At 38.6% G+C, this 72089-nt stretch overlaps 1 long non-coding RNA gene and 1 pseudogene across 1 annotated transcript; one reads left to right on the top strand and one right to left on the bottom strand.

Annotated features, from left to right (window-relative positions):
- Positions 1–34490: 34490 nt before the first annotated feature.
- Positions 34491–35830, top strand: LOC114653969 (putative nuclease HARBI1; annotated as a pseudogene).
- Positions 35831–35969: 139 nt separating this feature from the next.
- Positions 35970–36398, bottom strand: LOC127528408 (uncharacterized). Its single transcript, XR_007935297.1, has 3 exons — positions 36363–36398; positions 36221–36286; positions 35970–36114 (listed from the first exon to the last, which is right to left on the bottom strand). It is a non-coding gene; the product is annotated as an uncharacterized LOC127528408 (long non-coding RNA).
- Positions 36399–72089: the final 35691 nt, after the last annotated feature.

Genomic DNA, 72089 nt, shown 5'->3' with positions numbered 1-72089 from the left:
ATTAAGAAATATCTTCACCAGCTGGGGCATTTTATCTGACTTTCATAATTCAGTGGATGGAGACAAGCTGTCAAGAATATTTCCTTTCCAGTCTGATGTGCACTTTGCATTTCCTACCTAATTCATACCTGCCTCTGTCAATTGCTAATAAAGGGATTGGAAAAAAAACTACATTATACAGTAGCTTTTAATCACCAAGATATAATTTCCTGAGTTTACATCTTCCAATGTTACAGATATGAGTGGTAACATAATCAATTTATTGTAGGTTTACTATCCATGATTCCTAAAATGTAGGGTTTCTGTTAGTATGCAAGTTATAAACTGAATCAATAGAATGTATTCTTTCAGTTGCTAAAACTTTTCTTTTCTTGTGTGGTTTCCACAGTACTAATTATAACTTTATATATACTGTATATATATATATATATATATATATATATATATATATACACACACAAACACATATACTATATATACGAGTATATATATATATATATATATATATATATATATATATATATTATATATATATATGTATATATATATATATGTCAACGAAACAGAGAGAGAAGAAATCTCATTAGTGTTAACAATCTCCTGTTCTGACTTGTTCAAATTAATGAAGGATCACAGTATTATGTAAACTTTCCTTTGGCTTAAAAACAAGAAGCCTTTTAACTTCTACCTCTTACAGAAAGGAATAAAGTCACACACCAGTGGCCCTCTAAACAAAGATGAAAATGGTCAAGAAATATGATTGATAGGAAGTAAATTGTTATTATTTCTGTCTTTTTTCATTGTTCAAAGCCTCATTTGGTCTGCAAACCATTCTTTATGAAGCCAAGTTATTATTAACCTATGGCTCCCCCTACTGCTAGAATAAAAAAGCAAGCTCATAAAGTACACAGACATACAGTACAATATAGTAGATGTGCTGTAAGAGTTGCTAATATCGTGGCTTATTATCATTTATGTGCAAAGTATCAATAAAGGTCAGGGGAAAACCCTGCTTTTTTATTTTATAACTCAAATTTATTATTGTTAATAAGTTAAGTAGATTAGGTAAATGTGGTCAAAATGACCAAAACAGAAGTGATTCTTCAAACAAGAAAAATCTAAGGAAGAATTGCCTTTTCTATACACTACTTTTATAAATTGCTTAAGTCACGTATGAATAAATTATAGATGCAGGTATGGTTGACTGGTGACTGCACATTTTACTGTGTGGCGGACGGCCAGGACCCATGCCAGGCCGGGACGCCCCTTTGGCACTGAATCTGGGGGGATCAGCCATGGGAGGCTTATTACTTCCCCCAGAACACTTGGTGGCAGCCCCCCTGGGTTGCATTGGGGCCACAATCAGGGAACATTGGAGCTCAGCCATGTTGGGCTCTGTGGCCACTGCTAGGGAGAGCTGCACAGCTTCCTGAGCCTGTGTGTGTGGCGATGCAGCCACACCCGGAAGTGCAGCCTGAATTAGGACAATCATCACCTGGGGCACTTCCGGGTGGGCTATAAGAGGAGCCTGCAGCCAAATGGAGGAGGACAAAGTTGCCTGAGAGGAGTGGAGGAAGAAGAGTGTGTTTTGGTGTTTTCTTTTTGTGTGTTTTGGGGACTGTGTAGGGCCTGTGGGACACGGGGAAGACGTGTCCCGCGGCTGAAGAAAATAAATCTTTTTCTTTAATTTTCACATGCCTCCGGTGTCAGTCTGTGTCAGGTCAGCACTGATATATCACCTTATTCCACAACTGGTATGAAAGACCGTAAGTGTATTTATATGCCTTGTAGTGTACTGGTATGTCTAGGTCTGGTTCCTGGGCCCAGTGACAATGGAATAAGCTCTGGCCCCCTAATCTTAAAAAGGACTTAAACAACTATGGAAAAAATTGGTGCCTTGTCCTGCCTTGTGTCCGATGCTGCTTGCCTAGGCTCAGGCCATTGTGACTATGACCTGGGCTAAGCAGAATGGAAAAGGATGAATTAATAATATGATGGAGGAAAAATATTATAAATTTGCTAAAAAGAACAACAGAGCTACCAAACATTTTATAAGACGTAGCATTTTGGTAAAAAACGATGTAAACCAGATGCATTTAAGATGGAAGTTTTATTATGCACTTTTTTTTGCAAATCTAAAACAAATTATAAAGACATTTAGCTTACGTGGAAACCATTTTTAGGGGCGACATGGTGGCGCAGTGGTAGCGCTGCTGCCTCACAGCAAGGAGACTCGGGTTCACTTCCCGGGTCCTCCCTGCGTGGAGTTTGAATGTTCTCCCCCGTGTCTGCGTGGGTTTCCATATATGGTTGACTGGTGACTGCACATTTTACTGTGTAGCGGACGGCCAGGACCCATGCCGCCTATGGAAGTCTAATGTAACTGCTTAAGACTAAATAAGCAATTAAGGGTGTTGAATTGTAATAATTCAGTTAACTAAAATTAAGCCTAAAAAATCTATTGCTTTATCAACAAATGGTTTCTAATTAAGAAATTGGCTGTGATGAAATCCTGCGGCCACTGCAGCTCGCCAGAAATGTAAGTGATGATCCCTGCTGTACAATGTAATTAAAATTTGTCTTTGGTGAATGAAAGCACAAACAAGCAATACTGTTAAATACCAAGTCTAATTATCAGCTAAGTCTGTCTTCTAATTAGGAAACAAATTGGAAGAAAAACCTGCAGCTACTGTGGACCACCAAGACAATGAGTGACTATCTTTGCATCCTGCTGCCATCTCTTCCCAGGTAAATGATGCACATGTACTCGGACATATGCATGATCTAAAAGAAAACATGGGGGCAGAGTGGTGGCTCTGAGGCTAAGGATCTGTGCTGGTAATCAGAAGGTTGCCAGTTCGAATCCCTGTCACTGCCAAAAGAGATCCTACTCTGCTGGGTCCTTGAGCAAGACCCTTAACCTGAAATTGCTCCAGGGGCACTGTACAATGGCTGACCCTGTGCTCTGACCCCAAGGGGTATGTGAAAACTAACAAATTCCTAATACAAGAAATTGTATAAGGCGAAACAAAGAACAAAAAAAAAAAAAAAGATTCATCAGACCAAGTCACCTTCTTCCATTACTCCAGTTCTGATGCTCTTGTGCCCATTGTAAACAATTTATCCCTAATTTGTGCTACAGTAGTTCTGCTGTAGGACTGGATTAGACAAGCTTCCCACGAGCATCAGTGAGTCTAGAGCGCCCATGACCCTGTCGCTGATTTACTGGTTGTCCGTCCTTGAACCACTTTTGGCAGGTAATAACCACTGCATACTGGGAACACACCACAAGACCTGCTATTTTGGAGATGCTCAGACCAGTTGTTTGTCTATCATGATTTGGCCCTTGTCGCTCACATCCTTACACTTACCTATTTTTCCTGTTCAGTATGTATGTATGTATTATGGAAGTTCGGCCCCGTTACACAGACAGACAGACACCAGGTGTCCAAAACACACACGTTTAATATACTTCTCCTTATTACAGCACCACAAAATGCTCTAAACAGCCACAATCTACTCACAGACTCTTCTTCCCTTTATTCTTCTTCTTGATTCTTCTGCCGCCTCTACTCCTCTCCACGCAAGCTCCATCCTCTTCCCCCCGACTCCAACTCAACTAATGGAGTGAGGTGGCCCCTTATATAACACCCCGAATGTGCTCCAGGTACTTCGTGATGATCTTCTGACGGCACTTCCTGGTGGCAGAAGTGCCACATAAGCACCCAGAAGCACTCTGGGTGTGCCTGGACTCTCTTCCTGCAGCACTTTAATCATCTGGGCGCCACCTGGCCCTCTCATGGCCCAGGGGAGGTATTGTCCCTCTCCCGGTCCTTCCCAGCGTCCCAGCCGTCCACCACAGTTTGTATGTATATTTATATATAGTGCATATATAAATATATTAGATAAATAAAACCTTAAGCTGTTTGTATGTCTGTTTGTTTGCCAATCATGCAAAAAATGGTTAAACTAATTTTCACATAATTTTGCATGTGTGTTGCCACTAGTCTAACTTAAAATGTAAACTATGGTGTGTACTGAGGAGAGGTGGTGAAATGGGGGAAGGCAACTCAAAAACCAGAACTGATTTGTGGTCTACAATTCCCATCAGGCAGCAGGAGTGTGGTAGGGCAGATGGGAGAACAGTTTTATCGGCATGTGTAAAGGCCACGATTGCAGTGTTCTCTTCTCAACTGGATTTTACTGTCTTGCTGAATTAGCAGTTTTGTCCAAGAGCAATTTGTTTTGACTCATTGTGGGTTCTGATTAGCCATGTTAAACTTCCAAATACGCTTTCCTCCTGGTTTATTTTTACTAGACCCTTTTCTGAAAAATATTCAGGTCCAAAAGGGATGTATGGTGTTCTTTTTTTAAACCCCACAAAAAATTTTTACCTACCTATTATTTTGTGATGTTATATTATAAGTGTGTTTCAGAAATGGATGGATGGTACGGTATACATAACCAACGGTGCAAAATTCTGGCTGCCTGACAAGAACAGTGGAGGCCTACTGTGTGTTGGTCAAATATGCAAACAGGAGGTTCATTACACAGCGTACATGTGGAACTGAGTGGAGACACTACATCTTTATGAAAGCAAACACTATTGTGCACCTGCATATCATTACTAAGTGCGATAGAACTAAGTAATGATGAAACGGAATGAAACACAATTCTTTAGTGTATGCTGAGATACGGTTCTGAATATGGTAGAAAGAGAAAAAAAAAACAAATGTCAACATTTGAAAAACACGTAAGCATTTATTTCCTTACCTTTACCCACTGTACAAATGTACTTCAGCTAGTATATTTTTGTGTGTATACATACATATATATATATATTATGACGGATGGCCAGGGCCATTACCTGGCCGGGACACCAGCTGGGTGGAAGGACCAAGGGAGAGACTATATTGGAATCACTATCTTCCCCAAGACACTAGAGGGCAGCCCCCTGGGTTGCTACTGTACAGCACCACAGATCCCAGGCGGGGCATGTCGGGAGTTGCAGTTTGGAGCAGCCCTGTTGGTGCCACAAGGGGGTGCTTCAGGTGCAGCTGAGTCATTGGAGGAACCACTTCCGCCACAACCGGAAGTGCAGCTGAAAGAAGGGCGAGAAACACCTGGAGCACTTCCGGGTGAATTATAAAAGGATCCACCTTACCACCAGCGAGTGAGCCAGAGTCGAGAGGTGGAAGACAAAGCTTATGGGAGGAGGAGTGGAGACTGAGAGAAAGAAACAGGAAGAAAGTATTGGGTCGTATTTGGTGCTTTATGTACTGTGCTGTGAAGTGGGGAGCAAGAGAAAAAACACTTCCCCATTTAAATAAAACGTGTGCTCTTTGGCAAGACTTGTGTCTTAGCCTGTCTGTGTCAGGGTTTGGGGAGCAGTACGCCCCCTGGTGGTCCAGAATATATAAGAGAGAGAGAGAGTAATTTAATGCAGCTTGTTTTTGCTAGCAAATATAACAACTACTTATGTAACATTATATACTGTATATGCATGTATATTTTGTACATAAATGTGGTGGTCATTTTAGGATGATTACACAAACTGTTTACAAAAAATAAAATTTAAGCCAGATGAATTATTATGTGCATTGACATTTTATTTAAGATAGCAATTTGTCTTTCATTACAAACCCTTAACTTTTAAATTGAGTTTTTGTTACACTAAAGACATTGCATTGTTATAAGGAAAAGTACACATTCTGAGTAGGGAACTTCAAAACAACGAGAGGTGAATCTGAATCATTAATCACATTGCGTATTTGTTTAAAATGTATTGTCAGCCTGGTATTTGCTTTTCATTATTCATTCGCCACTTTTGAAGAACTGTAACAGAAGAAGAAAATAAGGGAATATGGAAATTTGGGGGATTTCTGACACTGGGCCCAGATATAAAGGCAAATATTTGGCTGATTTGTTCAAAATTTCATACGATTTTTTATCCTGAGTATAGAATTCATTTTTTTTCCTGTTATATTCATGCCCTCAGACCTTCAATTAAAATATCTCCTGAAATTGTGCTCACATAGTGCATTTTTGAAGGAATTGTTTTTATATTAAATCTCAGTGGGGTGTGAGATTTATAAGCTGCACTTCAATAACCACTATTTCTACTTGTGACATACTATCATGTGCAGTTCATGACTATGCTGTATCAAACTCTGGTCTATAACAACTTCACCTTTGACACTCAATACAGTTCTGTGACTTACTTGCAGCATATGTACGTACAAATGGTGCCATCTGTGAAAACAATGATGGTAAAGTGTGGTATGGCTCCTGAAGAGCTTTGTGCAGTCAGTCTTTACACTATAAAAAAGAAACTATATTTCAGACATCTGACTGGGTGCAGTAGGAAATACCTTCTTCAAATATCTGCAAAGACGTGTGGCCTGATTTTAACTACAATATGCTTGATTATTTCCTGTCTCTCTGATTTGTGTAAAGATAAAGTAAAAGGATTTGACATACTGTAGCACGGATGAAAACACACAGCCCAAACATATGAAAAAACTTGGCAGCAACACCGTAAGTAAAATTTATGTAGACCACAAATAAAATTTAAACACTCCTGAAAATGAGATATTTTACACAAAGCCTTAAAAAACTAAACACTGTGGTGGACTGATGTTCTGTCTTCACTATGATCAGCACCTACACTTGTTGCTCTGACACTGGCACATTAATTTCTTTGAGCCCAATTGGTAAATAGGTGGGATTAAAATGACTTGGACTATATCAGTTAGTACGATGGTCACCGTGCATTTTGCTTTATATATGACTGAATTGTGTTACATGAAGTATTACAAATTTTAATTGGTCCAATCTGATCTTGATTCTGAAAACAATCAAGAAAAGCACCACTGGCCTGAAACCACACGCTTCATCTCTAATAGTGACTCATTTCTAGTGCATGGGTATTGGCTGATAGGCTTATGTAGCCACTCAATGGATGTTATCATTTTCCATAGTACAACAGAGATGGAGTGTTGTGTATCGGCTGAGCTTACCAGCAGATTTGGTGCTTTGCTGTCTCCAATGCCGAAAACATTCAGATTAGTTTGACGGGTGATTCAACATTGGCCCTGTGGGACAGATTATAGATGAGTGTTTGAATGCACTCTGTGACTGACTAGCATACTACTCAGAAGTAGTTCTTATACCCTATGGACTTCAACTCTGCATGACCATAAATTGGAATGGACAGATTCATAAAATAGATTATGGATTGATTATCAGTGATTTAACACTTAGTAAGAATTCATATGAGCAGTAAGAAGTAAATGGACAGTTGTTTATGGGCCTCTAAGTGAGACACACAACAAAACATGTTTAGCTTTGTGGACTAAACCTGTTATGTTATGCCACCACCGCTACCCTGGCTTAAAGGTATTTTGGCTTTTGTTGGTGATTTTTGCTGTTTTTAAATTATTTTATATATTCTGCTATGAATTATGTTTTTGTTATTCTGTAATTATATATTACATATAGTTTTGTGTAATAATTGTTTTGCCTTTCTTTCTTATTCTTCTGTATCTCTATCTCTAGCTTTATGCACATATATCATGCAATTACAAGGGTAAATCAAAAAGTAAAGACAATTTGAAAATTACATGTTAGCGTCAACAGATAGAATAGATAGATAGATAGATAGATAGATAGATAGATAGATAGATAGATAGATAGATAGATAGATAGATAGATAGATAGATAGATAGATAGATAGATAAGATACTTTATTAATCCCAAGGGGAAATTCACATGATGATGTGATACATGATACAACTAAGGCTGCATTTAGTGACTTAAAACAGGCCTTTACATCAGCACCAGTGTTGAATGCTCCTAATTTTTCTCTTCCTTTCATTCTCCAGACCGACACTTCGGACACAGGCCTGGGTGCAGTGTTGAGCCAAAATGTTGATGGTGTTGAACACCCAGTCATGTACTTGAGCCGGAAACTGTTGAAATGGGAAACCAGGTATGCAGCGGTGGAACGAGAAGCACTTGCAATTAAATGGGCGATTACGCAGTTGAGGTACAGTACTACCTCTTGGGTTGGGAATTCACTCTCGTGACGGATCATGCACCCTTACAGTGGATGGCCCTTCACAGGGAGTCGAATCCTCGAGTCACCAGGTGGTTTCTTGATCTTCAACCATTTAAGTATTCACTTGTTCATCGTAGGGGCTCCCTCCATTTCAACGCCGATGCTCTTTCTCATTCTCACGACCTCTTGGTGCAGTATGCCTGACCCGGCGGGTCTGGGCTGAGGGTGGGGGGGGGCCTTGTCACACACGTGCGATTAGGAGGCAGCTAAAGGGCTTAAGTAACGGTAATACTATACCAGACCAGGGAGTGGCAGAGTGTGCTGACTGTCTCTCTCAGTCTCCTGCAGACCATTCCTGTGAAATCCCATTGGGTTCTGGAGCCACAGATGATGCCACTTCCAGTTCCGTCACCACTAACGATGCCACTTTCTGGTCCCAATGATGCCACTTCTGGTTCCGGTGCCACTGATGATGTTACTTCCGGTCCCCCGAAAATGTCATTTCCGGTTCCGGCTTGGATGACCTTATTTGCTCTCCCAACCTTTAAAAACCGCCATCTTACCTCCATTTGATCAGTTCTGTTTTGGACTCTGTCTTGTAAACAACTCAACCTTGTTTCTAAACCTTTTGCAGCCAGGATCATATTATACGGGTGGCTGCCCCAAATCTTTGTGACTGTCTGGAGTCAATTTTGTTACACTTGTCAAATATTGGCAGACTACAAATTCAAAATGCACCTGACCGAGTGGTGATTCAGACATTACCAAATCTGAAAATAGCTTAGATTTGAATTTAAATATATTTATTTAATTCATGATATGGAATAATTTATATGAGGACTGATTTTAGTCAATATTTACCATATAATACTCACGTTTTAAGTTCTTTCACAGATAAGTTGGGGCTTGATTATACCATATATTTTCCAGCATTTCATAATGTTGGTCATATAAGTCAAATGCAGAAAACTCATGATATTGGTTGAGGAGATTACTATATGCTAACGCCAACCTGAAAGAGTTTCTTTTTTTTTACCTATGTACTGTGCCAACGTGACCACATGGTAATACCCGAACTATTCCAAAGGGACGTTTGCACTGTTTTGTGGATTTTGTATCTCACACCTTCATACACCTTTATCATAAGAGCATCCCTTATCTAAGATGGAGTGTTCGATTAAAAGAAAATATGAAGCAGGATTTCAATTAAAAGTCGTTGAAGTAGCAAAAGAAATTGGTAACTGCACTGCTGCAGCAAAATTTGAGGTGTCTGAGAAACTGGTGCGAGATTGGAGGAAGTGAGAAAATGTAAAAAAAAAAAAAATTTAAGTCGTATTTTTGAAATGGCGTATAATTCGTGGTCTGATTTTATGATCGATTTTTCAGGTTTCAAGCCCCAACTTATACGCGAATATATAAAGTAGGTTAATATATTTTACTTCTTCACCTTTTTCCTTATAATTAATAACATTCAATTAGGGAATATGCCTTGAAGCTAATATTTTTCTCATAAAGTGGCTTCCTAAGTACATTATAATTCACAGTGTACTTAAAATATGCCACACTTTTTCATAGTCTGTCTTGAGCACACATGATGTTTTCTATGGGTAGTCTGGTTTTCTCCTACATCCTATGAAATTTATTTATGCATTAGGTTTGCTGGTAATACTAAATCATTATCAGTGGGAGTGTACGCTTGAATGGGCCCTCTGACGGAATGGTACCCCATCCAGACCTGCTTTCTGCTTTATCTCCAGTGTTGCCATAATAGGCTCTGGGTCCTCATCACATTAAATTTTGATTGAATGTATTTGAAAATGTTAATATATTAAAAAATAAAATCAGGATTCCCTAATGGGAGGAATTTCAAATAATGACAAGCATTTTTAAACAACATTACAGTAAAGAATTATCTGTTTTAAAAGGTAGCACTTCAGTGAAATAAACTAATTAACAGGCCCCTTGATAGACAGTTTGCAGATATTTCAGGTAATACATTTGTCACCGTTAAATAAAACCTCCCTGCCTGGTGTCACAATTTTGTGGGTATTTTAGGGAAAAAAATCTCTGCCACAGTGATGTGTCATCCAAGATATTACTAAAATATTAGGAGTCAGTGTTCACATTATATGAGATTTTTATGTATGAGTATTTGTTTTGCATATTTTATTTAGTTTAAATTATTTAAATTGTTTATAGTTGAAATAATGCTGCAAAGTGTTATCTTGTGGTGGTAAATGAGGAACACTCCATATTAAAATTAGAAAAAAATGACAAACTGACTGAAGAATGTTGAAAAACACCATTTAAGTAAATATTTATTTTATGATAGGCTCTTCCTTTACTCTAAAAAATAAACAGCCACTTACTGGATGTATTACAGTAATACACAATGATGACAAGACAGATAAAGATCACCAGCTGTGTTAGTCCATTTTGTAATAAAGAAAAATAGATATCAACAAGGTTAGGTTGCTTTTGAAAATCAGCATTAATTCCATTAAGAGGGGCACAGATGCCAACGATAGGAGTCAAGCTAAAATGACATAAAAGATGCTCTTTTATTAGAAAGAGAAATTCATGTTTGGAAGAATAAGTAACGCAAGAGTAAAATACTTATTATAATACATGACAGAAGACTTTAAAGTGTATTGCTGAAAGAAACTCAACTTTCTCCAATTGGATTACGACATGCCCATGTTGAGAAATCTTTGCAAAATTACAAGTGTCTATTTATATCCAGTATCAATCAGTATTTCCATTTTTTAAACACATTTTATCCTTTTCAGCAACTATTAAGAAAAGAATTTGGCACAAAGGAAGAGTCAGCTCTGGCTTGGGAGATATTTAACTGCAAAGCATACTAACATAACACCCATAACCGACTAATTCAGAGCTGCCATCTTTATGATGTTACATGAAACTGTAATACCTGGAGAAAACATTACAACATTAACATTTGAACATAAGAACAATCTAGGTGAGAACAGGCCATTCGGCTGAACAAAGCTCACCATTCCTATCTACTTAATTCTTGCAAAATAACATTAAGTCTTGTTTTTAAAGTCCCTAAAGACTTACTGTCTATCATTCTAGTAGGTTTCTTATTTTAGGTGCCTGTGGTTCACTGTGTAAAGAAAAATCTACTAATATATGTGTGAAATTTACCATTAAGAAGTCCCCAACTGTGTCCCTGTGTTCTTGATGAACTTATTTTAAAATGACAGTCTCAATCCAATGTACTATTTTCCTACATAATTTTAAACACTTCAATTATGTCTCCTCTTAATCTTCTTTTGGTTAAACTGAAAATGCTCAGCTCGTTTACTCTTTCCTCATAATTCATCCCCTGTAGCCCTGGAAAGAGCCTAGCCGCTCTTCTCTGGACCTTTTCTATCGCTGCTATGTCCCTTTTGTAGCCTGGAGACCAAAACTGTACACAGTACTCCAGATGAGGCCTCACCAGTGCATTATAAAGGTTGAGCATAACGTCCTTGGACTTGTACTCCACATATCATGCTACATAACCTAACATTCTGTTAGCCTTCTTAATGGCTTCTGAACACTGTCGGGAAGTTGATAGCATGGAGTCCACTACGACTCTTAAATCCTTCTCATAAGGTATACAGTACTTTCAATTTTCAGACCTCCCATTGTATATTCAAACGTAACATTTTTATTTCCTATGTGAAATATTTTACATTTAATTACATTAAATTTCATCTGCCACAAATCTGTCCAAGCCTGTATGCTGTCCAAGTCCCTCTGTAATGATTCAACAGATTGTAGATTATCTGCCAATCATATAGCTTGGTATCATCTGAAAACTTAACCAGCTTGTTACTTCTACTCCTATCCAAATCATTTATATATATTAAAAATAGCAGCGGCCCTAGCACTGACCCCTGTGGAACACCACTCATCATCATCCAGTTCTGCTGAGGTTCCTTGCACCATCACCCTCTGCTTCCTGCATCTCAGCCAATTCTGCACCCATCTAAAAACATCACCCTGAACTCCCACTTCTTTTAGTTTGATTCACAACCTCTTATGTGGCACCTTATCACTTATTTTCTGAAAATCAAGATAAATATCATATGCTCCATTTTGATCATATCATTTTTTTACTTCCTCATAGAATTCCAGCATGTTGGCATAACATGACCTCACTCTTCTAAAGGTGCCAACACATGTGTGTGTACAGACCATGCACTGGACATGACCAGGTTAGAAATTGAACCAAGGTCTCTGGAGGCATCAGATGGCATCACTAAGAAATGCAGATATTGCTACTACTGCTCATCAGCAAGCTTCACCATTCTGCATTAAAGAAGAGATACAATGAATAAGGGCCTCTCATCATACCCTTGACTTGCCCATCATATTCTGTTCAGACAGAATATTTTATCAGTTGAGTGGCAAAGATGTTTTTAGAGGCTCAGAAAAGAATCATCAGATGTAGTCAAGGTCATTTCAGTAGAATGCCTTAGATCATTCTGCTAATTTCAAGAAAGCTTGCTAAATTATTGTAACCAGATTTCTGAAAATATAATTTACTCATGAACAAAGTTGTCTGATAGGACTTTTCTTTATTTCACAAAAATAGTATGGACAATACTTGTACAGTTGCCTCATGTAACATGGCTGCTATGAGGTCACTGGTCACATGGCACTTGAATCATAATAATAATAATAATAATAATAATTCATTACATTTATATAGCGCTTTTCTCAGTACTCAAAGCGCTATCCACACAGGGAGGAACCGGGAAGCGAACCCACAATCATGTACCCAACATCCATATAACTTCCCAGCAACCAGACACACAAAATTGCATTATCCCTGAAAGCCAGAAACACCACCTGTACAATCAGGTAAGCAGTAACCCCTATGTTTTTTTTATTCTTTTTCGTTCTTTGTCATTTAGTCACCTTTTGCCATGTGGTGGGTGAGGCAACGTGCTATAATCAGTGCATGCTCCCAACCTCTTGCAACATTGCTTGATGCTCAGCAGATGTTGCTGCTGTTCTTTTTATTTTTTGCCATTAAACACATAATAACAGGTCACTTTACCTTACTTTATAGTTAGGGTGACTAAGTTTTGATCAGCTAGTTTTGAAATTTTGACCTTTGAAGATAATCTGTATTTTTTAATGCTACATACGATTATAAAATAACTTGTAATATTAACATATGTGCAGTCCATGTCCCTTTTTGCCAAATCTGATTTTTTTTTCAAGTTCTCTTCAAAAAAAGTCACCTTTTCGTTTTTCAAATAAACATTACGTGACGGTCCTTGCCGGTGATTTGTAAAATCCATAAAACTAAAAGAGAGTGTATTTTCTTTTTTGCCTGGAAGTGGCATGTTAGCCAATGAATTTCAGTAGTGCGTCAGTGTTCAGGCTAAGCAAATATCACCTGCAAGTTAACTTTGGAATACTCCTTGTTAAAAATGTGGAAGTAAATACCACCACAATATGGTTTAATTCTCAGCTGTGCCCTTTACATATATCCATTCATTCTGCACAATGCAGTGGATGACCCAGTGTGCCAGGTTTGCCAGTGGACTTAGCTAAGATATTTCAGTTTGGCCAGGCAAAAATCCTCTCATTTTAACAAAGCTCAACTTGTATGGGGCCAGTTTCACAGTTACCAGTTAACTTAGGTTGAAAATCTTTGGGATATGCAAAGAAAATCAAAGTGCCTAAAGAAAATAACAATGTTGAAATGCTTCCTGGGGGAACGTGCAGAATCTACACACACAGTTCAGCAATTCCCTTTTATTCACTTCCAAAATAGTCTCCTTCAGACACAACCCTCTTGTACCAGCACGTCTTCCTTCCTTGGAAACATTTCCTATAATCAATTTAGTTACAATGCCTATAGTCTCCTGCAGTTTTTACTGGATTTCTTCCACAGTAGCAAATCTTTTTCCCTTTGATGTCAATTTTGGAAACAAAAACGTCTCAGAGAGAGAGATTTGGTGAATAATGGTGATGCGAAGCAAAAACCACATTGTTTATGATAAAAAAAAACTCTCTGACTGACAACACAGAATGTGAAGGTGGGCTGTCATGGTGCAAATATAGTTTTATGCAAACCATTTCTCTGGATATTTTTCCTGATGCTTTCCCATAGTAACCTCAGCAGTTCATTGTTATCTTGCTGATTAACAGTCTTTCCACAGGAAACAAACGTGTTAAGGACAAGACCATCAGCGCCCAAAAATGCAATCATCATTGTCTCCTAAAAATCTACCTTGGTGACTTGGAGAAAAAAAATTGCCAAAGTCCCATGTAGAAAAAACACCAGGTCAATTCAGCATGATGCCACTCGGTGGACTGATAAATCAGATTGTAGGCATATGATATCTAGTGGTGTAGCTGCATTTACCCAAAATGACCAAAGTTCTGCAGCTTCAGTATGCTTCATGGGATTCTGGCAAAAAGCTCGATCCATTGAAATGATTCCACAGACAAAATATCTTCATTTTAAAAACTTTAGTAAAAATTCAAAGTGAAACAGTTCACACAAAAATAGAGAAAAGATTGGTATTGCAAGAAAAGAAAAGTTCTGTTTAAAGCTATAAATCTTGTTTAATTTCTTTACGTTTGTTTATACAGCTGCACCATTTCTAAACGGTCGGACAACTGTATGGTTATCCCATTTTCATACTATAAATGGGTGTTTCAGTCCCTGCTAGCATTGGGACCTATTCTAAAGAACAACTGAACACTTAATTTACACACTGTGTCTCAGATATAGCAAGAATGTTCTATCTCATATTAACTTACAGGGTGTCACAAACTCGAACAAGAGCCATAGAAAGGTTTGGGGCAGCCACCCATATATTGTGTAACCTGGCTGCAAAATAGAAAAAACAAGTGATAGCACTGGTGTGCACAAATCAGGATCCAAAACAGAACTGCCCTCCTGTGAAGGGGAGTGAGGTTTTATAGGGAGTCTTGGGGAAGTGATGTCATCTTCGGGGCCGGGACAGGAAGGGACAGTCGAGGCACTGGAACCTGGCGGGATTTCCCAGGAAAGGTTTGCAGAGAACTCAGAAAGAAATGTAGTGCATCCTGCCTCGTACTATTCTCTACACCCTTTAGCTGCCTCCTACTCGCACGTGTGTGACAAGGGGTAAAAGTCTATACCAGTGTTTCCTAAACTCGGTCCTGTGGCCCCCCTGTTGCTGCAGGTTTTTGTTCCAACCAGCTTCTGTTTTTAATTGGACTCCTGGACTAATTAAGTGATGTGTTATTTCCCAAGTTCTGTGTTTTGGGAACAATATAGAAATTAGAAAACTAAGTTTGGTAAAAAAAAAAAATATATATATATATATATATATATATATATATATATATATATATATAAAATCCCTATGTGCGTCCAGGTGTCCGTGTGTGGGTGTCTTCTGGTGAAGTGCGCATGCGAGGGGCACGGTGCTATGCACGATATTACTGTCAGAGAAAGTTAGAGGCGTTTTACGGAAATACAAACCAGTATTACTGCGAGAGGAAATTAATGGTACACAATACAGTGACGCATATTACAGCCACATACAAGCCAGTATTACTGTCAGAGGAGATTAAAGGCATATTACCGACGCACACGCCTGTATTACCGCCAGAGAAAATTAAAGGTATATTACGGACGTATATTACGGACGTACAAGCCAGCAGATGTACAAGACGGTATCCATCAAATAGGGCGCGCACAAAAAGGCGAGCCTCAAAAGGACGACCTCAATTGAGCGCAGCGAATAAAGGCGCGCGTAAATAAAGATCTGCACCTGTTGCTCTTCACATATTCCAGAGCCATTTGAACTAAATTATCTACGCGCCCTTATTGAATAGAGCCGTACAAGACAGTATTACTGTCACAGAAAATTAAAGACACACAATACACGGCGGCAGCCCACGAAGAACAGTCAGCTCAGCAAGTAAACATCAACAAGAGAAAGGCTGAAAGAAAGAAAAATACGACCAACAAAAAGAATGAGGTGAAAGTCCCTTGCCATTTAATATAGACTGTTCCTACTAATGTTTATGCACTACTGTTCTAGCGCCCGTTATTGTAACGGGCTAAATGACTAGTATATATATATATATATATATATATATATATATATATATATATATATATATATTAAAATGTACCAAGCAGTTATATGGGAATAATGTATTTTTTTCTTTTTAACAATATTTTCATCTTGATTTTCATTCTACTTTTCTAGGTGTTCTAATTGTGTAATTAATCCATTATTTACTAATTAGTGGGTCTGATGCTAAAGTAGTTGCAGCCTTTGATTATTTAGTGTTGTTTGCCAGCGTGTCTGCTCTGCTCATTTTTAATTATCATTAACTAGCAAAATACCCGCGCTTCGCAGCGGAGAAGTACTGTGTTAAAGAGGTTATGAAAAAAAAAGGAAACATTTTAAAAATAACGTAACATGATTGTCAATGTAATTGTGTTGTCATTGTTATAACTGTTGCTGTCTTTTATATATATATATATATATATATATATATATATATATATATATTATATATATAATATACACACACACATAAACATTTATATACATATACATATATATATACATATCTACATATACACATCTACATATATATACACACATACATAAAGACACACATAACACTTACTGAGTGAAACGGGCTTTCATTGACAATCATGTTACGTTATTTTTAAAATGTTTCCTTTTTTTTTTCATAACCTCTTTAACACAGTACTTCTCCGCTGCGAAGCGCGGGTATTTTGCTAGTATATATATATATATATATACATATACACACATACATGCAGTTTTAATAACACAGAAATCAATATAAACATTAACATCATTATCATATGAGAATATGAAGTAATATATAAGAAGCACATTTCATATAAATAAAAATTATTAAACAGTAAAATCTTGTTCTGTAATTTGCTACCGTGGCAATTTGTGTGTCTGTCCAGGATTTTAAATGACCTGTAGGTCGCAAACCGTTTCACCTATACACTTGAAATGTGGTACACATATAGTACGTCGCGTCTACTATCCGCTTTATGGGTGATGATTGTTTTACTCTTTTTATCTTTATTTTATTTTATTGTAGAATCAACTCCTATCTGCGCACAGCAGGGCAGCCGTGGGCGGATGCGTATGGTGTATTCACTCCATGTTATCATGCATTGCTCTGTCAGTGGTATTTTGATAAAAGAATTTGAACAACATATAACAACCGTATAAATTATTAAACAGTAAAACATTAACAGTTAAGAAGTAAAGTTACATTAAGTACTACTGCAGTGCCTTCGGGTATACCTCATTTTTTGTTTGCCCATTATATGCTTAAATGTATACATTTTTTGTTGCACCTACCCGAGAACACGCGACATATAACCGAGCGTGGGAGAAGCATGGATTTTAAACACGCGTTGAGTTGATCTGCTGGTCTCCCTCGTGGAATAACTGGTAATGTTTGACTAAAATCTACAGCGAGTAAAACGACATTACCTCCTATTTTTTTTTTTACGATCTCTGAGATCTTGCTTTTTTCGGTTCAAGGCTTCATAAGCTCTTTTATGTTGTATGGTGTACTTATCCAAAACCATCATCTTTGAATGTTGCAAGACTTTCGCCTTGTATGTAGATCGGGGTAATTACATTCATTGCATTCCTAGTCTGAATCACAATGTGATTGTATGGGTGGTTACCTGGCACTGTAGGGTTGCCACCCGTCCTTTAAAATACGGAATCGTGCCGCGTTTGAGAATGAAATTGCGCGTCCCGTTTTGAATCAATACTGGACGGGATTTATCCCGTATTTTTTTTATAATTTTTTTTTTAAAGCAGTGTCTCATGCAAATCATCCCACACGCATTTTCTGAAGATGCCTCCTTTCCTACTTTTGATTGGGTAATACTTGATGTCATCGTTACTTTGATTGGTCTTTTTAACTGTCCAGTGAGGAGGGCGTGTCTTTTAAGTACAGTCTGCAAAGTGTTGGCACTGAGATGTGGCGTCAGCGCCATAGTTGAAGCCCCTAACGTTGCGGTCAGCAAGTCGACTAACATCCGCCATGTGCCGTCTTTTCAGTTGCGAGAAGCAGATCATAGAATGGTTGAAACTGTTGCCCCTAACGTTGCGCCACGGCGTGTGGTTCGTTTATACCTCGTGTCTTCTCATTAAAGTTTTATCTCGCGAATATGTTATTGCAATCCGCAGCGGGAGCGTTTGTATAAACTTAATTTAAACTTACGTTTTACACCGTGCTTTGTTTCCCTTATGAACATGCTTGTATGCTTAACTCGCTCCGTTCTCAATTGTTTAATTAATTTTTTGCTGTTCGCTGTTTGCGGCTGTTCCTCCATTTCCCCCTACTTCGTTGTTTTATCTCGCGAATATGTTATTGCAATCCTTAACGGGAGCGTTTCAATAAACTGATTGAAAATAGTTTTGCATTTACCTTTTTAGTAAAAGGCGAGCTTTTAAGCCTGAGAAATCACCCCGTAAATGCACACGTTTAATTGGACATGTGTTAATATTTATGGTTACACAGTATTAAAAGACAGTGAACAACGTCAGTTACCTTTGTTCCCGCGTTTGATAAAAGGCGAGCTTTTAAGCCTGAGAAATCACCCCGTAAATGCACACGTTTAATTGCACATGTGTTAATATGTATGCTTACACAGTATTAAAAGACAGTCAAAAATTAACGTCATTTACCTTCGTTCCCGCGTGTGACTCGTGCTGTAAATGTCTTCCTTGTTTTTAGTTCACGTGATTATGTAGGAGACGTGATGACGCGATACGTGACTCCGCCTCCTCCATTACAGTGTATAGACAAAAAATATGTTCCAGTTATGACCATTACGCTTTGAATTTCGAAATGAAACCTGCCTAACTTTTGTAAGTAAGCTGTAAGGAATGAGCCTGCCAAATTTCAGCCTTCCACCTACACGGGAAGTTGGAGAATTAGTGATGAGTCAGTCAGTGAGTGAGTGAGTCAGTCAGTCAGTGAGGGCTTTGCCTTTTATTATTATAGATAAGATACAACAAAGGGGAAAAACTGCACAGAGAAAGGGCAAAATATAATGAAATCAACAAAAGAGAAGTTAAGCATTTAAATCTATAGCAAAAGCATAAATATTTCTAAATGTCTTATAAATGTAAAAATCATGCTGCTGTACTTTTCTGAATGTAGAATAAGAGAAAAATAATACCAGCTAATTAAATGAGATCAGTGCTATCAGGTGTTGTCACTGATTAGTAATTTGGTTGGAACAAAAATCTGCAGGACCAAGGTTGGGAAACACTGATCTATACCATTGTCTATGGCAATGAAAGACAATTATATTTTATTCAAATTAAGCAAACACCAGTACTAATTTAACTTAAAACATTAACTTTCTAAGATTGGCTCTTACAAGTAGTATATTTGATAACTACACCTTACACCCATGTTATTGAGCAGTTCTGGGAAATTTTGGGTCTCCCCTCATACAAGACCTGTTCCCCTGCTAAATCCATGAGCCTGGGTGTGAGGAAAATGGCGATCTCCTGAAAAATCCCATCTTCAGTCAGCTCATGTATATAGTGAACTCTCAGCACGCAAGATGTCAAAAAGGGGTACAAGACACAAAATACACAAAAAGGCCACACCAGCACTTCACTAGTCTGACCCAAAATAGGCCTCGCCCTGGGCAGCCAAACCCCAAAATAAAGTGTTATAATTTCAGGCCTCCTCAGGTCTAAAATGGGGCTTAGGGTTTAAACATTTAAAATGCTTATAATATCCCAAATAAACAAAAATACCCTTCAAGATGATTAACCGTATAAAGATTTGTCTTGACAACTCAAGGCAAACAATGAATATACATTGTCACGCACGCGCGCTTAGGGAGCCGCGTAACGACCCAAAATGTAACGTGAAACCGCATGCCAGAAGGGAATGGAGGGGTACTAACCTCTCTCTCTTTATTTTCTGCAGAAAGAAAGACGCACCGCCGCCATGAATCGGCCAAGAATACCTGAAAACACATCGCCACTTCCGCCTTCCCTCTGTCGCTTCCCGATGACATCAACAATCCCAGCATCCATCACGGTTCCTTCCCAGCATTCTATTCACCTATTTCCGGTCCCTCGTCATAAATGTTCCCCACTCCGCCATCTTGGGGGCTGTCTAAGGAATGCCAATATTGAACGGAATAATTTTTTTTTGGAAAATATTGATTGTTATAGTACACGGGGCCGGAAAACCCCAAACCTTTATACTATCTGAGTCTTTCTTTTACAGTGGCATAGTCAGTAGGATAGAAGAGTCCGAAAAATGTCAGAAGGACAGGACCTAACTACCATTTTGACAGGGATGGCAACACAGATACAAACCCTGCAATTGGAACAAGCCGCGACGCAGCGAGAATTGGAGGAAACCAAGGCAAGACTGACTACAGCGGAAGCGGTAAGACTAGAGCCCGCTCGACCTCCTCCAATTGTCCCGCTTTCGGACGTGGACGACATAGAGTCTTATTTAGGCATCTTTGAGAGGACAGCCTCTTGAAATCAGTGGACATGGGCGGAGTGGGCGCCCATATTGGCACCGTACCTGAAGGGCGCTGCACAGCGGGCCTATTACGACCTCCCCAAGGAGGAGGCCGTGAATTATGACCTCCTAAAACCGGAGATCCTTAGCCGCTACGGCATTACATCGGACCAGCAGGCTAGCGAATGGAGAAACTGGCGATCGCCCTGCCCGAGCCCAGGCTTTTGACTTTTGGGGCAAGATGGGTCGTTGGCTAAGGCCAGAAGGTCCCCAAGCTCGCTGAGTGGTTGAGCAGGTGGCGTGTGAGGGATTAGTCAACGCTATGCCAAAATATTTCGCCCAGCATGTCCGACGGCATTCTTATAAGGATATGAATGGTTTCCTAGAAGTCCTGGAGAGTCAGCTCGCAGTTCACAGAACTGGGGGGCCGGAAAAGCCGGCTCATGGAGCTCGACAGGGATGTGCCGTCAACCCCAAGCCCACCCGTCGCGCGGCAGAAGCTCCGATGAAGTCCAGGGAAAAGCTGGGCCCGCCGCGCTGTTTCAAGTGCGGTGAGGTCGGTCATCTTTTGCCAACCTGTCCCCTCAATCAAGAGCTGATGGACTGCAGTTGGGCTGCCGCTGAGAGGTACTGTGCTCTGTCAAACCCCCTGGCTGTTCCTAATACGGGAGTGGTGTTGATAAATGGTCATTCTGTGATTGCCTTATTTGATACCGGCAGCAACATAACCATTGTTGCTCGCCGTTATATTCTACCGCAACAGTGGCTGAATCAGTATGTGAATGTTGCTTGTGTACATGGGGAGACCAGATCATATCGGTCCACGAAATGTTATATTTCCTGGAAAGGGGAGCTAAGTCAGTTGTCGGTTGCAGTGTTACCCGAGCCCCCCTTTCCGGTGATTTTGGGACACGACTGGTCATATATTAAAAGCGGTAGAAGGAAAACCACTCCTGTAGCCAAATTGGGACTTGTTATGGGTGGACGGGGCGCCATCCCTGCGGCTCCCACGCCGTGCACAGAGGTAAACAGTAATGACGTAAGCAGAAGTGGGGGAGATTCTCTGGCGACGGACCCCGAGCTGGAAGTAGACCCAGGTGAGGGCCCAAGCCAAAGAAGCGATAACACCCGCGAGCAAGCTGATCCTTTAGATAGTATGAATCACCAATTTAGATCCACACCAGCCTCATTTAAAAGAGAACAGTGGAATGATGATTCCCTGAAGTTTTCCAGGAATGCGATTGTTTCCGTAGATGGCCAGATGTCAGACAGTTCCCTGCCACTGGAGCCTTACTTTGTGTTGGAAAATGATCTGTTATATCGAGTCGCAAGTCACAAAGGCAGGGTGCAGAAGTTGTTGCTAGTGCCACGAACTTTCCTGCGGGAGTTTTGCAAACTAGCCCACACCCACCTCCTAGGTGCCCATCTCGGGACCGAAAAAACGCTGGAGAGAATAAAACTGCGTTTCTATTGGCCTGGAATAAATGAGGAGGTCCGACGCTTCTGTCAGTCTTGCCCGGAGTGCCAGACCCATCAGATACCTAGGAGGGACCGTGCTCCTCTCGTTCCTATTCCCCTAGTTGACATTACCTTTGAAAGGATCGGCATAGATCATGTTGGACCCTTGGAGCCTTCGAAACGTGGCCAGAAATATATATTAGTCATGGTTGATTACGCAACTCGGTATCCAGAGGCGGTTCCATTACGCACCACCAATTCAAAACATATCGCACGGGAATTGGTCAAGCTTTTTTCTAGAGTGGGAATACCTAAAGAAGTCCTCACAGACCAAGGTACTCCCTTTACTTCGGATACGTTCAGGGAGGTGGCCAAGTTACTCTGTATTAAACATCTTAAAACGTCTGTCTACCACCCCCAAACAGACAGATTGGTAGAGCGATTCAATCAGACGCTTAAGCAGATGTTGCGCAAGGTAGTCAGCACGGATGGTAGGAACTGGGACGAGCTTTTGCCTCTCGTGCTTTTTGCTTACCGGGAGGTGCCTCAAGCCTCCACGGGTTTCTCCCCTTTTGAGCTTCTGTATGGACGCCCACCCCGGGGACTTTTGGATATATTAAAAGAAGGGTGGGAAGGCTCTTCCCTTTACTAGTGTGTTGGAATACATCGCACAACTGCGCGATAGAATGAATAAGATTCGACCTATTTTAAAAGAACATATGGTTCGTGCTCAAACAGCGCAAGCCCGGTGTTATAATTGGAACGCAGTTCTCAGGGAATTCCACCCCGGGGACCGTGTAATGGTACTCGTGCCCTCCTCCCACTCCAAATTGCTGGCCCATTGGCAGGGCCCGTATGAGGTTAAGGAGAGAAAAGGGCTCGTCGACTATTTGGTGAAACAACCGAATCATCGACTGAGCGAGAGGGTGTACCATGTGAACTTGTTGAAGCCGTGGAGAGACCGGGTAGGCCCCCCGAACTCCAGTACAGCCCTCTCCCTTTTCTCAGAAAAGTCAGCCCTTAACCTTGGTCCGGATGTAATACCTTATCAATGGCGGGAGCTGGAACAAGCGATCCTGGACGTCCCCGAAGTGGTTATCGAGTCACCTGGCCATACTTCGCTGATTGAGCACGATATCATTACAGAGCCTGGGGTGGTAGTCAGGGAAAGACCCTACTGCCTCCCCGAGGCAAAACGTACAGAGGTGGAACTAGAAATCCAGTGGATGTTGGACATGGATATTATTGAGGAGAGTTATAGTCCCTGGTCCAGTCCTATCATCCTTGTTTCCACGCCAGATGGTTCCTGGAGATTCTGTAACGACTTTAGACGTCTTAACCAGGTCTCCAAATTTGATGCCTACCCCATGCCCAGGGTGGATGACCTCATTGAATGTTTGGGTAGGGCTCAGTATCTGACTACTCTTGACATGACCAAAGGGTACTGGCAAATTCCCTTAACGGCATCCGCGGAAGAGAAAACAGCCTTTAGTACCCCTAGTGGACATTGGCAGTATAAGGTCCTTCCATTTGGGCTGCACGGGGCCCCCGCGACCTTCCAACGTCTGGTACATAGAGTGCTCCGGCCCCACCAGTCCTATTGTGCCGTCTACCTGGATGATGTGGTCATTTATTCCGGCAACTGGGAGGAACATATACTGCAGGTGTACGCCATTCTCGCAACTCTAGCGAAGGCCGGCCTCCGCATCAATCCCCGCAAGTGGTTCTTTGGCTTGACGGAGGCCAAATATTTAGGCTACCTAGTGGAACGAGAACAGGTGAAGCCACAATGTTCCAAAGTAAAAGACATCCTCGAATGGCCCCGTCCGAGTACCAAGAAACAAGTGCAAGCCTTCTTGGGGTTGGCGGGGTATTACTGCTGGTTTGTGCCCCGTTTCTCTGAGAAGGCAGCACCCTTGACTAATCTAACAAAGAAAAGGGCCCCTGTGTATGTGGTATGGGACGATAAAGCCGAACAAGCATTCAGTGACCTAAAGAAGGCCCTGACATTGGCACCTATATTAACAACCCCAGATTTTTCTCTGCCCTTTATTCTCCAGACCGACACTTCGGACACAGGCCTGGGTGCCATGTTCAGCCAAAGTGTCGATGGTGTCGAACACCCCATGATATACCTGAGCCGGAAACTGTTGGACCGGGAGACCAGGTATGCGGCAGTGGAGAGGGAAGCCTTAGCCATTAAGTGGGCGGTGATTCATCTGTGGTACTATCTGTTGGGTCGCGAGTTCACTCTAGTGACAGACCATGCCGCTCTTCAGTGGATGGCACTTCATAAGGAGTCGAACTCCCGAGTCACCAGGTGGTTTTTGGACCTGCAGCCCTATAAGTTTACTTATCGCCGGGGCAACCTTCAAGCCAATGCTGATGCCCTCTCCCGGGTTCATGAAACTGCATGCCAGAAGGGAATGGCGGGGTACTAACCTCTCTCTCTTTATTTTCTGCAGAAAGAAAGACGCACCGCCGCCATGAATCGGCCAAGAATACCTGAAAACACACCGCCACTTCTGCCTTCCCTCTGTCGCTTCCCGATGACATCAACAATTCCAGCATCCATCACGGTTCCTTCCCAGCATTCCATTCACCTCTTTCCGGTCCCTCGTCATAAATGTTCCCCACTCCGCCATCTCGGGGGCTGTCTTAGGAATGCCAATATTGAACGGAATAATTTTTTTTTGGAAAATATTGATTGTTATAGTATATTGGGCCGGAAAACCCCAAACCTTTATACTGTCTGTGTTTTTCTTTTACAACATATATATATATATATGGAGTGGTGGCTCTGAGGCTAAGGATCTGCGCTGGTATCCTGAAGGTTGCCGGTTCGAATCCCTGTCACTGCCAAAAGAGATCCTACTCTGCTGGGCCCTTGAGCAAGACCCTTAACCTGTAATTGATCCAGGGGCGCTGTACAATGGCTGACCCTGCGCTCTGACCCCAAGGGGTATGCGAAAGCTAACAAATTTCTAATACGAGAAATCGTATAAGACGAAAAAAAGAACAAAAAAAAAAGAACAAAAAAAAAAAAATATATATATATATATATATATATATATATATATATATATATATAGTAATAAAAGCACAAACACGTATAAAGGTTTGGGGTTTTTCAGGCCCCGTATACTATAAAGAAAAAAGAACGGACAGTCAAATTAAATCAGGTCAGACATTTTATAATGAGGAACAGGAAGTGATGAAAGGATGATGGGAAAAGTCGTGATGGATGATGGGAGAGTGATGTCATCATTGGGGGACCAGAGGTTAGAAAGGCCCCCAGAAGTGGGTGGTACCAGGAGACTTCCAGGTTTGTTTATAGCGGTGGTGCTTCGGTCTTTCTGAAGAAACAAGAAAAGAGAGGTTAGTACCCTGCCATTGTCCCCTGACACAGTTTGTTGCGGCGCCCGTCGGGTCCTTAGGCCGCTCCCCATGACCCCCCCCCCCCACGGAATAGAATAGAATGGAGAGGTCGTGAACTCAGGAGAGAGCATCAGCATTGGCTTGAAGGTTACCTCGGCGATAAGTGACGGTGAACTTGTAAGGCTGCAAGTCCAAAAACCACCTGGTGACCGGAGGATTCGAATCTCTGTGTAGAGTCATCCACTGGAGGGCGGCATGGTCCATCATCAGGGTGAATTCATGGCCCAACAGGTAGTACCGCAGATAAGTTACCGCCTAGTTGATGGCCAAGGCTTCCCGTTCCACTGCTGCATACCTGGTCTCCCGGTCCAACAGTTTCCGGCTCAGGCAAATTACGGGGTGTTCGACACCGTTGATGCTTTGGCTCAGCACAGCACCTAGACCTGTGTCCGAAGCATCGGTCTGGAGGAGAAAAGGAAGAGAAAAATCAGGAGTTCTTAACACAGGTGCCGTTGTTAGGGCCATTTTCAAGTCACTGAATGCCCGTTCAACACCACATGTAAAGGGGCCCGTTTCTTTGTCAGGTCCGTCAAAGGTGCTGCTCTCTCCGAAAAACAAGGTACAAACCGGCGGTAGTAGTTTGCTAGTCCCAAGAAGGCTTGCACCTGTTTTTTGACTATCGGATTTTAGACTGCTGTGGTTTCACCAGCCCTCCTCCCATCAGGTAGCTTAAATACTTGGCTTCATTCAACCCAAAATAACATTTCCACGGGTTGTCCTGAAGCCCGGCCTTCGCTAGCGTCTGGACAGTGTGAACCTGCAACACATGTTCCTCCCAGGTGCCGGAATAAATAACCACGTCATCCAGGTAGGTGGCACTATAGGATTGGTGGGGCCGTAGCACTCTATCTACCAGACGTTGAAAAGTCGCTGGCACCCCGTGCAGCCCGAATGGGAGGACCTTGTATTGCCAGTGTCCACTAGGGGTGCTAAATTTTTTTTTTTTTTCCTTGCAGATGCCCATCCCTCCCCCCCCCCCTCCCCCATGAACCATCCATCCATCCATTTTCCAACCCGCTGAATCCGAACACAGGGTCACGGGGGTCTGCTGGAGCCAATCCCAGCCAACACAGGGCACAAGGCAGGAACCAATCCCAGGCAGGGTGCCAACCCACCGCAGGACACACACAAACACACCCACACCCACACACCAAGCACACACTAGGGCCAATTTAGAATTGCCAATCCACCTAACCTGCACGTCTTTGGACTGTGGGAGGAAACCGGAGCGCCCAGATGAAACCCACGCAGACACGGGGAAAACATGCAAACTCCACGCAGGGAGGACCCAGGAAGCAAACCCGGGTTTCCTAACTGTGAGGCAGCAGCGCTACCACTGCACCACCATACTGCCCCCCCATGAACCAATTAAAGTTAATTTGTTCGTTTGTCCATCTGATCTGCAATGGCAACAGGTGCTTCTGATAGCTCCCAAGTGCTGCTGAAAAAGTCAATTGGCATCACCTAAGAAAAATTACCTAATCTGAGGTCTTGTCCTGCAATTTAACAACTAACCAGTTATTTAAATTAATGAAGCACAGAAGGGAGGACATAAAACTAATGAAAGAAACAATTCACACATCAAAAAGCAATTAAGAAGCACTTAACAAACAGAAAAACCTAACAAAAACAAGGTAAACCCAATGTAAAAATGGCAAAAACAGAAACCTTAGAGCAGGACCCAGGATAGACTATAATAGCAAATAACAATTAAAGTGACTCTTCTGAGTGTAGTGAATGAGATATAGTGCATTGTAAAACAATCAATGTATTTGATTACACATCCACAGTTGCCTCTTGGTATTTCAATTTGAAATGATCCACTTACAGTCCATAACCTCTTCTCATGCCCAGTTATATATTTGACGATGCATATTCCAACACCAGATGCAGTACATTCTAAAAGCCCTGCAAATACATCCCAAGAACTATATCAAGATTTTACATCTTACTTTCCCAAGGATCATTTTTTGAGTTCCTAAGGACTAAATTAAATTGGGCTTTCCTTTTTTTAGTGCGGTCCTTTGAGTTTGTGGCCAGAAGAACGCTTGAGAATAATTATCTTGCGACCTCCAAACTCTACAGATTTTTCAGAAATATCAGCAGAAAAAAAAAACTGATGGCAGAATTAAAGGCAGTCACGACTAATGTGGCCAATTGTCTCCTTAATATGTTGCCTAGTAGTACCTTTATTTAAGGACTTGTTGCACAATGGTGAGCTAAGAAATGCTACTGCTCCCATCATGCCACTCTTACACTCTAATCATTTATAACAGACACCTTGACACAGACACAATGTTTCTTTAGGGATTCCATACATTGAATATATACTGGGCATATTGTGTGTACTGTTTTGACACTTACATTTGTGTATCAATTTGTACTTTCTTCATATCGTTTTAAATTATTTCAATGTACACTTTATGTTCTTTATGTTAGAACAAAAGCAAGTAAAAATTTCCCTCAACTCTGTGCACGTGACAATAATGACCCTATAAACCTAGGAGATCAATAAAGTACAATCCTTTTATGTATAGGCACTTTTGACACATGTGGAACTCTACTGTAAATGGAGTGAGACTTTGAGATCCTTCAGCTTTACAAAGCCTGAGCTTTCAGCCCTTGCTGACATTTCTTTTGTAAGTGAATTCTGCAGCATCATAAGTTCTGTAAGGATTGCCTTGTATAGACAATCTGCTTCTGGAGTTCAGATGTGAAACAGTATTGTTGTTTATTGCAGGGCGACTAGTTGAATCCAATTTAATTAATAGCAGGGCCTCTCACTGTTGAGAAAAAGCATATGTGGCACTTCTGCTGCTTGGAGGAACTGTTTGTGTGTGTGTCCGTGTTATAGCCTAGGCAGCCCCCATTACAGACAAACAGCGTGGTCTCTGTCAGTGCACCTGTGCCATGCTATCCTGCTAATAAGGGTTAATTGTGAGGTTAATACAATGATGGAGCCCTCTTTCCCTGACAGCTGTGGGTGATATCGCAGAGAAAACATTCACACATGCAACTAATTTGGGGCATAATCAAACAAAGGAAGCCTTTAATATCACGGACCAAAGACCATGTAATTGTGTGTGTGGTTACTCTCCTTGCAATTATGGCACACAGGGAAACGTTTCCTCCGACTGCATGCTCTGTCTTTTGACTGGAGCTCTTAGGCAAAGTGCCTCCTCTTTGAATTAAAACCAGATTACGGGGAATAAATTGGGGCCTGGCGTGCTCATCTTGTTTTGTTTGGCCAAATGACAGTTAATTCACTCCATCTGTTTACTGAATGCTACTGTGTTATTTGTGGGAAATGGAAATTTAGCAAAATGCTAAGCCATACAATCAACCAAATTTAAAACGCAGCATCTATTCTTTGCTCTTGTTTCACTTTTGCAAGGCTTCTGCAACAAAAGTCACCATTGCTGTCTAAACGCACTCAGTATATGCACAAAACCAAAATTTTTTTCTCGGTCTGCTTTGGATAAAAACTATTACTGTGTTATGTAAATCTTTAGCTTCATCATTGCCATTTTTTTAATTATTTGTCATTTAGTCAATGTTTTAAGGGCTGCAGTAGGCAGAGCTGCAAATTCTGGAATCAGAAGCCAAACTCCTGTGTGGAATTTGCACAGTCTCACTCTGGCTGTCCTCCCATATCCTAGGTGAGGTTAATTCTATAAATATTGTTTTCTGTGATAGATTGTTGCCATGTCAGGGGTGGTTTTTGCATTGTTAGGATACTGCTAGGATAGGCTGTGAATTTGAATTAGGGTGGTTAACGATGGACAATAAAAGGGCCAAAGCATCTCATTGATTATAATTAAGAACAAAACAGGGAATGCATGCAAAATAGTAGGCCTGTGCCTTTAAAATAATCTGATGTTAATCTACTATATAAGAACACACTAAAGTCTGTGTGTCCTGTCCCTAAGAGCAATCTGATTGGTCAGTTTGGCTTTGGTGATGCAGTGAAAGAGGAAGTGCAAGTGTGAGACACAAATGAAGGCGAAATGGCATGGGAGGGCATGTGGAGAGTCACCTTCAGAGATGGCAAGTATAAAAGTGGACAGGATGTGAAAAAGTGCCTCAAAAATAATGATAAGAGTCCGTCAAGCAGGCATTATGGGACCATGTTCAAAAGAAGGAGTGCAGGTGAAGAAACGTTCACTCACACTCACACACGAATACCTAGCATAGGTAGCTGAAAGTGCACATAGGGCAAGAGACAGCAAATATTTATCAACTATTCTATTACCTATCTTTGGCTGGTAGTGTGGATAGTTTATAATAAACTAATTCATATTTTTAATGGCCATCAATTAGTTTTGAACACCCAATTCAGCATATGCAGGGTCCCAGAGACAACAAAGGGCAACAAACAAAGGAATAAAGCAGAGAGTAGCTGGGCTGTCATTGTAGTGCACACTCATAAATATTGAGCTAGTTTAGCTCAGATCAGTTAAGGTACATTAATAACATGTGCTTGTATTATAAGAAGAACCGGAAGCATGTAAACCCCACAAAGAAGGCTACCTCACCAGGATCTAAAATAACACGACAAACACCGTGCCGTTTAATTAATTTTATTGGCTTCAGTTTTTCTATGCAGTGCTTTTCTTTGGATAACACAACAACACAGCTTCAAAAGACCTTGGTTTCATTTTTGGTCATGTTACTGCTTGTGTGAAATTTTTATGTTTTTCCAAAACTCTTTTCATTTTTTTCCAGGTACTTGGGTTTCCTTCTCAATCCTGAAGGTGTGTGGTTTTGGTTATTTGTTCTGGCCTAAGTGAATATGCAAGTATATATGAGTGTGGCCTGAAATAGGTGGTCTTTCTGTCCAAGGCTAGATCGAGGTCTGTGGTCACTGCTGCTTAGACTTGCAATGCTGTTATACTTTTTTTTTTCTCATTTTTCTTATCTTGTAAAAAAATATTTAGGTTCAGTGATCTTTTAAATTTGTAAAGATTTATTTTTCCTAAACACTATTATTTTCTTATCTGTTTTCCCAATAATGAATCATCTGTGTTGTACCTTGTGTATTTGCTCAAGTAATTATGTTTGTGGGCAGGGTCACTAGCAGGGCAGTAAGTACCACATTTTTTTCTGATTAATAACAGATGTTTTAGTTGAACAAACTGTACTTTAATTAAGCATGTCCTTCTTTCCTGGTCACGCAACACGTTTGGCTGTTATTAATAAAGATTAGTTTGGGTGAGAATAGTTTCCATTAGTCCCTTTATAAATATGGGTATCTGAAGCAAACGGGGGAGAAATCTGTTGACAAATATAGGACAGGAAAATATAAGAAGGATGAGCAATACTAGAGGATAAGAGAATCATTAGAGAAAATAAAGAAAACAAGCTAGTATTACAATTGGCCAAAGGCTGAAATTTTATTATGCAGTCATTCAAGGTCCGAAGTCGACCTTGAATTTCAGACTTAAATGATTTATTACGGCTAGATATTATTTATGAAAAAAAGTCATTTTAGATAAAGAATTTAAATTTTTACTCAAATAGATTTATGTGAAGACAGGATAACTGGTACACGGAGTCTAGTAATTTATGACCACAGTTAACTCTTTTATCACGTTTGCAAGACAATGTATTGTTCAAAGTATCTCTTAAAGAAAAGTAATGAATTAAAAAACTGTTTTAAAAGTAATTAAAACATATTTTACTAAAGGAACAAAAGACGGCCATTTTTTAGTTGATTAAACCTAGATCTCACTGTAATTGAACTGAAAAATGCATGAAAGGTAAACTAAGAACTTAGCAACCTTTGAAAGATACAGGATGAAGTGTAAAAGCTTGTTTAATTAAACTATTATAAAACTTTCAGCAGCATTTCCTGGAAAAAAAACTGGAGTTAGAGCAAAATGGATGTAAAAAAGGAAAGTGCTAAACATAGCATTTAAAAAAACTGCCATGCACATGCACATGGGAGACAGTTTAGTGGCTCAAATATAAGTGTTTCTCAGCCGAGCCAGTGATATTCGCTTCTCTTTTTCCGCTGCAGATTGCCAGAGTTTGCCTCCTAATAACTACATTTCCGGCTCTCAAAATTGTGCCCCCGATGACATCACTTCCTTTTCCCATCCCCGCTAGATCTCCCCTCTTCCTGTCTTCGTAATACAAATTCACCAACTTACCTTATATGTATCAGTACCATTTTGAACCTCGAGTCTGTAAAGACACTATTTTCTTTTTACATATTTTCAAATATACAGGGTGAAATTCTCCAAATCTTTATGCTCTTGATCGAGCCTTATTATAAGGCTCATGTAAGGAAACATACAAAAATCAGTTTGAATTCTCTGGTGCCACTAGCAGGTAAATAAGCAATATTTGTTACCAAACCTATTTCACTTGCTTCTTTACTGGAATCAGCAATATTGGAACTCTATCCTTGTTGCTGAATGCCTGGTAACTGAAGAACTCATGACTACTTGGCCCTTGAAATGTAGTCCAGGAATCAGGGGAGTAGTAGATACAAGAAGATTTACTTCAAGAAGTACATTCAAGTTTTCTGTGAGCACAAACACAATGGCAAGGAATAATTGGCAGCCCTCTGTCAGAGCTAATTGTTTTGTTAGTAGACAGAAAGGTGGGAGGGTATTTTGACTTTGTTTTTTAGGGAAAAATGGATAATCCATCCCAGGGACTTAATATGGATTAACATTAATTTATAGATACTTTACATCTGAATAACCCATTGGATTAAGTAGTAGGTTTAAGGGTAAGAGATGGAATGAAATCAACATCAGTAATGGATCCTGTCATCTTATACATACATACAAGATACAGAATAACAAGCAGACACACAATCCATTATTTTATTTCTTATGTATTCCAAATTCAAATACAAATTCGAATTTGGAATATTTGATCTGGAAAAGGAATGGGATAATGTAACAGTTTAAAAAAATCAATATTACAGTAATCCCTCGCTATATCGCGCTTCGCCTTTTGCGGCTTCACTACATCGCGGATTTTATATGTAAGCATATTTAAATATATATCACAGATGTTTTGCTGGTTCGCGGATTTCTGCGGACAATGGGTCTTTTAATTTCTGGTACATGCTTCCTCAGTTGGTTTGCCCAGTTGATTTCATACAAGGGACGCTATTGGCAGATGGCTGAGAAGCTACCCAACTTACTTTTCTCCCTCTCTCTCTTGCGCTGACTTTCTCTGATCCTGACGTAGGGGGATTGAGCAGGGGGGCTGTTCGCAAACCTAGACGATACGGACGCTCGTCTAAAAATGCTGAAAGATTATCTTCACGTTGCTACCTTCTGTGCAGCTGCTTCCTGAAGCGACATGCTGCACGGTGCTTCGCATACTTAAAAGCTCGAAGGGCACATATTGATTTGTGCTTCTTTGTTTTTCTCTGTCTCTCTCTCTCTCTCTCTCTCTGCTCCTGACGGAGGGGGTGTGAGCTGCCGCCTTCAACAGCTTTGTGCCGCGGTGCTTCGCATACTTAAAAACCAAACAGCCCTATTGATTTGTTTGCTTTTCTCTATCTCTCTGACATCTGCTCCTGATGCGCACTCCTTTGAAGAGGAAGATATGTTTGCATTCTTTTAATTGTGAGACGGAACTGTCATCTCTGTCTTGTCATGGAGCACAGTTTAAACTTTTGAAAAAGAGACAAATGTTTGTTTGCAGTGTTTGAATAACGTTCCTGTCTCTGTACAACCTCCTGTGTTTCTGCGCAAATCTGTGACTCAAGCATGACAATATAAAAATAACCATATAAACATATGGTTTCTACTTCGCAGATTTTCTTATTTCGCGGGTGGCTCTGGAACGCAACCCCCGCGATGGAGGAGGGATTACTGTATTAATCATGACATGTTATGTAAAGTGTAATACATTTTGTTATTGTGAGTCATGCCATTTTAATGAGTATAATTGCTAGGATAAAATATATACAACAATTTAGTAGTAGTTAAAGTGTTTCTTACAATCATCTTGGCTGTTCAGATGATTTTGTGGATTGCTTTTGGCAATTCCAATTTAAGGGCTGATATGGTAAGGCAAAACTAAAACAATGTTTTTGCTTCCTTCTGAAATTAATAATTATAATACTTTTCATCAGGCTTATTAAGTTTGAAAATATTCATTAAAAACACTGTGTGGCTGATGTTTAGTGTAATAAATAAACCTGGTTCAAAATGTGTGTTCCTACGCCCATTCCCTATTGAAATGTACAAATTGTTAATGCATTTATACACTGCCTTGCCAAAAAAAAAGTCACATACTCTGATATTTCACTGGACCACCTTTAGCTTTGATTACAGCATCCATTTGCTGTGGTATCATTTCGATAAGCTTATGCAGTGTCACAACATTTCTTTCTGTCCAGGTCGGGAGTAAGCACTGATACAGCACGTTGCTCTCCAGAGCTGCATTCATTTTTTTGCTGCGATCTTATATTGAAAGATGGCAGAATCAAACCACTGTGTAAAGTCTTCACCAGAACATCCCAAAGATTTTCACTGGGGTTAAGGCCTGGACTCTGTGGTATCCAATCCACATGTGAAAATGATGTCTCATGCTCCCTGAACCACACTTTCACAATTTCAGCCCGATGAATCCTGGCATTAGTCCTCTTGGAATATACCTGTACCATCAGGGAAGAAAAAAGTCCATTGATGGGAAAACCTGGTCATTCAGTATATTCAGGTAGTCAGCTGACCTCATTTTTGGTGCACTAAATGAAACAAACTCAGATCATAACACTGCCCCCCAAAGCTTGTACGGTAGGCACTAGACATGATGGATGCATCACTTCATCTGCCTCTCTTCTTACCCTGATGCGTCCAACACTATGGAACAGGGTAATCTGGGGGGTATTTTTCATACGTGGATTACTTGTTGAGCCGGATGTAATTGTTGATGATTTGGCATGATCCTGGATATGTCAGTTTTTTAAAACTCTTGCTGGATGTATTGTCATAGCAACACATCCAAATCCTCAAACCTGCTCGGAGCAGGTTTGTTCTATGTAAACAAGGATTAGCTCACACACTTAATCAGTGTCCGTGCATGGAATTCATTTAGTCATGGCTTCGCCGTTCATGAATGAACGACCAATTGATATTGGTGCGCAAATTATAAGAAGAGAATTTCATATAGAGAGGGTTTTGCGCGATCGGCAAGATCCTTTATTGCTCCCAGAGGAAATTCTTTTCAAAAGATACCTATTTAGCCGAGGGGGAATATTGTACCTCAAAGATTTATTAGCTCCTTATATTGGAAGTCAAACTAAGTGAAGTCAGGCTCTCACAACCACACAGACATGCATTGCTTTTTTGGTTTCTTACAAGCGGCACTTTTTTATATACTGTAGGCGACGCGGAAAATCTATCTAAAAGTGCAGTTTGCCAGGCATTTCGTAAAGTCTTTTTGGCTCTGAAACATTTCCTATGGGTTTTCATAGTGTTTCCTGGACACCTGTGTGTGCAGACAATGAAAGAGGCATTACATGCCATTGCAGGTAGGTCATACACAGGCTAAAACACCCACAGTTCCATGAAGAATCTCACAATCAGCCTAACATTCTCATTACCAAGGATTTCCAAATGTGATTGGGGCACTGGATTGTACGCAGATCCGAATAAAGGCCCCATCAGGTCCAAATGAGCCAGATTACGTGAACAGAAAAGGCTTCAACAGTATTAACGTGCAGGTAATGTAACTTTTTGTAAGAGCTGAAAATAGCCAATAGGCATGTTGACAGTAAAACTGTTTGACCTACATGCTATCAATTCTCAGATGATCTGTGATGCATCCTACGTTGTATCAAATGTGGAGGCTAAATGGCCAGGGTCTGTTCATGACTCAAGAATTTTTAAGGAGTCACACCTGTATCGGACATTTGAACAAGGTAATCATGGTGATGCGTGTATTGTATTCACAATTTTTACATATTCCACAGGTCATCATGATGGAATCCTGCTTGGGGACAGGGGATATGCCTGCAGGAATTTTCTAATGACTCCGTTTCCTGACCCCAACCCTGGGTCACAAACTCGATATAATGCAGCTCTGTCTAGGACAAGGGCACGAATTGAAATGACCTTTGGCCACCTGAAGGAGAGATTTCAATGTCTAAAAAGGCTGAGGGTTGCACCTGACAGAGCATGTGACATAATTGTTGCATGCTCTGTCTTATACAACATAGTGACCATCAGAAAAGAGAGAGTCCCTGAGGTTTTGGTGCAGCCTGATGATGACCTTGACCCAGTGCACCTTGAGCAAACCAGTGGCAGAGCTGCCAAAGACAGAATTGTGGCCCAATATTTTCAATGAAAAAGACAACAGTGGTTTCACACAAAACTTATTTATTGTATATTACGGACCTTCAGCCTGTAAGGAGGAGAACATAAATTAAAGATACACTCACGCATACACATATGGAAAAGAAATAAGAGAATTTTGTTACCAAATTGTTTTTCTAGTATTTTTATCTGCAACTTCATTTTGGTTGTCCTCGGTTCATGAAGTTCCATGTCCTGCTGTATTTTTCTTATTTTTAGTTTCCTGTATGTGATTTTCTGTTGAAGATATCTCTTGTATAGAGCCCTCACATTTTTCTGCAAATAAGTACACAATTACAAATGCCTTTTTTCCTCTATATTGTATACACAGTATATCATTTTGAATCATTTTGTATCAAGTACAGCAAATGGCTCAGCCAACCTCACCATCTCCTTTTTTTGATGTGGACTTTGTTCCAAAAGGGACATGTGTGCTGGCTACAGGCTCCTGCAAAACACTTATATCATGATTAGCACATGGGACTGATCAGAGTGGAGTTTGTTCAAACATTTGGAAAATTTACCTCTCCTCCTGATGAATAATCAGACACAGTGTCTTCTTCAAATATTTGACCTTCATCAATAGCTCGTTGGTCAGACACAGTTTCTAGGGATGTGACATTCCCTGCAAATGACCCAACAAAAAAAAAAAAAAGAGGGCTAAATGGGACATACCTATGGAACACATTGAGGACAAAATATATGCAGTGACCATCCTTTACCTGAAATGAAGTGGTTCTGAGGAGGAGCTTCCCCCTGGAATGCCCTCAGAAACAGGGCGATGGGCATTTTGCTGGAGAGCCAACTCTTCTGCAGGGGTTAGGTCTGAACCGCATGGACCTCCACCTGTTTTTTGCTTGTCTGCCTTCTTATTAGCTTTCAAATTAATGTTTTTATATTATGTATGATTCTTTATGTCAACAATTCTTTAAATAGTAATATACCAATATTTACCAGTTTGAAGTATATTCTTGTACTTCACTTTAACCTGTCCACATGTTCTCCTTGTGCTCACGTTTGATCTGGAATTATGACATATTAAATAATAATTAATCTGACACATAGGAAATGAAACGCTGCATTCAGTAAATTCAATCCACACTACTTACGCGTTTAATTTGTCGGCCACTTTTTGCCAGACATCTTTTCTGGTTTTGGCTGCTTTTGCAGTGTTACCCCTTGTACATATTAACTCTTGAAATTCTTCGTATGCTTTGAGTAACAGGTCCTGCTCCGCTTGTGTGAAAGAATGCGCCCGTTCTTTCGTCATTTTGTTGCAGCCTATCAAAGACTTGCTGATCATGTTTTCTAGACTCAATATATATGGGCTTTTCACTCAGCGCGGCCGAACGCAATCATCTCGGATGATAGCTAAACTAATCTACTACATGGCTGCGTTTGAAAAACCGACTTATACCGAATGAGTTTCACTGGCATTAACTCATCCAAGATGAGGCATCTGATCTCGAATGATTTAAGCGACATATGGAAAATACCCCCCTGGACTCATCAGACAACATGACCTTTTTCCATTGCTCCAGGGTCCAATCATTATGCTCCCTAGCAAATTGAAGCCCTTTTTTACCCTCAGTGATAAGTGGTTTTCTTAAGGATACACAGCTTATTTATCCACAATACCTTGAGTTCTCTTCACATTGTGTGTGTGGAAATGCTCTTACGTTCACCACTAAACATAGCCGTGAGTTCTTTTGTTAATTTTGTACAATCTGATTTCACCAAATATTAAGTGATCTCCAATTACGATCATTCAAGATTTTTTTCCAACTACATTTCTTCTTTAAAGATCATGGTTAGGGTTAGGGTTCACCACTATTCTTCCAGATTTTAATAAAGTGTTGGCCAGTTCTTAAGCCAATTTTAGTAGTTTCAGCAATCTACTTAGTTGTTTTCTTTGCTTGATGCAGGCCAATAATTTGACCGTTGTGAAATAGTGTAACGTCTTTTCCACAACCACAGGATATGTCTTCCAACATGGTTGCTTAAGAAATGACAATCTACTCACCGCATCAGTTAGGGTATAATAACAGCTGAAGCATATTAATCACTGCAGTATCCAATAGAAGGCTCTTACCTATTTGCTTAGCTAAATCCAGTTTTTGACTTTTTTTTTTGCCAGGCAGTGTATATTTAGGCCCAGTATAGTTATATACTATATAAAGCCAGAAACATTTCTTTTGGCACTAGCATATAATTGTAATAATTCGGAAAGTGCTTTTTTTATTGCCTGGTTCACAACAATTTTGTAACTGAAGTCTGAATATTTTGATTATTTAGTAATACAGTAGTAAATTACTAAATTTACTAAATTAGTAAAACAGGGAAAACTTACTGTAGGAGTATCAATTAGCCAACCATTTCTAAGCAGCAAGACCTCAACAAAAATGTTTTTGGCCTTAATAAAACTTACAAAACACTAACAACAACTAAGAATAAGAGCCAAATACTTTAACAAAGTTTTTGTTTTAGACAACAAAAAATGACTAAGACAATCGCTATAATAGACCGTAAAGAAACTCCTGTAAAGCATTTAGTACCAAGACATTTTTATTAGTCTTACTCTCAGAACAATGTAAGAAAGTATATATTTCTTATCAAATAACAATGTGAGGCTGGAGTCATCTAAACCTTACTATGTAAATAAAGCTAAACATTAGGTTATTTCAATCCATTGAAATAAATTTAAGGAAACTGTGAGATAGATATCACAGAAGAGTGATTCTGTGAGAAATCTTCCATGACTATTCATGGAAATAATTTTCCCAATTAATAGTCCTCTATTCATCTTAAAATAATAATTTTGTTTACCATAATTTCAATTTTCATTAAAAACATCTTGAGAATACTACAATTAAAGTTGTTAAGCATTTATTATGGTTTAGTAGAATGTGTATCCTATTGGACAATTTCATATTTAGTGTGCCAAAGATATACAAACATTTACTCCTTTACAGTATACACAAGAGGATAGAGTAACTGTGAATATCTTTTGTATGGAAAGTTGTTATATCTACTGTATAATAAAACACTAAGGTCTTTGTGTCCAGTGTCTCGGACCAATTTGATTGGTCAGTTAGGCTTTGATGGTCAGGTCAGTTGGTGTGATTGGTCAGTTTGGATTTGGTGATGCGACAAAAAAGGAAATTTGGGTGTGAGACGCATGAGGAGGAGTAAAGGTGTATGAGATTTGCTGAGAGAGTTGCCTTGAAAGATGACAGGTATAAAACAAGACAGGAGGTGAGAAAGGCACCTCAAAAATAATGACAGAGTCTTGAGAAGCAGGCTTTAAGGAAACACACTGAAGAGTGGGAGTGCCAGTTAAGAAATATTCATGCACGCAAATATAGAGAAAAGGCGCTGAAGGTACACATAGGACAAAAGATAGCAAATATTTTTTTGGTGTTCTATTACTTGTCTTTAAAAGGTACCATGGCTAGTCATTTAATAAAATGAAAGGACAAAACAATAATCAGAGTTAAAAAGTAAAAAATGTCACCAGGTAACTAAAAAGGTTCATATGTGCTGCATATTAGCAGGGCCATACATTGGCTCAAGCCCCTTCTCCTCATTGATCCTAGTGCCCTTTTCTCTTAATTAGGACATATTGATTTCTCTGAGCACAAGTGCATGTCTCCTTTTCATTGTAAGAAACAGAGAAAAAGCAATAGTAAATGGTCCATCAATTTAAGTGTTTTGCAACCAACCAAACAACTTAAAACTGTGGGCATCTGTGAAAAAGTGTGTCTGTGTCTGCAAGTGCTTGTGGACATCTTTAGTCCAAGAGAAAAAGAGATTGGCTGGTAATAGAAGGACCATTCGAGCTCAGATGGATTGGGTGTACTGACAGAGCAGAGAGCATTCATTTTGCATACACCTTCCCAAAGAATAGTGCCCAAGCAATGTTGGGAATATGATTTTGATGCTAATTGAATGTTTCCAACACTGTTTCATTTGCTGAACATCGATCCCATATTACCTGTATAAACAGCAACTGTTCAATCAAGTTTTTTTCCAAGCCCCGTTCCAAACTTTATATTTTATGTTTACTCTGGCTTGTTTTTATCTATTCAAGGTATCCTTTATTTCATGAACCCAAGAAGAATTGCTTAAAAGTATATTAAAACTTGAGTAGTAACGGAAGGGGAGAGAAAGGTCTTAAAGAGAAGGAAAAGGCAGCTAAAGATCTGTCAAAGTTCAAACAGTCTCAAGTTCAAGTTAGCTTACCACAGGCTCAGATTAAAGACACAGGTGAAGAAATGGATCAGGAAGGACCTCATGATGCAGAACCCACCCCAGCGATATCGATTATGGGAGCAAAAAGGTGAGTGAGCAGGGCAATGAAAATTCACCACTTTCGAATGGCATATCTGAACCTGGAAGGGCCTTATCAACTCCACAGTCAACTACTACCAACACACCCTGTGGGTCAACAAGATCAACGTTTTCTGGATATGTTGTAGCGGTCCAGTGCCACTCAGATTACTGAAAAAATGGTGATTTATTTACTCTTTTGGTGGGTATTCCAGGAACGCACTCAGCCTTGGCCCGACTGCCACACACTCACAGACATAGACAGACACAAATCAAATAAAAGAGTAAAATATCTTAAGTGTAAAATCAAATATAAGCAACAAAAAATCAGACAACCCTCCCCTTCTCCTTTGGCAATTCAAATATAACACACAACAATCCACCCCAGCAGTAAACACTCATGACAATGTCCTTATCTCTGTTCCCGTGCTGCAGAAACGGACGAAATGGTAAAGGTGATGATGACGATCCCGAGAACAGTTTCTGTAATAAATATATTAAACAGTCTTACCGGGACTCCTGTAGCGTCAAGGGGTGAGATTTGTGGGAGCGCTCCCCCCGAAGACACAAAGACTAATCCACCACTATTCACATGGCAGGCACAGGACAGTCCATTCATCCCTGTGAGAAATGATACAGGGCATAAATGACTTCATAGTTTTTACGTTGGATAGGACACACGAGATATACAGAAACACAGACCTCCCCTTGCTGCTTCCCTGGCCCCCCTTTTCAAGTTTCCCACTGGCCCTTCTTGTCCCAAGCAGCCCTTGCGCCTGTTTCAGACATCCAATGAGGTCAATCCCCTTCGGGGATGCTGGGAATTGAAGTCCTTTTAGTGGTAGCACTGCTCTAATGTAATTCTGCCTCCTTTGCATGAAGACGACAAAGACATGCTGTCTGAGTTGAAGGCATTGATTGCTACACTCAGGATGGGTATAAAGGACATAAACAAGGATATGAAGAAAACACACATGGAAATAAAGACAACAAGCATTAGTTAGATAAGCTGAACTAGGAGATAAAGGATCAAGAGGTACATTTAAACAATAACTTCAATAAAAAGTTAAAATAAAATCTAATATATTGTTCTGCAGGACTCTGGAACAAATCTTGTCCCATATAATGCTTTTGGCGCCACCGCCCACCAAAAGGTCTATGCACATCATTGTATCTTACTGTGCGTGACCATCATTTATAGTGTGTCCAAATTACATGTGACCAGCAAACAACAGTGTCCCTGATTAAAAAAAGATGGTACATGTGAACATATTCTACAAAATGGTAGTGCCTATAGAATAAGAACTCTACAAAAATGATGACACTGTGATGTCACTGCAATAATAATAATGCATACATAAAAAAAGAAAAGAACAAATCATAGAGTTCAATAATAATATATTTACTAACACATTCCTCACATTACTCAATATATAATTACTGTTTCAAACCAATTCGTCAATTAAATGTGTTTCAGTTTCATTATAGTGTATACAGTATTGAAATCTCTTATGACATTTATTATTTCAATTCTTTTGTTACACAAATATTGTGTATGATGTTTATAGTAGTTACATATAATGAAATTTAAGTCCAGTTTACACTGAATTATCTACTTCTGAGGGCTTAAAAATAAAATCCCAAATAACATGTCTAGTCGTGGCATTCCGGAGATGTTGGGCCATTACTACTACTACCACTACTAACCACCATTTGACTCAGGCAGGCATAAGGATGTTGAAAATCTCCAGTATATATTAACATCATTCAAAGGGACATAACAAGCAGACCGAAAGCAAAATATTGTGTACTGCATTTACCAATTATTTAATTTAAAGTCTGTACTATTTCTGAGGATCACTATCTTCCAAGCAGTTTTCTTAGCCTTTCATCCCTCCACATTTTAATCATTTCATCATTTTTAAGCCTGCTCTTGACTCAGTCTTTCAATGAAGTGCTGACAAACTGAAGTTTCCACATTCCTAAACAATCCTTGATGTTGCCTTCCCTACAGCTCCACATCTGTATTACAAAATCAGTTAAAGCCTACTGTCTGCTGTTGGGACTTTCTATACATTGTTAAGTTGCCCGTTGCACTTTCTGTAATTCTGATGTGCATCTTAATGTTCAGTTTTAATGTTCCTTTCATTGGTTTGGAGTTCTTTCTCAGATTAAGTTGCTTCTTCAATGAGTATAATGTTTTACCTGCTTATTATATATTTGTCTCGTCCCTTTGTCCATGTTGACTTGGTAATAAGATCAGGATGCATTAAAACTGTTTATTATTTACTTTTGAAGGGCATATGGGTTATGTGATTGTGGGGTATGTAGTGAGTCAGGCGTGTGGACTAGACCAATAAACTTGTAGTTTGAAGTCTATGATCTTAGCCAGTACATTAATTTCTCTGTCCAGTGTAACCACTCATTCATACTGAATAATATCTTAAACCTATTGGTCAGTTAGATGGGTATGGAGATTGAGGAGCATCCAATCTTGTTTTGATTAATCATTCATGTCAAAATTAAATGCATCTCAATGTGTTAAATACATTGCATTGCAATGCATATACAGATGGTGTTTTTAATTCTGGAATGGTTTTATTATGTCATAATTAAAAACACATCAGCCAATTGATCAATTGATTTTCACTACAGCACACAGTTTTTGTAGCTAACATGTTGGATTGTATTTAATTTTGGCATGAATACTCTTCCTGAGAAACAGATCCATAGCAAAACCTGATACATTACAGCAATTGAATAAAAGTGCATTTATTTCAAATATTTGAGATAGATGATACTTTAAAGTTCACATAAAAATCATATCACAGATAAAAAAGAACCTTTTGTTTTCCACAGCCCTTGACTTTAACATCTTCCTTCTAATTTAAAGGGAAACACTAGTGATGAGCAAACTCTGCTGAATTCCCTTCTCTTCTAGTTCATTGAAATTGTGAAAATGTTCAGGAATTTTGCCACACTCAACAAACTGCACTGAAGTCAATTTGGAAGAGTGATGATGCAGGTTGCCTCCAGACTCCCTCTTCACCTATTGGAGTCTGTAGAACCCAACACAGTTGATAGTTAAGCCTGAGCCGAGCTGACAAATGAGGACAAATCTCACATGGAGCAAGGGGATGGTGGAAAAAGTCCCATGGTGCTTTTATTAAAATATCAAAAACAAAACCAAAAAGTGTCCACAGTGCAGTGTTCTTAAAAAAACAGTAATAATAATACATTTTATTTATATAGCGCCTTTCCCATGCTCAACATAAATAAATCCATAAAACCAAGTGAAAAGTGGGGTAATAAAAACCATAAATGATCCATTAAAATCAGAGGTTAAAATTCAGTCTAACTCCTCATGATCTCAGCCCACCTCTTTCTCTTTCTCCACGGCTAACCCATTACTCACTTAGCCGGCAGAGACTCAACAGCCATGAACTCCTTTCTGCCGACCCCCATCTTGGTGGCCTCCACACTGCGCAGCCAGACCATCCGAGGTCGGCTCTCCTGCCATCTTCCGTCGCACTAACTCAGTTGCCCCTCAGATCCATAGGAAGGGCTTCCGTCCTGCTCGCCCCACTCTACTTGATTATTCAGTGAGGTGAACCAGCCCCAGAGTGCCATTACCTACGCTCCTTTGCAGGGTCCCAGCTTGTGCTGCCTTCCCGATCTAGGTAGCCAGTCGTCTTAACCTCCTTTGCGAGCTTGTTTTCTTTTATTCATTATTTTTCTCCCAATCCCCCGTGCCGGCTCATACTTATATGGCTCCGTAGGCGCAGCGCCTTAATCACATGCCACAGAAAGCCGATGAAGCAATTGAGTACGACCGCACCAACACGTGCAAGTGAGACTCACCCCAATTACCTCATTAACTCCCCGCGGTCATGCAGTCTCACCCACGGAGACTGACACAGCTATCTGGCTTTAAAACTGGCCATATTTTTGAAGCCGTGGACCCACTATAGCACAGGAAGGAGACACTGAACAACTTTTGGGAGGATTATAATGAAACTATGGTCTGTTAAGTGTCCCTAAGTGTTATGGAAACATGGACTGATAATTGTGGCCAAAAATGTGACCTGAGTTGTGAGGCAGTTGTGGTAATCACTGCACCACAGTGCCTGCCCAAGATAAAATTAATAGAACTAAATATCAGAACAGGAAAATTTCTTGCAGAAAATTGGAGCAGGAAGCACGAATTTACTGAGGTGTGTCCCCCACAGGTTTTATAGTAGGTACTCACCTCTCTCAAACTCACTGCTGCAGCTACCAAATAAGTATAAAACTAAAGCACCTGAATTATTTACTCCTTCCTGTTTGCATCAACTGCACTGCACTCAGGGTTATATTATTAAAGGGGTAGGCTCATGTATTACACATAGGCCACATACAAGTTCACACTAAAAGACATTACCTTTAGGACAAAAATACAGACACATTTGCAGTTTAATTCTGCATGTACATTTTGTGTTTAAATGTATTTGCAAATGCTCTACTAATTTTAAGCATATTAAACATAGCAGCAATTAAACCCATACTAGAAGAAAAATTTTATCCGATATAGCGGCTGATCCCATATACCACTCACTACAAGGATCATTGTTATATAATCTTGGGGCTCCTGCAGCTTTCTGATGTGATGCTGGTCTCTCATATCATCATGATGAGCCGTGGAAAAAAAGTTAATCTGAGCCAGCCGCTCTGTGAGTTTTCAGGAAAGTCACTAGCACTATCTACCACATTATCTTGTGAATGTGCATAGAAATTGTTATTATTTACAGTACAGATCTTACTATTTGAATCTTTTTTTTCACAACCACAGATAATTATTTATGAGCTGTTACCTGTTCAGAAGCTCTCTGGGGATCACTACACAATGTTGATTTAAGAAACTTGCTGTCACTTGGTGGATCACTGATTCTCAAGTTTCATTTTTACAGCACATGTAAGACACATAAAAATTAGACAGCAGCTGAATGCTGACCAAATCTGTATGTTTCTCTGCCAAATTATACCACATTTCTGGCTCAAACAATCAAGTTTCACTAAAGCATGAGCCAAATTAGTTTTAATAAAGCAGGCAGTTCAATAGTGTACTGAAGCACCTCACATTACAGGCATGTTAAGGATGTTCTAATTTATTCAAATCACTCCGTGCCAAAGCTAATACACTTTGTATAAACCTGTGCCTTAAACACTGCTAGGCAATAATGTCAGTCAGGGTAAAGGCTCTGCATTTTTATAGCAATACATAAAACAGGCACTTATTAAGTGCACTGTTTTTCATCTAAAAATGTGAGCACTGCTAGATAATGATCAGATTTATAAATATTTCAGAGCTTATTATGTGTAGTTGTCATAACCACTGGAGAGCAAAGGAGTAGTGAAAAAAACTATTCAAAGAAGTTTTCTTAAATGCAGCTTTGGCACATTAATGCAGACCTTAACGCAAGCAATCCAAAAGAAACGTTTACAAGATGTAATCCTTATCTGGCTCAATGGTAACAAATAAGACCACAAATGGAAATGCTACTTTTTTTTAAGATTTAACAACAAAAAAACAGACACATGCTTCTGCTAAAATGTTCAATTAAACACAACAGACATTATGATATACATCAAAGTTTAGTCTGCACCCAGCTGCATTCTGTGGCATTTTCCTGATGACTACAAAGCTCTTCAGAATTTCACTCTATCATGTTCTAAGTCAAACAGTTTACAGAGCGAAAATATAAATTTAAATGGAACACCAGGGATGCCATTGAAGACCTTCAGTGTTTACATTTTGTTTTTGTGAGGTCACAGAAACTTGTCAGTAATGATCAACAGTCGGGACATAAACAATGGAGTTTTAGGCTGCATGTCTTTTTTTTTTTATTTCGTTATACTGTTTCATTATATCCTGTGTATAATTTGCAAGAGCAAAAAAAAAAAAATACCATAATGTTGGGTACATTACTACATAGATTTTTGTATTTTAAGGCACAAAAAGTGATATATTAGGAGAGAACCACTTTTGTTTATGATTTGTTATAAAAAAAATCAAACTGTGTTTTATCTATCTATCTATCTATCTATCTATCTATCTATCTATCTATCTATCTATCTATCTATCTATCTATCTATCTATCTATCTATCTCTTCCTTTTCAGAAACAACTTAATTCAACTTCATGGTTGCAGAGAGACTGATAATATCCCAATTCACAGAACCCACTCTGGGCAAGATGCTAGTTCATCAGAGAACACACTCAGGCACACACACCTACACTATGTTATTGATGGCCAGAGTGGAGTTACCAATTAGTTCATGCATGTCTTTGAGATATGGGAAAAAAACAATGAAAAACATATACAGACACAAGGCATCACCCATCGAGAGTTACACAGAAGTCATGGTTTAAAACAGTTTGATTTTTTGAATTAATTTACTCATAAGCTGCAATGCTCCAAAGAAGCTCAACACATTAGAAAGGCCATTCATACCTCACGCGGTGAATGCTATATAGCATCTTTTAGCTAAATGGATCATTATTATGCACTTCACTGGGGTTGGTAAAGAAATAAATAAACAGCATGTTCAAATACTAGTATTATAAAAGACAGTTAATTGTAATTCAGAACTCTTAACCCTCCTATTATATTTAGGGTATGGACCAAATTGATCCACAAAGTTTACGCAAAGTCAAAAAACAGACAGGAATTGCATTAAAACAGCAAAAGTTTTGTTATAAATTTTCAGAACATGTAGAAAGACGAAATAAGAGAACATATGGAAAATACATTACGTTCAAAATTCAACCTCCCAGCTACACATTTCTTTTACTATCTTCAAATTAGAAATTTTGTTAAACAGAAATTGCCCGATTTCCCCCACCTTGCACCCTCCACAATGCTGGAAAAAATACTGCTCAATTTCGAGGAAATAAACACTATTTCCGCAATATATAAAATCTTATTAGAGTCCCTACCTTTCAAAGATCCAAGAAGACATTGGGAAGAAGATCTCTTAATCAATATATCAGAAAAGGAGTGGAAGGTAGCAAAGCAGAGAATTTACTCGAGGTCTATATGTGCAAAGCATAGAATTATTCAACTAAAAATTATATATCGAGCCCATCTGTCTGCTTAAAACTGTCCAAAATGTTTCCAGGGCAGGATCCAACCTGCGAGCGCTGCAACCAAGCTCCTGCCTCACTGGGTCACATGTTTTGGGCCTGCACTAAACTAACATCATTTTGGACAAAAATTTTTAAGTGCCTCTCAGACAGCCTTGGTATCACAATCCCTCCTAACCCATTAACAGCTGTGTTCGGTGTTCTTCCAGATGGACTTGAATTGGAGAAGGACAAGCAAACGGTGATTGCATTCACTACACTTTTGGCACGCAGACTTATTTTGTTAAATTGGAAGAATCCTAATTCTCCTCTTATAAGTCAGTGGGAAACCGATGTTTTATATTATTTGAAATTGGAAAAAATCAAATTTTCAGTTAGAGGATCTGTACAACATTTTTTCAAAACATGGCAGGATTTAATCAATATTATTTTAGAATAAGAGAAATCACTATTATTGCATTTAACTCCCTTCTCCATCTCTTATTTACATAGATATTTACTTCTCCCTTTCTTTTGTTTAATGTTGCCTTATTAAAAAGCCTAAAGCAATTTTCCTTTAGCTAAGCTCTCCTTCTCAGGGGTGGGGTTTGATTTGTCTTCAAATTTGTTGGGTTATAAATTGATCTGTTTGTATGGAATGATTACAATGAAAATTAATAAAATAAAAATATTAAAAAAAAAGGAAAATACATTATAATAAACAACTTTTTAGTAAACATTTTCTTTCTCACAAACTGGCACTTTAATGGCACTATTTAATTGATGTAAAGATAATTTTGTATTTTCTTAGAATTTTAGAATTACCCTTGCTATAGCTGTGATTACACCTTTACATTCTTCCCCACATGATGAGCACAATGAAAGTGTGTGCTTTCTGCAGATATATTTATTGCACTGTACACACGTGGTATTGGTTCTGCTGTCTTTTTGAGAGGGGCAGACCTGGCATCTCTTTCACTTATTGCCATTATATGTACCCGCTGAATCAATTTCTTTTTGAGCCCCTTTGGGTCTGAAAACTCCAGCTCATACTTCCATCACAACAGCTGCAGCTGCTGGGTATCGAGATGGCAGGTTCTCCTCTGGATCTTTAGAGAGATAGATCTTTGCCAAGCTCCTCTAGGAATATCCAACATTCGTGCAGTTTGCCCTTATTCCACTGCTGGTTGATCTCAGTCCACAGGATAAAAGCATTGTAAGCAGATACAATACTGAAAAAATAACCAAAGTTCAACAGGCAGTCAACTCCTCTCATTTAGTGGAATTTAACTGAATGGACATAAATAAGTTATGATTTTAGAATCTTTTAAATTAGTCTGTATACTTTATTTCAAGGTTATTATTGTTTTTCTTTTAGTAGCATCATACTAATTTATGTTCTTATCTATATACTGTATATATTAATAATAATAGAAACTGTGATTTTGTTGTAAACAGCAGATTGCACTGCATTGTGTGTAGGAAACGTGCTCTGTCAGTGTTTTCAAGTCCAGTCCAGGTGGACCCAAATAACTGTACACTTTTATTTCAAACAAGTACACAATCAGTTTGTCATTCTTACTTTAAATTGATCTCATTATTTAGTTATCTTACATACAAATATTTAGTTAGGTAATTCATAAATATTTGTCTTCTTTACCATAACTCCAATAATTAACAGGCACACGTGCAAACAACGTTGAATGATAAGAGGAGCAACTACTTCACTGCTATTAAGAATCATGTCTTAAGAATAAGAAGACAAGTGAATATAGACTGAAATAATTACATTAAATGTTGACAGCTTTTGGATACAATTAAGGGAACCAATTCTGTAGAAAATGATGAATTAAAAAGAAAAGAAGTTAAAGCTATACTATGGAAATGTTAGCATTGTACCTGGTGGAAAAAACAGATGTCTCAGCATTTCTTACAGTAGGAGAAGAAAAAATGGACAGCTTATTAAACAATGTAATCAAATAAAAATAAAAGTAATGCGCCGATTGTGAAATGGGTGGGAACAAAAACCCAGAGACAGAGGACACCTCCCATGACTGAATTGTGGAACCACTTTGCTATATAAATACATGTATTACTATTACTATTACTATTATTATTTATACAGATAATCTTCATTGTTATTTTGACACCGAGAACAACAGCACCATTGTGGTTTATATTATTTATATTTTTGTAGAAATAGTAGCAGTTTCAGTTATGAGTATAATGATTTGACAACTATCAGTGAAACAAGAAACTGTATGGACTCGGAAAGGTTGAAAACTACACTCTATGTTTTCCCCTATAGAATTTGTGGTATCTTATTTATGTTGAAGAAATGGATGCTCTATTCAGTATTCATCATGGGAACAAACTAAGATTATAAATAGGAATGTTGTCTTTATTTTACTTGCTACTTGAGATGAGGGGACAGCTGTACAATACTATCACCTTAGGAGAGCCTATCAATATTTTTGTCTGAATCAGAACATGCACGAGCACTAGTGAGATAGAAAAATGAAATCTTACTTAATTAATAATCAATGAAACTATATATTATTTACCATAAAATAAAAGTTTTACAGGATATGTACGAGGAAAGTGTGACAGTGGTGAGGTCTGCGGTAGGAGTGACGGATACATTTAACATGGAGGTGGGATTACATCAGGGATCAGCTCTGAGCCCTTTCTTATTGGCAATGGTGATGGACAGGTTGACAGACGAGATTAGACAGGAGTCCCCATTGATTATGATGTTTGCTGATGACATTGTGATCTGTAGCGTTAGTGGGGAGCAGGTTGAGGAGACCCTGGAGAGGAGGAGATATGCTCTAGAGAGGAGAGGAATGAAGGTCAGTAAGAACAAGACAGAATACATGTGTGTGAATGAGAGCGAGGTCAGTGGAATGGTGAGGATGCAGGGAGTAGAGCTGGCAAAGGTGGATGAGTTTAAATACTTGGGATCAACAGTACAGAGTAATGGGGATTGTGGAAGAGAGGTGAAAAAGAGAGTGCAGGCATTGTGAAGTGGGTGGAGTAATTTGTGACAGACAGGCATCAGCAAGAGTGAAAGGGAAGGTCTATATAATGGTAGTGAGACCAGCTCTGGGCTGGAGACGGTGGCACTGACCAGAAAGAAGGAGACAGAGTTGGAGGTGGCAGAGATAAAGATGCTAAGATTTGCATTGGGTGTGATGAGGATGGACAGGAGTAGAAATGATTACATTAGAGTGTTAATTCAGGTTGGATGGTTGGGAGACAAAGTCAGACAGGACATATTGCGTTGGTTTGGACATATGCAGAGGAGAGGTACTGGGTATATTGGGAGAAGGATGTTAAGGATGGAGCTGCCAGGTAAGAGGAAAAGAGGAAGGCCTAAGGTTTATGGATGTGGTGAGAGAGGACATCCAGGTGACTGGTGTAACAGAACAAGATGTAGAGGACAAGGATGGTATGGAAAAAGACGATCCTCTGTGGCAGCCCCTAATGGGAGCAGCGAAAGAAGATGAAGAAAAAGAAATATGAAGCCTGTATACTTGCAGCTGCTGGCATATATTTTAAACATATCTGATCCCTTGTATTTAACAATTTGAAGACAAAATTTCTAAATGTCAGATGGCACATGTCACGTTCTAAAATTGTACAACAGATCGGTAACAAAGACTTTCAAACGCAAGAATTGGTTCCTAGTTAGGAATAGTTGTTTATTTTTAACGAAAAAGTAGAGAGTATGGTGTCATAGTAGTGGAGCATTCAGTATAATTCTGACCATGGACCTCTCAAGAACATCTCTTTTATATCATTTATAATACAATTGGATTTGGTTTATTTTAATGGGCTATATTGACCTGATTTTAATAGTCAATGTGAATCTGTGTTGGCAGTGAAGTTAACTCAAGAGAGCACTAGAAGTCTCCAGGGAGACTTAAGCAGAAGTCATGTAGTTTAATTTACCTGTAGATATTACTACAAATTTTTAAGTAATTTGTTTTCTGCCCTAGTTCAAGAACATGGATTAAGATCATTCTTATGATTATGGAAATGGTTAAAATCTATGAAAATTAGAGTTATGTGCCACAGAGGCCCTCAGAGTTTTGCCTGTACTTCTTATCTGCTAATTTTAAGAGTTCTTCAATTTCAATGGAAAAAGGTGTCGCAGCCCATTTATCACAGTGTATGTTTATAACAAGTGCCACACACATGCATGGGAGACAACTTCAGGGCTCGTCTAATGGTGATAACACTCTGAGCCAGGGTTTGGCACTGTTGCTTAATGTCTTTTCTCTTCCTTCGTCTGCAGAATGGACAATTGACAGACATACAGACATTGACCTATGATGGCTTCAGTCTACATTTTGACTCACACCTCGCAACGTTTATTTATTTTTTTTTGCTTTATGCAATTTTCAATAATACTGGGATCACCTTGGTGTCCCCAACTTTTATGATCTCTGTTTGTGTCCTTCTTACACAAGCTAAATTTTACAGCACCGAAACATAATTTCAGCAACCCATAAATATCTGCCTTATTCAGCTGTAATAGCATGGCATTGTGTCCAGTACAACGATAGGTACAACAGATGACATTTTTCTTAATATGGCATTTCATAGCCATCCATATATGTAAAATACCACTTTCAAAACTATCCCTTCTAACACCTTTATACACTTAATACTCCACTCCCTCTGCCCATTTGTCTTTGACCCGTATTTATCTTCAGTCCTTCCTCTTCCTTGTTAGTTTTTCACTCCTGTGCTTTCTTCTGTTATGCTTCACATTTCATTGTTAATGCAAGATAATTGGCAAGGTCCTTAGCAGAGACAGCATTTAAAATCAGACTGACTAAAGTAAAAAATAAATGCAATAAGAAAAATAAAGCCAGTACAGCGAGCAGCTCTTTCGTCTCATAGCTCAAGGGACCTGAGTTACAATTCTGGTCCATTCATTGTTTATGTTGAAGACAGGCATTCTGCCAGTGCTCATGGGTACTTTTGCAGGATAGGTAGACTTTATTATTCCAGATTTGTTTGTTTGTTTGCAGCAGGAAAGTATTCAACATAAGACATTTTTACACAGATATAAATAAATAAACCAAATCACATCTTCCAATCTCCCAGAAACTTGTAATCAGATTTATTGGCAAATATAAATTGTTCAAGTGTTAGTGAGCAAGGCTGTATACATGATTGTGCCCTTTAAAAGATTCACCTCCCATCCAGGACTGGGCCTGCCTTGTGGCTTTGACCCAACCATCACAGTGATGGAATGGTGTAGTCTAGAAAAATGACATGAAAGTATTATAAAATACTCTTAAATTTATTTTAACGTTCATGATTGGACCCAGGAGAGACAAGTTGCTCAAGTGTCTGCAGACTGTTAGAAGGGGCAGAGCTACTTAAAGAAGCCAGCATAAAAGCAGCCTGTGCAAAGCGTGGTGGAAGGGACAGCAAAAGAACTTGTCACCAAGTACTTCAAAGGTACTTCTCCACTGCTAAAAATTATAGAATTATCTGTGGGCAAGCCACAGGAAGGACCATGGCTAGTATTAGCTCGTGGATTGGGGTAAAGTATGGCAGATAGTTTTACCTCTGGCCCCATGTGAGTGGTGTGAGGCAGACCTGGTGGCATGAGTATGCAAGTGGCGAAAAAGGCATATGAGATTGCCTTGAGCTGAATGGAAGGAGCCCAGGAAGATCGAGGAAACAGCCAAGGGAGGAGATGACACACTTAGCTACCAAAGAACCTACTCAGGTCCAATCATGAATATGAACATTACAATAAACTTAATAAATACATTTTTAAAAACAGCCCTTTCAGGACAACTAACATTGGTAGAGTTCTAAATCCACGGTTCTGTCTTGCAGCTCCAGGTTGTTAATAAATATATATATATATATATATATATATATATATATATATATATATATATATATATATATATATATATATATATATATATACTAGGGGGCTTTGCCCCTTGCTCACTTTGTTCGCCAACCCCTCTCCCCCCACCACCAGCGCTATGCACCGTTGTGAAAAGGACGACTGAACGCACTGCAAGGAGATGCGGCCGCTCCTCTGAAACCCCTCTTAAACGGTGATACAATGGAAAACAAATACAATTTTTTTTTACCTTCTCTTTGCTCAATCAGCTGCACTTTGCTCGCCTACCCCTTCCCCCCCTCTCCCACCAGCACTATTCGCCATTGTGAAGAGGGGGGGTGAACGCACCCCAAGGTTATGCAGTCGCTCCTCCAAAAACCCTCTTAAACAGTGATACAATGGGAAACAAATAACAGTTGGTTTTTTTTTTACCTCTTCTTTGCTCGATCAGCTGCTGGCTTACTGCTGCTGCCGTGCCACATGATCTGCATCTCGTGCAGCGCTTTGAACGTTTAAAAGCCTGTACATCAGCTGTCCTTTTGTCTCACTGCCTTGTCTCTTCTCCCCCAGACATCCTCAAACACTATTTGATCTCTTTTTGCTGTTCTGTTATTTCACCGAGTAATATTTTCAGTTTGTTTGTGCTAATGCGATCTTTACTCTCATTTTTTTGAGACTTTTGAATTTTCCTACTTCCATTATCTCTAACCTGCTCTGCATGTGTATCACGGGACTTGCTTCCAAAGGCTGTAAGTATGACGTGACTTGACCTTCTCACAGAATGTGAAAGTGTCTCTCTGTTTTTCTTCAAAAGATCACGTCTCATTGCAGGAAAAATGTCTTGTCTTGTCCCAAGATTTTTTTAAATAATATGTATATATATATATATATATATATATATATATATATATATATATATATATATATATATATATATATATATATATATATACACTGTATATATATATACGCAGAATGAATGAGTTGCACTGTATGCTAACTCTTGTCTTAATACTTTACCATTATGATATATAAGTTTCTTTCCATTTTCAGTCTCGATTTGGACTTTAGTAACAAGATGTTACACTCTATAACCATCATTTTCATCATGGGCATTTGTAAACTCAGCTTATTGCAATTGAATAATAAATCAGTATTTAAAAGTTTCTGTGTTCATCAAACTGTATGCTGCCATTTTAATTATGCTGAGCTTCTGGCACTAGTTAAATTATAATAGATGTAAAACCATAAAAGGTAGCTTTGAAGTCAAAAGTTAAAAATTAAAAGCAAAGTTTCTCTCTGGGCAAAAGAACGCCCCCACCGCCAATCATCATTTTAGTCTGGAGACGCCACAAAGCACAACATCTTTGAAAACATAATTTGCACTCCAGTTTTGCTGAGAGCCTTCAATTTTTTTTCATATGACAAGCTCCAGTTACTTTCAAGAAAGAAACAATGTACGTACCACACTGTAATCACTGAAATACCGTAAGGTAGCAGTTGTTTGTGGAAGCTGGTGCTTTGTTCAGGTTTGTTTTTTGTATGAGACTCATTGCTGCTCAAACAGGCTCTTGTAACCCTCACCCTAAAGTTGGACTGAGCAGTGTGGGGGACAGGAGGCACACTCAAGCCATGCCTAAATCCAAATTATGACAAACAAGTAATACAACAACAATGTGCATATCACAAAGTAGAGGGATATACACAAAAAGCAAGACAATGTCCTATGAGATGGAAAAACAGATACCTTGCCAACATCAAACAGACTTCCTCAACATTATGTGTAACATTCAACCCACAAAGTAATATAAACCACTTTTCTCATTCCCTAGTATGACCCAAACTATCCTTTATGTTTTTAACAATGTTTCTGATCTCACTTTCACCTTCCAGTCAAGCTCTTACCATACCATACCATACCATATTTATTTGTTGAGCGCTTAAAAACACAGCATTACAACCGACCAAAGTGCTGTACAGTTAAAACAAACAGGACTAAAAACAAAATATTAAAAGCAAACATTAAGAGAGAATTTGAACTAAGAAACTAAAAACAGGTCAGAGGACCCAATAAAATAGAGAAAATAGCGAAAAACAAGTAGAAAATGAAACAAGTTAAGAATTAAAAGCCAATGTGAAGAAGTGCGTTTTTAAGCGTAATTTGAATGTGGCAACTGAAGTGGCTTGCCTAACCACTAAGGGTAGGGAGTTCCAGAGCCTGGGTGCACCGACAGAGAAAGCCCTTTCACCACAAGCTTTGAAACGTGCCTTGGGAACAGTTAGAAGCAGCAGATCTGCGGATCTAAGAATGCGAGGGGGATGGTATCGATGGAGCAAAACACTCAAATAGCTCTTGTTATGAACTATAGACAGAAGGCGCTTTTCCTGCCCTGATCAAGAACTATTTTCAGGATAAGGCTTTAGAACTCCTTAAAGAACCCTCATAACACCCCGCAGCCCACGGAATCCCTGCAGTCCTGAGCCCTAGTAATGTAATAAAGAGCCAAAGAAACCCAAGGTCACCTGTCCTTTCCACGAGTAGCAAGACAGAATGTATAACGTACTAAGCCATCCCTGCTCTAAATGGCTACACCCTGAGGAACTCTTCATTTTTATCTATATTAGAAGTACCTTCTCCTTTCCCACTGATATGAAGTCAGCCATCCCTGTGAAATTATCAAATTATACTTCATTCCACATCTCTGTATTTTTATTACCTATATTGACTGGATATATTTATTAGACTTCATTCATGCCCTGATATGTTAAGATTTATTTTATTTATTCTGCCACGAGTAAATTAAAAAAAATATATTTTAACAAGAATACTTAGATATACTGTATATGAAAATTAGTGTAAACTCGAAGACCAAGAAGTTAAGTTAATTTTCTAACAGCTTATGGATAAATGCTATCTTAAAATGTCATAGTCATGGTCATTATTAACCTTTTGTTTCTGTTCTTATTTAAAGTCCATCGCCAGTTCTTTTGGCTTTGTTGACTTTCCAGAATATGTAAGCTATAGTATTTGACCTGTTTCATTGGCTTGTTTCTGTATACATATAATATGTGCAAACTTGACAGTTCAGTGGAATGCATTACAGACATGTTTTCTATTGACGTGATCATACATCAGTTCATTAAAAAGTACTCGTTTACTTGAGCTTAAGACCTTTGCAAATCAATTTGAAAACTTGATGGTATGCAAGTTAACATGGAGTCAAGTAAGGGTGAAGAACATTCTTACCCAAGAACCACTCAACAAGTATCCTGGTACCTGGAGTTGCAACATCCTAAACCAGAGCACAGTTCCTTACTCCTCAATGGCAGGAGCAAAATAGTCACTAATTAGTGATAGTGATAACAGCTCTATAAGACATCAACACAGAAGCCTTAATGATATATCTGATCAAACTTGTTATTATTCTGGTCTGTATGGTGTGAGGGACAGCTGGCATCTTTACCCAGCCGGGACACCTTCCTTAAAGGAAGGACAGGGGGAGATGGCTTTTGAAGGATGCTCTCTTCCCAAAACGGCTACTCAGCAGCCCCCCTGGGTTGCAACACCGTGTCTGATTCTCACAGGGTTGTGTAGGAATTGGTATATGCCGGCTCAGTCTTGTTGGGTTCCATGGATGCCACCAGGGGGAGCTGCGGAAGCTGCAGAGCCCTACTTTGAACTTATATGACACCTGGGATCGATTCCAGTCCTTCACTAACAATGCCACTTGGAGCACTCCCAGGTGCAACATAAAGGGAACTGCCCGCCTGTATTCCAAGAGCCGGAGTCGGGAGGAAAAAGACAAAGCTTGCCGGAGAAGACATAGAGATCAAGAACAAGAGAGAAGGACAAAAACAGAGATAAGAAAAGAAGAAGAAATATGTGTGTTAGTGCTTCTGTACTGTGCTGCTGAGAGGAACGATTTGGGCAGCGTTTCCCCACTGAAAATAAACGTGTGTGTTGCCGCACTTGTGTCTAGTATCTGTTGCGTTGGGTGTTGAGGAGCCGGTGTGCTCCCTGGTAGTCACAAGGGACACATACTTTTTATGTATTATACCCTTGGTAGCAACAGATATTGTTTTCTGTTGTTCACCACCACTTATAACTTTATAGATTACACTGTTCACATGATGTTGTGTTCTTTGCATATGTTGGTGAAAATACAGTAAATAGGAATTATGCATAAATGCTTAAAATAATCATTATAGTTAGATTTCATTGGCTTTTCCATCCATCCATTTTCTAACCCACTGAATCCGAACACAAGGGTCTGCTGGAGCCAATCTCAGCCAACACAGGGCACAGGGCAGGAACCAATCCCGGGCAGGGTGCCAACCCACCGAAGGACACACACAAACACACCCACACACTAAGCACACATTAGGGCCAATTTAGAATCATCAATCCACCTAACCTGCATGTCTTTGGACTGTGGGAGGAAACCGGAGCACCTGGAGGAAACCCACGCAGACACCGGGAGAACATGCAAACTCCACGCAGGGAGGACCCGGGAAGCGAACCCAGGTCTCATAACTGCGAGGCAGCAGCGCTACCACTGCACCACCGATTGTGATTGCATCATCATCATCACTGTAAGCTATCTTTTAAGCTAGGGCATGAAAATAAAATTGAAAATCCATTTATATTGTGATATTTAAAATCACATGACACAGATTCAATCTTTGTAGATAAATGGAAAATGGAATAAAAGAAGTCTGCCAATACAGTCCAATTGCTACATGTATAGCATATATTTTTCCATCTTGCAGAAGGATGTTGCCATATGTAATCCAATGTCTCCCTTGTCATTCTAAAATTTTCAAACTGCTATTTTGCCTCAAACTGATCTACATCTTGTTCCCACTAGTCCTCTCTCGTGTCCACAGATTTCTACATACACATCTGGCAGATGATTCCATTCAAACAATTTTTGAACACTTGAGATTGTGAACTGACAAATTCACAGATGTCCTGCTCTGTAAACAAATTTAACTTGGAATGTCACAATGTAACATGTATTCATGGTTTTCTAATAGGCCAAATCTGTCTGTTGGATTAATTTTTATTAATTTTGCAGATTTACGACAGATATTGGTACATAGTCTTTTTGGATTTGAATCGCTTGCAGAATTAATTAGAACAGTCAAACAAAAAAAAAATCAGATATGAAGCAAAAATCAGAGTCAAGTCACTTTTTATGTCATTCTGAATGTTGCCTTAGTACCTTGTTGTCACATACAGAATCAAATGTAGCTATTTTACCACTAAGACTTTTCCTAGCATTGTCCTTCCAACTTTGTCCACAAATTTTCCAGAAGTATTAACTGATGTCTTTACACATATGGGTTTTGCTCTGGAAATATGATGAGCAAGGAACTACTTTTAAATACAAATTGATCAAAGAATTACCTAGGCTTATATGCAGCATTGCTTTAATATCCATGGTCTATCACCACAAAAAACATATTAATTCAAATAATTAATTAACCCTAAAATAACCTACAAGAAGAGTTGGAAATAAGGAGCAAATAACACAGGTTTCATTTTTACTGTTTCTTATGAATGCACTTTGGGGAACCCTGCAGGCATCAATTGGAATTAATGCTTTCCAGTTATTTGGCCACATGTGCCAAGATTTTCTAGACATACAGTAGTTATATCCTACAAGAAATTAAAATAAAATAGAATTTTTATCAAACTCTATTAACAAGAAAAGTTATCTAACCTTACTAGCTTTGCAAGAGAGCATTTGTAAAGGGGGCAGGAAATTCAAATGATATAATATCATCCAAAAAATTACATTAATTTTAAAAGGGAGATAAAATATTGGAATTTGTCCCAAGCGGCCCATGGAAATTCTTATGTTTCTGGCAGGGACTTATGAGGGTCAAGAAGAGGCTTAAGTAAAGATTTCAGGGTGGGGAAATTCAATACCAGTTTTGCATACAAATGGCACAAGTGGCAGGATATGAAGAAAAGCCTGCTGGCAATAAATGACATGGTAGAATTAGGGTTTCTTGTGGATAGAGTGTTAACTGGCCAACAAAAAAAACTTACTGAAAATACAAATACATTTTAGTACTGCCAAGAAAAACAACACTTGAAGAACATAAATTATTATTCAACATCATCTACAACTTCACATGAACCCTTACAGGGTTTCAGAAGTACATGTTTTTAACAATAAATGCTTGGGCTGGGTGACTTTAGAGTCCAAAAGTGACTTGTGTTCTATGAGAAACTGGATGGTAGCATATACATGTAGGTGTACACAAAAGGTGCCAAATACAACCAAAATCAATACGATATGATGTTGAGATTTTTTTTTTAGTAGGAGCTTTGACAGGTACTATTAAAAGGGTTAAGCTACAAGAAAATCACCTTTTTGACATCCTGTTATACTTTTCAATAATTTTGACTTTATGAATAACAGGTTAATGATATTGGCATTGTGGAAGCTATTGTGGGCCCCAATTATTGTTACAACTTTGTCATTTTGAATCTATAGTAATGCTTCTCAAGGCAAATTAGTTTAAGGTGCAGGTGCAGGGTCAGGAAAAAAAAAAAAAAAATGACCATGATGAGTCTCATTAAAGGAGAACAGAGATACTACGACCCAATCCAGGAACCAGGCTTGGGGGGTATTTTTCGTACGTGGATTAGTCGTTTAGCTGGATGTAATTGTTGATGATTTGGCCTGATCCTGGATCTGTCGGTTTTTTGAAACTCGTGCTGGAAGTGTTGTCATAGCAACACATCCTAATCCTCAAACCTGCTCGGAAACAAGGATTAGTTTATACACGTAATCAGTGACGGTGCGTGGAAGTCATCCAGTCATGGCTTCACCGTTCATGAATGAGCGACCAATTGATATTGGTGCGGAAAATATACGAAGAGAATTTCATATAGAGAGGGTTTTACCCGATCGGCAAGATCCTTTATTGCTCCTGGAGGAAATTCTTTTCGAAAGATACCGCTTTAGCCGAGGGGAAATATTTTACCTCAAAGATTTATTAACACCTTATATTCGAAGTCAAACTAGGCGAAGCCGGGCTCTCACAACCACACAGACAGTATGCATTGCTTTGAGGTTTTTTACAAGCTGCACTTTTTTATATACTGTAGGTGATGCGAAAAATCTAACTAAAAGTGCAGTTTGCCAGGCAATTCGTAAAGTCTGTTTGGCTCTGAAATATTTCCTTCGGGTTTTCATAGTGTTTCCTAGACACCTGCGTGTGCAGACAATAAAAGAGGCGTTTCATGCCATTGCAGGTAGGTCATACACAGGCTAAAACACCCTCAGTTCCATGAAGAATCTCAATCAGCCTAACATTCTCATTACCAGGATTTCCAAATGTGATTGGGGCACATGGGACTGATCAGAGTGGAGTTTGATCAAACATTATTTGGAAAATGTACCTCTCCTCCTGATGAATAATCAGACACAGTGTCTTCATCAAATGTTTGACCTTTGTCAATATCTTGTTGGTCTGACACAGGTTCAAGGGATATGACATTCCCTGCAACTGACCCAACAAAGAAGAGGGCTATATGGAACATACCTATGGCACACATGGAGGACAAATATATGCAATGACCATCCTTTACCTGAAATGAAGTGACCACTGCAGCCTGCCACTGGTTCTGAGGAGAAGCTTCCCCCTGGAATGCCCTCAGAAACAGGGCGATGGGCATTTTGCTGGAGAACTAATTCTTCTGCAGGAGTTAGGTCTGGACCGCGTGGACCTCCACCTGTTTTTTGCTTGTCTGCCTCCTTATCAGCTTTAAAATTAATGTTTTTTATATTATATATGGTTATTTATGTCAACAATTCTTTAAATAGTTATATACCAATATTTACCAGTTTGAAGTATATTCTTGTACTTCACTTTAACCTGTTCCCATGTTCTCCTTGTGCTCACGTTTGATCTGGAATTATGACATATTAAATAATAATTAATCTGACACATAGGAAATGAAACGCTGCATTCAGTAAGTACAATGCACACTACTTAGCGTTTAATTTGATGGCCACTTTTTGCCAGCCGTCTTTTCTGGTCTGGGCTGCTTTTGCAGTGTTACCCCTTGTGCATATTACATCTTGAAATTCTTCATGTCCTTCGAATAAAAGGTCTTGCGCTGTGTGTGTGAAAAAAAATGTGCCTGTTCTTTCGTCATTTTGTTACAGCCTATCAAAGACTTGCTGATCATGTTTTCTAGACTCAATATATATGGGCTTTTCACTCAGCACAGGCGCGCGCATTCATCTCGTATGACTAGATCCAACTAGACTAATCTAATACACGGCTGCGTTTGAAAAACCGACTTATCCCGGATGAGTGTCACCAGCATTAACTTATCCAAGATGAGGCACCTGATCTCGGATGATTTAAGCGACGTACGAAAAATACCCCCTTGGTGTGATGTTATTTGAAAAGCAACTGGCAGCTGAGTGAAGTAGCAATAGCCACCAAAAGGGGTTTCTATCCAGAAGGTGAAGGGTGAGAATCTGGTACAATGCCCCTTGGGTAATGACACCGAGTGAAAATAATAGGATGAAGTAGACCTTAAGAATAGAAATAAACTATTGGGATGTGGGGTCTGTACAGTATTTTTTTTAACTTATTTTTAATTAAATTGGTCTGACTGGATATTTTCAAGACAGACTTAAAAATACCCACCAGCTCCCAGCTTGGTGTTATAGAACTGTATTTTATTATACCAATGGATGAGACGGCACTTTAAATGTGATCTTTAACAACTATTTGGTCTGCTAACTGACTTTGGCTTCAGTGAACAAAAGGTTACTGTTTATTGACTATGTAGACCTAATGGAGTATCTGTATCCATCTGGTATATTATTACTGGATTGTCATAGATTGCCCCTAAATATACCTGACAGTTAGAAAAACAGCACCCATCTTTGATGAAATATCATCTGCTTTGAATGGTCACGTAAATAAGAAATGCTCAACTGTCAGCTGAATACCATTTAGCTAAACTGATTTAGAAAATATAAAAGTTCATTGACAGAGCCGCCTGGGACTTCTTTGGGCAAAAGCTGTTTAGTGGTGGTCATGACAAAAGCCTTAAAATAAAAATCGTTACGCTTAACATAGGTACAGCTCTTCATATGTTTATAATACTCTAAAGCATCTCTCCCATAATACTTTGTTTAACAATTATAACTTAAAGGAATATTTTAAAATGCATAAATGACTTCTATGTATTAAAAAAAAACTAAGCAGCTTGCATAATTCTCACATATTGTAAAACATTAGATAATAGGAGTACTTATAGTCTTTGCAGTTTCAGATGGATAGACTTCTAAATTGAAAGCAAAATCAAAAGGATGTGACATGAGTTAGGAGAAACCGGGAGAGGAAAGAGAAATAATTAAGGGTGAGATTAGTAAGAGCACTTTGGCAAAAAGCGTAAAGAAAGGTAGGGAAGGTGGATTCTGGTATGCTTTTCTTTTTTTTTTTTTGAAGATAAAGGGAAGGGATAAACACCAAGCAAATTCAAAGTATTAATAGAAACGACAAAACAAAAGTCCACATGCCCAATAAACCTAGCTATGACAATTAATTCACCCTTGTGCCCACCTCCCAAGCATTAAAAGCACAGACTCTCTCTCTTCCCATTTCTTTCTCTCTTAACTACCTTGGCGCTAACCCTGCGTGTGACTCAAGCTCAGAATTCTATGCTAGAACAGTTAACCACGAGTTAAGGCTCAGGCTGAAATTTAATGATACACTGTACAATGTTAACCCCAAATAACTCTTGGGACAGTATCTGATACCATCCAATGGATGAAATAACATCAGACTTTGCTTTCTGCCACTTCATGGTAACTCTAAGGTAACTCGTCAATATTTATGAGTGGGGCAGATCCTCCAATAAAAACACAATGACAAACTAAAAGTTGTAAAGGCAGTTTTAGAATGAACTGAAACGAAACCATTGCTCAGATTGAGCCGTAGTGATGATGATGTGAATTGGTCATCAGACGTTGACACAGATAGTGAAACAAATGTATACGGTACTGTACAACCGAATAATCAGATTTTCATTTTAACCTTTTTCTTAATTAGTGACCTGTTTTTGCTGCTACTTAACTTTTTTTGAATTAATTTTAATTGACTTGTTTTTTTTAAGATTTGCTTCCCTGAATTTCTTCATTGTTCCTCTGAATTGCTTCATTTCTTTCCTTAAACGGCACCCAAACAAGAAATAAAATGAGAAGTGAGTGACCCAACAGAAGACCAACTACGTTAGGGACTCAAACTCCAACCAATTTCAATCCAAGCACTCCTCTAATTAGGCAAAGTCTTGTTATTAATTAAACTTGTTCTTTAATTCCATGGCTTGTTACTGCGCTCATTGTGCAATAGCATACATTTCTGAAATTGTTGATTTTCTCTTTTCTAAGATCACTGTTAAAATGTTTTGTGGACCTGAGCAGATCAACATTCCTGTGATCTTCATCTTTCTTTATTTTCAGATATTGGACACAGTTTGCTGGTCATGTTTTGGCTCATTTTGTATCTCAATGTTGTTTGTCTGCTAATTAATTGAAAATAAACAATTAAGGGGTCTGAGTCTTCAAGAGCAAGTCAATTACAATTAATTCAAAAGAAGTTAATTAGAAGCAAAAACAGGTCACTAATTAGGAAAAGGGTTTGAATGAAAACCTGCTGCCACTATGGCCCTCCAAGATCGGAGTTTGAGAACCAAATTAATATTCATGACTGGGGCTGGGCCTTCAACCAAAACAAAAAAAAAAAGTATATAAATTAAAAAGTTGTAAAACCAGTTTCATAAGAAACTGAAACTGAAAAATGTGTTTTATCAAGTGATAATGATAACAATGTGAATTGGTTATTTGCCATTGACATGGATAGTGAAACTAATGCATATAGCACTGTACAACCGAAGGCCCATAATATGCCTGGAGACCTTAATCACATAAAGCTGCGGTGTGTACTTGGTAAATAGGAAAAATGATAGCGATCAAGGACAATGATAGCGATCAAGGACAAGAAAGATGTTACCCCCCTAAGCACTGCCCTCAAGGTAGCAGCTGACATGCTTGGGAGGGCAAATTTTGAAGTCACTAAGCAGCCTACAATAACACAATGGCCTTGCCCACCATGCAGATCAGGCACTGACATTTTAACCTCTCATGCTTAAACAACAGAAAATAAATTATAAGAAGAGTGCACAAAGAAACACACTTCTGCCGTCCCAATTGTAGCGTCGGGCTTTGGGTTGGTGACTGTTTCAAAACATTCAGCATTACACAAAGGATGTGTATTAAATCTGCATCATTACTGCAACGGACAGCAGACATTTCTTTCCTTAGAAATACCTTTTGGTATTTCCATGTTTCTGTTATACATGAAAATACTTTTTCATGTTGAAAAAAAATAAACATTTTTGGCTTGTTTTTTCAGGCGTAAGCATAATGCTAAAAAGATTAAAATGTAAGAATATTGCAAGAATATGTCACCGATTTTCTCAAAAAAATTGATGGAGGATGAGGAAGAAAATTCTCATGGTGTAAATCCTTTCAGCCCTGCTCGGCAACCTGAACAAAAAAAAAAAAAAAACAGTAGCCTTGTTGTTGATCTCACAAAAGCCTGACTCCATCTCTACAGAAGCTAGGAATAAATCCCAATCAAAAAAACAAAAAAAAAAAGGCAAACTATGAAACATGGTAATAAAGTCATTAATCCAAAATGTTTTGTAAGGTGTTAAGCTTACAACATAACTGTGTCATCTGCTGCTATTATTTTTGTAATAATGTTTAAAGAATAAGTCACTAGTGTGTGCATGCTGGACATGATAAGTCACAGGAGCCTGCATTTTCCCGTGTGAGTAACACCATAGCAGTGCCACCACAGTAGCTCCTAACAGAGAGGGCTGCAGGAGTGCTGCCAGCAAAAGCTTTTTAAATAAAGATCTCAAGCGCAAGGTCTTTTACTTTGTGTTTTCACACCTTAGTTTAGAGATGCTCTCTGCAAATCAAGTATAAAGTTCACCTTCTTTTAAAAGATTTCCTTGGAATTATACCACACCCTGTAGTTAAAACTATTGTTCTTGCACTCATATGGGTTTTCGCAAGCAATTCCAGTGTCTCACTTTTCTTGATATGCATGTTAGATTAATTGACGAGTCTACATTGATTGAGTGCTGATGGATTAGGCTCCAGCTTTCAACAACTCCTGAATTGGATTAAGCTGAATTGGAAATAGAATGTAAGAGTAAGTCAAATGTTTTAAAACGGTACACACAGAACAGTTTGTTTATGTCTCATAAGTTAAGATTTCTATAAAAATCTGTTAAGAAATGTGATGTTTAATCAAGTTAACATAATTTCAGCCATATTACCTTTTGTCTTCTGTACCTAATATGAGCTGCCTGCTGGAATAAAAAGAATGTATTGTATTGTCGATTGGGACCTGCAATTAAATCTCTGTGTTCAGTCACTTTAAAATGATGGTATTACTCTTGAATAACAGGGATTTTGTATTTGCTTACTTACAGAATTAATTAGTGAGAGTATGGATATCATCTTATTGTATATTGCTTTTTCATGTGATATATTTCATGAACATTTCACTAAGGATCCATTTTGTCCTAAACCACAGGAATGCCAGACACACATGTACTGTATATAAGGAATTTAAAGGTGCCAGGTGATGTACCAAGATGTTTTGGACTATGACAGGTAAACTGGAGAATACCAAATTTTTTACACTAAGGGAAATAAAATAGATTTTGGGTGCCATAATGCTGAGCCTCACATTTATATAATTTTTTTCTTGAAATTTCTAATTGAATGCAGAGGTGATTATACCAAATAAAACCTCTGTTGAATGATAATATATGTGAATTCATAAAGAAGCTACATTCTGTAAAGTCTTAGAGGACAGAGGGAGCAATTACTGTATATAGCGTAAGTATGCTGGCAATGTGTGTCAGACAAACAGATCTCGCTAGACAGTGCAGGCCTTTGAAGTGAATTCTTCAGCTACGTCTGAAAGCGGTAAAAATGAGTGATCAAAGTATCAGAAATGAAGGTTTGAGGCATTTTCAACCTTTCTAAAAAAGTGAAGGGTATGGTATGTGATTTTCATATTGTGTGATTTATGAAAAGGCATCTTATCGGTATACAGTTAAATGAATGTAGACTGCATAATTAATATGCTGTAGGAAAAAGAAAGTTTACATGAACATTATTTAATTGAGTAAGACAGAAAAAGTGTCTTATAGCATGAAACTAATAGACTGGATTCTAAGCAATTTGAATATTAATTTGTGTGAAATTGCTTTCATTATATTACCCATAATGAAAGATGCTATATAAAATAAGAATAAGCAACTGAACACATTAAACTGATATTCTTTAATTTTGTTTTTACTTTTTATTAAAATATTTTTTTCAGAGAAATCAAGACCTAAGCTGCCACAGAGTGTTCTTGGTACTGTATTAATGAAAACAATGCTGGATATGTCCGAGAAATTCTTTCAGAAAAAAACGTTAACCAAAATGTTGAGACATAAGGACTTGGAACAGCAAGAAGACTGCATAAAATCTGAGCTGATGAAAAGCAGGGAAAGTGATAGAAGATGGAGGGCTAGGGAAGGACCGCAAGACCTTTAGGGTAGTAAGTGGTGGCATATTGTCAGTATCTGGGGTGGCTGGTACTATTTTTAACATTGAGTTTGTGATATCACGTTGAACTGAGAGAAGACCATATCTGTCCCACCCAAACCCTATGGGGCAAGCCCACAGCTCCAGAGTTGAATGGAACTGGGTCTTGCTCTTTTAGCATGGACCACTTAGAAGAGCTGCTAATAGGGCAACGGTTGTAGGACACAAATGACTACAAGAGGACACTAACCTGAAATATTTGTAGCCAAAGCTTTGATCAAGATTCTTCATCTGTGGGGTGTTAAAGAGAAGGTAATGACTTGTAAGGAGAGTCTGGAAAAAAGCTCAGTGTGAGGGAGAAAAAGAGAGGCCATGATTAAAACTTAGAGGGAAAGACTCATTTAAGGTAAGAAAGGCAGTGTTGATGATACTGCACAAGTCGGCAAGAGGGTTAATCACCTTGCCTGGAAGGCATGAGTTCAAACACCAGTATAGGATGTCTCAGAATGGCAGCGGTAATGTGCTTTGATAGATAGATAGATAGATAGATAGATAGATAGATAGATAGATAGATAGATAGATAGATAGATAGATAGATAGATAGATAGATAGATAGATAGATACTTTATTAATCCCAATGGGAAGTGTCTGTTTACTTTATGTTCTCCCTTTTTACGCATTCAAGTGAAAGTGTTACACCATGAAATGACTTGATATTTCTTGCCCAAATCAATGTGCTGTGGTTCAGTTTCTTTTAAGTCCTTATCTTGCTCTTTTAAGGACTTTTTTAACCTTCCAAGGGTTTCTTATTACTGTATATACTCTGGGATAAGTCCTCCCACGGATAAGTCAGGACTTGATTTTATCGTATAATTTCTGGTATTTTATAATGTCGGTCGTATAAGTCGAATGCGGAAAACTCACGCTATTGGTCCAAGAGATTATGATATGCTAATGCCCACCTGAGATAGTAACCACAGAGCACACTGCCTTTTTTTCTATGTGGGTGCGGCAATGTGCTGTATCAGTGCGTCATGCTCCTAACCTCTCTCTCTTGTGCCTATGTGACCACACAGTAATACCCAAACTATTCTGAAACAACGTTTGCACTGATTTGTGTTTTTTGCATCTCACACCCTCATACACCTTTATCGTAAGAGCATCCCTTATCTGCGATGGAGCGTTTGATCAGAAGAAAATATGAAGCTGGTTTTAAATTAAATGTTGTTGAAGTAGCGAAAGAAATCGGTAACTGCGCTGCTGCAAAAAAATTGGATGCGTCTGAGAAACTGAAGCGAGATTGGAGGAGGCAAGAAGATGTAAAAAAAAAAAATGTAAGTGTCCCATTTTTGAACGGGTGTATAAGTCGGGGTCTGATTTTATGGTTGACTTTTCGGATTTCAAGACCTGACTTATACTTGAGTATATGCAGTATACAGAATTCAATTTTACCATTGGCTTTAGGTTTTAGTTTAAGTATGGTCCTATTGATTTAGTTTACCTTCATGTTTTCATTTTCATAGCCCAAACCACCCTTCCTATTCACAGATCACTCAGTGTGTGTGGTGCCTCTGATCAGAAGACTGAGCCCCCCCCCCCCCCCCCCCCACCCCATAATTCAAGAGCTTCACTTGACAGTCAATTGCATCACATGTTTTTGTTGCTTGTTTTTTTGACCTGATCATACTCCTCCCACAACCCTAGTCTTAACCACATAGTGTAACATATAACATCCCCGATGTATCTCCTCAACTCTAAAGATACGTAGCTTGAGTTTATTGTGGATATTGCTGTTTAATGAATCGTCAAATTGTCATTGTTGACAGTCACCACTTGTGATAATTTTCTATTAATGAGCAGAGAGATGGCTTCAAATCAATACCAGTCAAGAGCACAGAAAAGAAAAAAGCAAAAGCATGAAGAAGCATCATGTTTTGATGTGTTTTAGAAATCTTAATTTGTCTAACGTCCAGTAAGCTTGCTAATGTTATATCAATTGACACTAAACTAAAGCTAACGGTTTACCGTAGTAACAATGGAGTAACAATAGCAGAATATTCCACTTAGGACCCCGGTTTGGCTATTGGTGGCACTTTTCACAACATCATTGTGTTCATTGTCACAAAAAACAACGTCCTGAACTGATGACATCATAACTTTTTTGGTTTAAATACTGTGCTGATGGCACAATTCACAATCCCTTAGTGAATTAAAAACTCTGACAAAGAAAACTAGAAGAAATCTCTAATTTAGGTTTATAAATAGCAAAGGATTATTTGACATGGTGGTTCATGTTTCTGACTTTAACTTTGGCTATGACTTTGCCATATTTTGATTCTCGTGCTTTCTCAGTTTTGACCCTGCTTTGTCCTTACTGTTTTTGTTTACATAATACACTGTTTTTTATTAGGAAGCCTCAGAGGTAAATCATACTATTCAAACAACCAAAATGAGGTTCCTGCCTACAATTTTTGTGTTTGTGACAGGGTGAGGAGTTTAGCATTACAGGAGTAAGATGGAGCAGAGCAACTGCTTCTATAGATCAAGAACTGTCTGCTGAGGTGGTTTGAGTGCATAACTAGGATATCCATAGTTGTCTCCAAATAAAGGTATATCAGGGACAGCTCACTAGGACAAGACCTATGGAAAGATCCTGGATGTGCTATAGGAAGTATATTTCAAAGGTCAGGAAGAGTGGAAGGAATTTGCTAGGGACTGGGTGGCCTGGTCTGTCCAGCATGGCATTACCAGTGCATGGAGTGAAAGTGAAATGAATCTAATTTTATTCTAATTTTAAAAAATTGCTTATATTTAAGTATTAAATTGAATTTATATGGACATAACATACTAAAAATTATTTTCAATTGAAAATGTTACCAATATTTTATATCAATTTATTTGGTATTCAGCCTGATACTTTTATCAAAAACATTCTCAGCCAAGCAAGATTTATTTTAATATCCACTTTAATTATTACTGATTATTCCTGTTAAGTACATTAACATATGCATGTTCTACAGATGAATATTAATTTTTAAACCTTGGGTCAAGGTTAGATTTTAATTTTCTTCTAAGCCTTAATTTTAGTCCATGCATACTTCATTGTTTTTGAGAGGTTCAGAGAGGAACTGGAATTGATTTGCAGGGCAACATCTCATCCTGCAAAATGGATTGCACTGGTTAAAAATACTTGTAATTTTTTAGTATGTTATTTGCTACTTGAATTATCATATATCTGTTATCTTATGTCTTATTTATCTCTTATTATGTACATCGATCTGCATAGATTTTAAACAGTACTTAGTCATTATTAGGTAAGAGAGCCAAACCATAGCAAAAACATATTCTCCATACCATTGTAATAAAGCATGTGCTGTCCAAAATAAACCCCTTCCCAGAAAGACACTAATCCAAGCAGAATCATTTACAGGATACACCTTTTTTTTTCTATGTAATTATACTATAAGATTTTTAATTTTTGTTTGTTATGAAGAATAAAGTCTCTTTATTTGAATCTAAAAACTATTCTATTAAACATTCTCTAATTGAAAGACTATAATGTTTGATAAACTGCATGACCTTTTGCAAGGTTGCAATCTTCTAGATATCATAAATAAACTTTAAAAGCAAATAAACAAATAATAGAATGTAAGCTAAATAAACTGTGGTGTTGATATCAGCCAAAGTGTTTTATAAAAAGGGGCAATTATACTTACTGAAAAAATATAATAAATTATGACTACTTCAAACAATGCAAATACCACATTTATTTCTTAGAAGGTATACATTTATCAATTGTGCTATTAAACTGAAATGTATTACAAAATTGAATGACAAACTGCATATAAATAAGCACATTATTCTTGCCCTTGATTCATAGATATGGACATTTTTTTCAATAACATAAAGGAAGAGGCATTTGAAAACAACTGCATTTGATTTTTATATATACTGTTTTTCTTAGTACATATAAATCAACATGCTGCATTAATTTAGAAAACCATAAATCTACAAAACTATATTTCAGACAGTGAGAAGGTGAGAAAGAGCAGATGTTTCTATATGTATGCAAAAACATATTTAATGGGAAGTGAATAAGCTTTTTATTACCAGAAGCAAAAGTACAAGTAACGTTATATTCAAAACAATAGGAAAATTAATTTCTATGATATGTTACTGTCACATTCTGTCTTATAAAAAAAAAACAATGAGTACATGTAATATTATTCAGTCCTTAGATCATGAGTCAACATTGCAGTTCCTGAAGAGTTTTTGCTCTAACCTGGATTTTTGTAATACACTACTATTGAAACATATTATATTTCTAAACAGAGTCTGCATACTAAAACTAGCCTCAATAAATCTTTTGTAAGCTTAATTTTGCCATGAATAGTTTATGATTACAGATCTCTTCAGTGTTTTTCATAAGAAGACTGTCCCATTAATACTGTTGTTCTGTATATTATAGTCAATATCTAAAGCTTACAGGTAGATAAATCATGATAAACTGAATGCTAGTACATAAAATACAGTATTGCTTGTCAACCTCTGTAGCATATGAATTTGCTGACTTTTACAACCTATTTCAGAATAATTAAGGCATTCATCTCTAACCCAGGAACCCTGAAATTATAATATAAAAGAAAAGCTAATAGGTAGTTCTGTACTAAACATAATTTTGGAATATAAATGGTCCTATTAATCAAACACTTATAGGAATATAAATGTTCTAATGACTCAAACACTTCTAAAGGAGGGTCATAACTCATTTAATCAATTAATGTGGCTACAATTAAATCCAATGTTTTAAACTCACTTACTACTGAAGCCCGGCAGTCTGGTTATCCTTTGGAATTATACATAATTAGTAGTCAATAGGTGTAATACAAACTTAAAAAGCCAAAAATAAATAAATAATCAGTCACTAGTTGGAGCACCAGAAAATAATTAAGATGCATCAGGAATAAGTTGAAGGTCTGGTATGAGGTGATGTACTTTCATTTATCTCTGTTGCTTTGATGTTTGCACTTTCATTCTTCTATGTATTATAACTTACTTTGTAAGTCACCTTAGATAAAGGTATCTGCTAAATAAATAAATGAATTAATGATATAATAATATATATCATGAACATGATTTGGCATCACTGACCACATCATAAATAAAAATTACTGAGTTTTCAAATAGTGAAACAAACACCATAATGCCAGCTTAACTAGGACAAAAAACACATTTTATTGTAATCCTCATGGAGCCAAGTATTAGACCCTTGCCT

Source organism: Erpetoichthys calabaricus, chromosome 6 (assembly GCF_900747795.2).
Source record: "Erpetoichthys calabaricus chromosome 6, fErpCal1.3, whole genome shotgun sequence".
Lineage (NCBI taxonomy): Eukaryota > Metazoa > Chordata > Cladistia > Polypteriformes > Polypteridae > Erpetoichthys > Erpetoichthys calabaricus.
The sequence above is the reverse complement of the archived record's forward strand: the minus strand, read 5'-3'. Positions and strand labels throughout refer to the sequence as shown.